Here is a 70,854-nt window from a genome sequence, read left to right on the forward strand (position 1 = left end):
TACAGAGGCCTGAAATGGTGGTGGAGGAACCCAAGGAAACCAGTCCCGGCCAAGCAGTCAGAGGTTCGGCTGTGGGTAGGAAGGGCTGTGGGGGGCTCACTGTGAGCCTCTGAGGGGCCCTGGTTTGTGCCCCGTGCCCCACTCTTAGAGGTTTGTGTCACACAAACAGGGACAGCTGAGGGTGATTTGTCCCAGCCCCATCTGCTGCCCGGCACAGTCAAGCAGACGGGCGCTGCTCCAGGGTTACTGCCAGGTGGTGTGGCAGAGAGGGAACTGCAGGACCCAGTGCCAGTTGGCTCTCCCTGCTGAGAAGGAAGGTGCCATCCAGCACAGGAGGGGCAGGGCATGGAAAGGTGGACGCTGCTCTGTGTTCCCCTGGAAATCAGCACAGTGCCTGTCTTTCAAAGAGAGGGACCTACGTGAGTCATTGGAGTTTCCTGAAAGGAAGAAACCCCAGGGACAGAAAGCAACATTTTTAGAGACCTGGCAAGGCAGAAGTCCCATCAAGCTGAAATCACCAGAACATACGGATGAGTGGGATTCTGGGCCAGGTTTGTGGCCCGTGGTGGAAAGGTCCTCCATATGAAGATGGAGGAGCGGGTGGTCCCGTTGGTTCTCATCCTGCATCTTTCCAGGAGCCAGAGGAATCCTGATTGAGCCTGTGAAACACTCGGCTTGGAAAGTCATGGTTCACTGATTTTTTGTTGTTTTTGTTTTTTCTTTTGTTTCTTCTTTTCCTGTGGCCAGCATCCATTTGTAACATCAGCCAAGCCAGCATCCATCCTGGCACCACGCATCATTGCAGGGAGGAAGAAGAAGGAAGAGACAGGAATGCGAAAAGCACATCCCGTTTTCTCTACAAATGCTTTGAGTAGAATCGTAGAGTAGAATTGTAGAGTAGGATTGTAGAGCAGGATTGAAAATAAAGCAAGTTTCTGAAACTTTAACTCATCTGCAAGAGTCCTTTCTTTCTCAGCCTGTGAATAAGCTCAGCATTTCCTTCTGAGTTTTCAGCTGTCTCTTGAAGGTGCAAAGTGACATTTATGGCTTCCTTGGTGTGCCTTGAAAGTGTGGAACGCTCGTCTTCAGTCATCCTCTCCAGACCACACTGCCTTTGGACTATGGCGCACTGGCCAGAGTTTGCCCAGCTGTGCTACTTCTGTTTGAGGAAGAAAGGGCAGCGGCATTTGCAGGCAGAACCAAAGGAGGAGTGGGGCAGCCAAAAGACCCTGCACACATGCAGGCCTTCAGCTGTGACTCAAGAGCATTTGGGCTCCGGCCACTCGGATTTGTGTCCCCAAGTGCTACCTCTTTGGCTGGCGGAGAGTCTTGCTCAGCGGAGAAAGCAGCAAGATCAGTGCGGCTGTTCTGAAGGGTCTCCTCTGGTGCAGAGCTGTCGGCGACTGTGAGGTGAGAGCAGGCCCAGCCTTGCCCGGGACGGAGCCCTGGCAGAGCTCGGAGCAGCCTGAGCCCGGGCAGAGGCAGGCTGGAAGGAGGCCCTTGCAGCTGCCAGAGGCGGCAGCCCGGGCCTGGGTGCCTCTTGCTGGGGCCGGGCAAACCCTCCGCTCTCAGAGCCAAACTGGCAGCTGTCTACTCCCGAGGGGAGGCGTGACCGACCGAGCTGGCTACAGCACAGACTGCTGCTTACTTCAATCCTCCTGCTCTGTCCGGAGGTCCCTTGAACTGGACAAAATAAAGGCCAGTTGGCAAAAATGCAAAAGAAATGGACACACACACTAGAATATTTTTTGCAGTTACAAGCTAGTTCACTAAAAACACAGATACACAGCGTAAAAATGGTGACAGAAGTTAAGGAAGGTGGGGGGGCTACATGTGTGACATAATTAGCAATGCAAAAGACCAGCTTAAGCATGTGTTTCCCTACGTCAACTATAAAAAAGGTGCCTTTTTAGCAAGTATGCACAGTTTGCTTAGTTATTTCGAAGAAAAAAAAGAACACTTTACTATCTTTATCCGATATTACAGTCATTATTACTACCTTTTTATAAAATGTAAACCATTCCTTGCAGTTATGATTTACAGAAGTCATCACCTTTGTCCACTCCTTACATAATCAGTCCATGGTGACAAAAATAAACTGATTCAATTTACATATTTTTTGAAGTAATAACTGATACGTTGTGGATTATTGATTTGTGAGTAGCAGAAATAGTGGTCAGAACTGCAACGTATGAAGCTGAACTGTAGCAGAATACTTGTTGAAGACTGGTGCTGGGTCTGCAGTACTAAGAGATCTTGAAGCATCACGTAAATACTGATGTATGCAGTTATTTTATCTCCAGAACTATTCAAGCCAAGTATATCCACCACCTGCAATGGACAGCAAAGCCTGATGATGGATTTCCCAAACAACTGCAACACTGCTTCCTTATCCCCAGCAGATCTTGTTTCTTGTAATATGTCTTGACTAAAGATAAGAATGGAAGCTAAAATTTGGCAAGGCAGTTTTCCTTCCACTAGTGAGTAACTGGTGAATCAGATCACCTGTACAAAGTGGTATTTGGTAAATTGCACTGTCCTGGGAATATTACTACTCTGGAACATGTCAGACACGAAGCCTATATTTGAAGTTGCTAAAATGTGATGTTATCAAGACTAACCTGCAAAGTACTTTTTTTTAAGCCAGTATATTACAGTATAAATGTGCTGCACACCTGTTTCTATAAAATTTACTGCCATGAAAAAAAAGAAAGAAAGAAAGAAAGAAAGAAAGAAAGAAAGAAAGAAAGAAAGAAAGAAAGAAAGAAAGAAAGAAAGAAAGAAAGAAAGAAAGAAAGAAAGAAAGAAAGAAAGAAAGAAAGAAAGAAAGAAAGAAAGAAAGAAAGAAAGAAAGAAAGAAAGAAAGAAAGAAAGAAAGAAAGAAAGAAAGAAAGAAAGAAAGAAAGAAAGAAAGAAAGAAAGAAAGAAAGAAAGAAAGAAAGAAAGAAAGAAAGAAAGAAAGAAAGAAAGAAAGAAAGAAAGAAAGATAATCAGGATCCCCAGAGTGTGGCATTTGTCCATCTGTCATTTGTATATGCAATACAGACCTCTTGCTGCATGTGCAATACAGACCTTCTGCTTAGCGTACAGCAATTATCTGCCAAACAGATCAGGAGCCAAGAGAAATGGTAAACTAGAGAGGAAGGAGCACGACCGTGCCACTCTGTCCCTTGAGAGTCCCAGGGTTGTAGGCATCAGGTTCTTGCAGGGTCATTTGCTGCTGACCCCCTTTGTGGAGGGCGTGGGGCTCCCTCTGACCGGAAGCAGGTCATAGTGGCACGGAATGTGGCTGTTTTTTGGGAGGTCATAGGGATCCTGGCCAAAGCGCCCACCGCTGCTGCCGAACGCGCCCTGGACAACACTCACCGTGGGCTCTGTGAGGAGAGAGAGCATACACTCAACTTTAGGGAAAACATTGATACTTCATTGCAGTTTCTGCCTCAGTAGGAAGATTCCTCATCATACAGAGTCCTGAAATGTAGCTGTAGAAACACAGGTTGGTGTTTTTGCTTCACACTTGCAGCAGGGCCCTGCGATGAATGTCTTTACTGACAGAAACGTGACAGCATCTCTTCTTTATGTGTCTTTAATTTCAGCAAATTAAAGAAACCCCAACAAAACAACAACCTGAATTTCAGGGTTTTAATCAAGACTTTATAACAGTCCCTAAAAGCAGAATGGGTACATTGATGGATTTCAGTGATGTCTAATTGCAGGGAGAAAAGGAAAATATATCCTGTGACACTGGACACAATTTATTACAGCCCAGAGATAGCTACCACTCCACAGGACCCCAAAGTTTTCTGTTAACTAAAGAAATGTGGTAACTAGGTAGGACCCGCATTAGCGGAATACTACGTATATGGGTGAAGATGCCATTTTATTCTGATCAAGAGAAGGAAACAGAACTTCAGCCCTCCCATACTTAACTCCAGCTGCATTCAGTTTAACCCAGAGCTGAACTAGAATGCAATCAAATGCTAAGCTTATCTTATACTGTTGTTTAAAGGAAGACTTTCACACCAGGCAAATTCAGAGGTATCTGTAGGTTACACAAGAGAGCTGAAGGTACTTCAAACCCTGTTGGTGTGAATTACACCAAAGGACTAATAATGCTGTTGTTACAGCTTTTGAGCAAAATCTGAACATGTAATTTTGTCTTTCCAGTGATTTTCACATGTTTTGATTAAACTGAATCAAAGACTAAAAAGCCCTGTGCTCTTTGTTCCTAAGCCCCAGCATCCAAAGGTAGATTTTGTACCTACCAACTTCATACACATTCTTGTTGGCTGTGGCAGTGCCAGCGATCTCGGCATAGGGGGAGTCGCGACGTGCTGGGGACTTCATTTCCACATAGCCACATTCTGAACTCTTTGGCACCAGCGCTGGCGGGTCTTTGATAGTTGCATAGGGGTTCTCAGAGCTGCTCAGTGAGCAATTGCTTAAATTGTATTCCGAGTTCTTCACCAGATCTACAAAAAGGAAAACGTGTTACTGTCTCAAGTATGCTGCGTGCTATGGACGTTGCTCTCCAAAAAAAGGGGTTTTCTTTAATGCTAAGGTCTAAAAAGTCACTCAGAAGTGAGTATTTAAATAGAAACCAGTCATAACACTTCAAATTTATTTACACTTGATCTTGCCACCAGCAAATTACTGGTGCAAAATCCAAGCACCTTCAATTCGGATTAAAATAATACCTAGGATTATACAGAGATAAGCTGTAAAATCAGTTTTTAACAAGCACTCCAGAACACTTTCTGCCCCTCCAGGTGCTGAACTCAGGACACTTAAAATAACTGATCTGAGACTGTTCCCAAGAGCAATGTCTGGGCAAATGGCAGCATGATTTATTTCTAGGGATGGCTTGGGTGATGCAAATTTGGAGTGTTTGAGTACGCTAAAAGAATAACCAGCTTCTTCTAAGTTTCTGTAAAGCACATGCAGGAGAACTGGAAAGGAAACAACATGTGGCTTGTGATGTCAGGATTTAACTGAAGGACAAATAACTGGATGTATTCATTTCAGAGATTTATTTGCTCATGCTGGGAATCAATTTTGTGGTATTCGTGTTACTTTCTTCTCTCTGTTGCTTTGTGATATATTGTGTTATTTAACATGAGACTTCCTTAGCTCATTCCTGACTCCATATCCAACATGAGACTGACCTTGGACCTGTCAGTGGATGGGTGCTCTTGATTTTGTGACTCATTTGAACTGGGCTTTCTGTAATCATAGAATAGTAGAATTCTTTAGGTTATAAAAGACCTTTCAGATCATTGAGTCCAGCCATTGATGTAACACTGCCAAATTCATCACTGTTCCTAAGTGCCAGATCTTCAGATCTTTTGAATCCCCCTGGGGAGGGTGACTCCACCACTTCCCTGGCAGCCTGTGCCAATGCTTGACAACCCTTTCAGGAAGGAATTTTTCCTGATATGCAATGTCTCAATGCAATGTCTCTGTCTTCTTGTGAGGGCCAGAAGAGCCCCCAGGTCACTGCCCTGCCCCTGCTGCCACACCATGGCTGGGACAGCCCAGGGGCCATTGGCCTTCTTGGCCACCTGGGCACCCCGGGCTCATGTCCACCTGCTGTCACTAGCACCTCCAGGGCCTTTCCCAGCTTTCCAGCCCCTCTGCCCTGGCCTGGAGTGCTCCATGGGGTTGGTGTGTCCAAAAGGCAAGAAAAACCAGGTGTAATAAATCACTCTGACAGTTTAATTGTGCCCTGTTATATATAAAGGGACAAACCAGCTGCTTTCTGTCTACTGTGTTTAACTCCCCATTCATATGAACTCTGCTACACCTCTTCCATTGTTTGGGTATCCAGGCACCCTTGGCATGCCCTATTGAGGTACCATGTAAAGTCTTGTGAGAAAACTGGATCATTCAGAAGATCAGAATATCAGATCACTACGCTGCATTTCGGAAGTTTTTCATTCCTGGCTGTGTCTCTGTATTTTGATATCCTTTCCAATGGCCTGCAGTGGATGTGGTGAAGGTTTGTGGTCATGCAGACCATGCCAGCTGCAGTTGGAATTGTCTCTATTTTAAAGCCTTTCAGCAAAGGCAGCATGTGTTCTGCCGTCTAGAATTGAGCTGTGTTGTGATTCAAGCATGACAGAAAACATCTGATTTATGTGACACATAGGGGTCCTTAAAATGGTTTGGTTTGTGGTTGTTTTTTGATTTAAAAAAAAAAAAAAAATCCAACAAACTCCCTTCAAAAAAGGTAAAAACTCACACCAGCAAACAAACCAATCACACACTAATTCAGTGTCTGGAAAAAAATTAATCCAAAATTATTTTTATATTCTCTTCACCTAGAAACCAAAGGTAATTTAGAAGACTAAAAGGCATGTCTATGTAGTTTCATCTAAATAAATCAGAAAACAACCTTACCTTTCAGGGACTTCCCAACATATCCCCTGTCAAGTCCAAAAGCACCTGAGGAGAAAATGATACAAAACCCCAGAGTAGTTTTAAAACCAAAAAAACCAAAAGTGATTAGACAAAAGCTTCTAAATATTTAAGAATCGCCTTGGGATTCATTTCTGTGCTAGCTGAATAATTCTCTCATAAGGATTGTGGAACTGCCCAGGATGGGGGGTACAGAAGCACTTGTACTATTTGCTTGTTAAAATGGGTTTGGCAAGGTCATGGTCATTGTCAAGTGTCAAATCCGGTAAAATTTCTGTCTCGCCCACTTTAGTGGGACGAGGTAGTGTTGTCATGTGTTTTACATCCTCTTTCTCTCTCCTTTCCCTCCCTGCCTGCTCCACCCTATTAGTGTCTTGGCGCAGGGTGGACCCGCGCTCCCCAACTAGTTTTTTGGAAACATTGATTTTCCTCCATTGTATTTCCCTTGCCCTCCCTCTTTCTTGTTTGGAAATGTTTCAAAATCCTTCTTGAGTGGGCATTGCGAGACCCAGTGTCCTGTCTCTCCGCAGAGATGACATGGTTGGTTCTGGCTCTGATTGAAGGATTTCTTCCTCTGTAAAGGCGTTCTGGTTGACGGTGGAGCACCCACATACTGGTTTCTGTTGCAGCAGCCCTCATGGTGTTTGGAGGAAGTGCTCATTGTCCGGTCGGGGGGTCCACAAACGGAACCTTTATCTGGCAGACCTGCACCATTTCTCAATGAGAGGGTGGAGGGTCTAGAGGAAGACTTAAAATCGTGGCACGGCATAAATCATTCGCATTGGCAAAACAAAACACCACAACAAAAAAGCAACACCAAACAAGCCTTTTCACCAATGTGCATAAGAACTAACACAGACCAGGACAGCTGGAAATACCAGCCATGACAGCAAGGGCTGTTGGCCTTCCCTTGTCACTAGCGCACACAGAGTCCACAAGCACCACGAACCCAGCAAGTTCCATTTTTCCGAAGGCTGCCTGAATTCTGCTATCAGAATCGTTAGAATTCCCATGATTTCATTTCACACATTTTCATGCCATTGCCAACACTCAGGATTTGCAGCATCGGCCCCCCCCTTGCTATCAAATATTTCAGTGTCACAAAAGCCCCACTGAACACCACACATCAGTGATGGCTGCAGTGGGAGAACTACTGATCTTGAACTGTCTAACAGCATCCAGCAATGCCATGAAATAACACCACCAAAGAAACAGCCAGACCCAGCCCATTCCAACAATCTGCACCCATTATTTTTCCAGAGTATGGATATCCCAGTGTTAGAAATAATCAGGGCAGGAGACGGTGTTAGCTCCTTTGATGCCTTTATTATTTCAGCTCTTTAAACGAGGGACGGCTCGGGGATGGGATGCCTACGCCACCGCTGCTCAGACCAGACACCGCCGAGGAGGAAGCCTAGACGACTTTGCCGCCGCGCAGCCGCAGAGTCGGGAGCCTCGCCTCGCGGGAGTCCAATAGGTCTCGCTCAGGGCTCTCAGGTCCGGGGGGGTGTTTCCTAGCGAGGGTCTCCGAGGTTATGATGACATTCTCAGGAGCGGCTGGAGGACGTCAGCGGGTACATGAGCTCTTTCCTCACCCAGCACTGCGTTTCGTCTTCCCAGATCTCGGGTCGGCTCGTCGTCCTCGGGGGTTGTTGGTGTCCAGTGCCCTTCCGGCCTGCCTGCCTGATTTCCATAAGGGGCGGTGCTGGGCCCGGAGCAGGCGAGGAGTGGGCGAGGTCTCTGGGTTGACGAGCAGGCGGGGAGGAGCTGATGGTAAGGTGGGCGGTGTCGATGTTGTGTTCGGTGGCGAGGCAATGACGGCTCAGGCTGTCTTGGGAGCAGCGGGGCCTAACTTATTATAAGGTAAGGGGTGTAGGGACTTTCCGGAACTGGGAAGCGACTGGGGAAACACACAGAACTGGGGTTTGGGGTACAGAGAACTGGTAACATCAATACATTAAATGGATAACTTACAAATAACAGATAACATCAATATATAAAATAGAGGATACAAACAACTAATTACTGTCAATTAATAACCTGGACACTTAGTAGCTTATGAGATTGACACTTTAGAATCCTTATTTCTCTCAATCCCCCCTCTTTTTCTTTGATCGAGTTTTAACTCGCATCAATTCCTGGTTCATGGCTATACACATTTTTAAGTTCTTGATATTGGTTATAGATCTTTTCTGCGGTACTCAGTTCTTTCGTGTTGGATGTTAATGTTAGCATATGTGTGGGCTTATTGCTATTAACTTCAGAGATTTGGAGGCTTGCCTGTACTGCGGAGGTGATGGTCCTGATTAGGCAAGGTAGTAGGCAGGGGATAATGAGAAGACTTGCTAATGCACTTAGGGCTATAAATCCCACTTTTTTCCACCACACCCCCTTTAGAGACCAAAAGTTGTCCCACCAGTCCATGTTAACAAGAGGAGTCCACTCCTGAGTGCCTACGTATGCGATTTTTCTTATTTCTTTTGAAATGTTCCTGATGACTTCACTCCTATCGTCTATTTCTAGACAACATTCTGATGTATTGAATTTCCCGCATATGCCTCCTTCATTGGCTAGTAGGTAATCTACGGCTAGCCTAATTTGATACACCACAGCTCTAGTCTGGGCTAATTGGTGGCTTATGTGATCGAGGGCTAGAGCTGTTCTATTCGAAATTACTTCTAAAACTGCTTGTAAGCGGATGATGCGATTTAGCATGTAGATAGGCGTTCTATATCCCCATGACCCATCTTGGGCCCAGGTAGCTGGTCCATAGGTTTTAATTATCTCCTCTGGGGTCCAAACTGTTCCTTTCCATGTTTGGGCACTATCCATATTAATGATGGTTCTTTTCTGTCTATTTTTCTTGTCTAATTGATCATACAAAGGTACTCCTAATCCACTCCTCGACTCCTTGGGTAGTAAAAAGAAGGCTGGTTTAATAATGCCTATTGTGCAACTCCCTGTCCAATCCCCTGGGAGATGTGTGTATGCTTTGTCCCCACATATCCAAAACAGATGGTCTGGGGCCCTCCAGGAGATGTTTCGAGGGTCGAGGGGATATTTCCAATAGGTGGATATTTCTCTAAGTCCCTGGAATGGGTTAATTCCTTTGCTAATACATTGGTATAGTTGGTATCCTTCGTGGTGGATACATCCCGTCCCCCTTTTTCTATTTGTCCAATATGTTTCAGGCTCTTTGGGGACCCATTTCCGAGTTTGTTCTTGTATGACTAAAGATCTTTTACAAGCCATTTTCCCCACAAAAGTTTTATATCTCTTCCCTGTCCTCCTAATGCATTCCTCTCCAATGGTTTTAGACTTTAAATCCCATTGTTCTTGTGGTCGGTTCTTACTTTTGGGAAGTTGCTGATTCATTTGTCTCCATCTTAAGATGTCTAAAGGAGAGAGACTAATTCCTTCCCAAGGCCATACATCAGACATCTGAGTACTCCCACAGATCCAACAGTTTGTAATATTAAGCTCGTGGCTGATCTTCTCTACCAGGTCAATAAACAGATTTCTATTGAGGGGCTCCTCTATCTCCGTCTTTCTTACAGTTAAGGGTTTTTCTTTTATTAGGTCTACTACTCCTTTTAGGTTGTTTATCTCCTCTAAACAAAACCATTCTCTCATAGGGCATTCCCCGGTCAGACGCTGCTTAAACGTAGCTGCATTTCTGGCAATCCAATATTTCTTACCCTCCTCCTGACAGGTGGTAAGTTGGTTAACATCAAAGCAAGTGGGGTTTACGTTGGTGTGAACTCTAATCAAGGACTGTAAGTTTTCTCCATCATAGATGGGGGAGTAGCACTTTGTGCAGGCCCCTTCTGTATGTTCACCCATGGTTAGGACTATCATCAGTCCCATCAGTCCCCCCAAGAGTCCAGTATGAACCACTTTCATCCTCGGTCTCACCTGGCCTTGCCTCTTGGGTCTCGGGGCTCTCCGAGTCCTGTCCTTTGAGTTCTTCATCTACCTTTCCCCTCACTTGATTGTTAATTTTGGTTATTTAGTCTTTCTAGGGAGTGCTCTAGGAGAGAAATTTATATTAATGTCTCAAGCCCTTCTAACTGTTTATTCAACAACTCTTAACATCAATCAAACTTTTATCACAACAAAGTTAACAATGTGTAACACCAATACAGCAACCAATAACTCATAAACTCGCAACGCTCAAATTAACTTTCAATTACAGTTTTTAAGCGTCTCTGGTAGTTCACTGAGTTGCTCCGGTTCTTTTACTGAGTCTTTGGTTTCCTTTTAAAAGTCAGTTTCAGTGAACTTGGTTGTGATGTTACCGTCCACTCAGGAGGGTTAGCTGGATGGTCTAGGTTTGATGGCTTACTTGGGGGTGACACAGGTCCTTTTACTCGCGTAATGTGTGTCCAGCCTCTTTCTTGGGTCCGTACAGCAGTGTGGGTGGTAAGAAGCACCTGGAAGGGACCTTCAAATTTTGGGGTTAATGGGGCAGTGCTCCAGGATTTAATCAACACCCAATCCCCAGGATTAATTTGATGTACATTGGAATCAAGGGGGGAAGTTTGGGGAATATATCCTTTTCTTCTGAAATCCTCTAATGTCCTGCTAATTGTTTGTAGATATTTTCGGGCTGCGGTGTCTCCCTCTATATATTTCCCGGTACTGTAGGGGGTTAAGAGAAAGGGGAGCCCGAACATCATTTCATAGGGGGAAGCTCCTATATCTGATCTGGGTCTAGTTCTGATTCTTAGGAGAGCTAGGGGTAGACACTTGAGCCAATTCAATTGTGTTTCCTCAATTAATTTAGTCAATACGTTTTTAAGGGTTTTGTTCATCCTTTCCACTCTCCCTGAACTCTGGGGATGCCAGGGGGTGTGCAATCTCCACTTTATTCCTAATTCTTCAACGGTTTTATGCAAAATTTTGGCTGTAAAATGGGGTCCTCTATCCGAATCGATATTGTTCACTAACCCATACCGAGGGATTATGTGTTCTAGGAGTATTCTCACAACCACTTCAGCTGTCTCTTTCCTAGTCGGGAATGCCTCCACCCAATGAGTGAGATGATCAACTATTACTAAGAGATGTTTGTAATTCTGAATCTGGGGCATCTCAGTGAAGTCCACCTGAATGCTCTGGAATGGTCTTAGAGCTAGTTCTCTCCCTCCGGGTATTGCTTTTCTCATCATTCGTTGATTCACCTTTTGACAAACTACACACCCTTGGGTTACAGCCTTCGCTAGACCATACACTCCTATACAAAAATTCTCCTTTAAGAAATGATCACATAATCCCTGGGTTCCCCAGTGGGTTAGTTCATGAATTTCGGTTAAAATCCTTCTGGCTAGGGGCTTATTCAAAAACTTCCTGCCATCAGGAGTTAACCACTCCCCATGCTCTCCCTTTTTCATCCCTAGATTCTCGATAGTTTTCAACTCCATTTCATCGTATTTTGGTTCTTCTTCCCCTTCCTCTCCCTCTGAGGTTTCGTTCAAGGCTAGTATCTTTATTGGTCCCCTTGGATCTTGAGCTGCTCTTTTTGCCTCCTGGTCTGCTAATTGGTTCTCCTTCCCCTCAAAGGTGTTCTCCTTCTGATGTCCTTTTACATGGACTACAGCAATCTCAATGGGTTTCAGTAAGGATGTTAAAACTGATTTTATCACTTCCTTGTGTGCAAGATCTTTTCCTTTCGAGTTCAAATATCCCCGCTCCTCCCAAATCTTTCCAAAGGTATGGACTATCCCAAAAGCATATTTTGAATCTGTGTAGATAGTTCCCCGGTCTCCCTCTAATAAATCCAATCCCCTCTTCACGGCATAGATCTCGCAGAGCTGAGCGGACCAGCTCGAGGGTAACTTTCCCTTCTCTATGACCTTGATGTTTTCTGTAGTCGATCCCTCTACTATGGCATATCCTGAGATTCTTTTTCCCTCAAGCACCCTTGATGACCCGTCTGTGAACAGTCCTTTTCCATACGGTAAGGGTGTACTTTCCAGGTCTTCCCTCACCTTTGTCTGGAAACTCATAAGTTCCAGGCAATCATGTTCTAGTTCCAGAGGTGGTTCTCCAGAGAGGAACTGTGCGGGGTTCAAATTTTTGGAAGTCGTTAAGCTTAGATTCTCAGAATTCATTAATGTGATCTCATATTTAAGTATTCGGGAATCGGTTACCCATCCCGGGGCTTTCTGGCTCAGGACAGTTTTTATATCATGTGGTGTGTGGACCCGTATCTTTCCATGTAATGTTAGCTTTTGGGACTCCTCTACTAACATTGCGGTGGCCGCTATGGCTTGTAGGCAGGTAGGCCAACCTCGAGCTACGGGGTCTAATAACTTAGAAAGGAAAGCTATAGGCTTCTTACATCCTCCCCACTCTTGAGCCACTACACCATAGGCCACTCCCCCTTCGGTGTTCACAAACAGATCAAATTCTTTCTTTAAATCTGGTAAGCTCAGGACAGGTGCTGTGGACAGTTTGTTCTTTAATTCCTTCAGCTGGTTCTCATCGTCCTGTGTCCACTCTATGGGCTCTGGATTCACTAGTTTGCCATAAAGGAACTTTACACTTTGGGTGTACTTGTCTATCCACAGTCGGCAATACCCGAAAAGGCCCAATAGTTTCCTTACATCTCTTTTGGTTCTCGGGGCAGGTATTGCTAATATTCCTGCAATTCTCTCAGGGCTCAATTTCTTGTATCCTCTCCCAATCAGATGCCCTAAATAGGTTACTTCTGATTTAACGAATTGCAGTTTCTTTTTTGACACCTTTAGCCCCTTTTCTCCTAGGAAATTCAGGAGTTGAATGCTGGTGATTCTTACTTCAATTTGGTTTTCTCCTGAAATCAGCAAATCGTCCACATATTGTAGGATCTGCACCTGTCCCTCGGGGGTGAACTGCTCTAATAACTCTTCTAAGGCCTGCCCGAATAAGTTTGGTGACTCTGTGAATCCCTGTGGTAGGCGTGTCCATCTTAGCTGTTGTTTTCTTTTTGTCTCGGGGTTGTCCCATTCGAAAGCGAACCAGTCCCGGCTCTCCTCCGCTAAGGGGCATGCCCAGAACGCATCTTTCAAATCTATGATAGTAAACCAGGCATGCTCTCGGGGGATCTGGCTTAAGAGGGTATACGGGTTAGGGACCACAGGATGTTTAGTGATGGTTCTCTTATTGATTTCCCGCAGGTCTTGAACCAGTCTATATTTCCCCTCAGCTTTCTTTACAGCTAAGACGGGGGTATTATGGGGGGACATGCATGGCTCTAAAATGCCCTCCTTTAACAGCTGTTCAATTATGGGGGTTAGCCCTTTCTTCCCTTCTAAAGATATTGGATATTGCTTCACCCTGATGGGAGGAGTTCCTGGCTGCATTTCTATTTTTATCGGTGGAATGTTAAGGAGGCCGCTCTTCCCTCCTTCTGCCCATACCTCTGGGTTTATCTTTTCTAGATCTTCAGTAGTCAATTTCATGATTTTTACCTTCATTCTGCCTTCCTCAGGGATAATCCCCACTCCCAATTGCACTTGTAAGTCCCGTCCTAATAAATTGCTTTCCAGGTCCAGTAGATAGATAAAATCAGTCACTATTTGTCTTGAATTTCCTCTCACTTCCACCCCTTCTATAATTGAGGCTTTGAAAGGTTTCCCTTCTGCCCCCATTACCTCACATATTCTTGCTCCAATGCTAACTCCTACTGGGAGCTTCTTGATACTGGACCGGTCTGCCCCAGTGTCCACTAAAAATTCGAATTCTTCGTGTTGGGGACCCACTTCGAAATTTACTATGGGCTCTTCTTGATGGTACATCGGGTCCCCTAGTGTATAGAGCCCATGACACCCCTAATCTTCATTGTTCCCCCCTTTCAATAGCCTTTCTAATGCATCCTGTTCTTTCGTTATTGCCTCATCGAAGGTTAGTTTTTGACAATCCCTCTTTATGTGCCCGATCTCCCCACAATAAAAACATTTCCTATCCTCTCCTGGCCTTCTAAGAGTTCCCCAGGGTGGTAAGATCCTTCCTCTCCCTGGCTTGATGTTTCTCCTATCGGGGGGGCTTTGATTTGGTATTGCTCCTATGCTCTCTTTAGCCACGGCTACCATTATTCTTGCTTTTGCTTTAGCTTTTTCCTCTTCCCTTCTTAGGTAAACTCTTAAAGCCTCTCTTAATAGTTCATTTATACCTTTTTCCTGCCAATCCTCCATTTTCTCCAATTTCCTTCTAATGTCGGGCCAGGATTTGGTGACAAACTGCGTTTTTAGCAATACTTGGCCCTCGGGACTATCGGGATCTATACTAGAGTATAGTTGGAAATTTCTCTTTAGCCTGTTCAGCCAGGCAGCGGGGGTTTCGTCTTTCCCCTGCATGTTGTCAAAGGCTAATTTGGTATTACTGCTGCGGGGAACTGACTCTTTAATGCCTTTGACCATTAGACTCCTATAATCGTCCATGCTCCTCCTATCCTCCTCCCTGTTGGGGTTCCACCTCGGATCTATGATTGGTAATTTATAATCACCTGGGGGACCCGTCCTGTTTTCTCTTTCCCAGATCTTCATCCCTGCTGTTCTAATCATCCGTACTTCCTCTGGGCTGAACAAGATTTTTAAGATTGAGTTCAGCTCTTCCCATGTGTATGTATTGGGGCCTAAAAATTGATCTACCTGATTTGATACCCCCACAGGATCCTCTACCAGGTTTCCCAGCTCTTTCTTAAAATTTCTAACTTCCGACGCTGTTAGGGGAGCATTCACAAACCCGACCCCTCCGGCGACTCCACCCATTGGGACCTCCCTTAAGGGAAAGAGTTTAGTTCTCGACCTGGTGTTATAACCGGGCCCCTCTGGGATTTCGGTCGCTCTGATTGGGTTGGTACTATTCTGATCGTTACTTGGAGCGAGCTCCGCACTTGAGGTGGAAAGGCTTAACTCCCAATTAGGAGGTGGAGCGGGGAGTTTAGATGGTGACGGGGAGGACACGGGATTTGAAGGGACTGGCGAGACTGGAGGAAGGGCAGAGGAAGTTAAAGTGCTATAGAAGGGGTTTTTGTTAGAACAATGTGCTGTTACTGTTAGGGGTGTATTCTCTGAAAAATTCACAGCACCCACTAGAGGTGTGTTTGCAGAAAAATTGGCCCCCACCGGGGACGTATTCACAGAAGAATTAGTAGAAGGGGAATTAGGTATAGGGGAGGGAACTAGTGGGGAAGGAGTTATTGGGGTTTGGGGATTTTGAGGGCTGACTTGGGGTAAATCGGGATAAACGGGAGGAGGGGGTAAATGATCGAGAGGGTCCCAGATAGGACTAGCCTCCTCCTTCTCTTCCTTACTCTTCCTTCCCTTTTCCTGCAGCTTGCATATTTTTACTTTTTCAGTGTTGGAATCTAAACTTAACCAGCAAGCAGCATATTGTAGTTGTTCTGTTTCTATTTCCCCTTGGGCTCTCAAATATTGGTTTAACTGCGAGCACATCCAAGGGTCGGTGGTTCCATACCATGGCCACTCCCCAGGTAGATTTAGGGTTGGCCAAATTTCTACGCAATAGTGTATCATTTTGATCTTACTTAAAGTCTTAGTTCTTTCTCTGGTCTCCCACTGCTCTAGCATTTTCCCCAGTGGGCTATCGGGAGGGATGTTGGTCACCTTCCCTTTTCCCTTCTTCCTGTCCTGTTTCAGTTTACTCCCACACACACCCATTCTCACTAGGTCAACTAAAACCTTTTTACGGTGCTCTTACCCGAACGGAAAGATTAATACCGAGCAACACAAATCAAAATTGTTTGACCCTTTCTTAAACTAAAATCTTATACGGTGCCCCTACTCAAAAAGAAATTTAAAGACGGGCAACGGAAACTAAAAAGTCCACTCACTCTCTGGATAGCCGGTAAGCCTGCCCTTAAGGCCCCCGCCACTATCCCCCTTTCACCCCAAGGGACCCGTAAGTAGCCTGCTGCTACTGCCTGCCGATCCCCCGGATAGCCCGTCAGCCCCCTTGACCCTGCACCCGGATGGAGCAACTCTCCCCGCCCAATGCAGGTCCCACACCCGGATAATGCACTCGCCTGGGGTGACCCCGACCGATGTGGGATACCGAGCCGCAGCCACTATCCCTCTCTCGCTTCTCGCCGTCAGGCGAATCCCCGTAGGCAGCCGGTCGACCGGGGCCCAAGGTACCAGGCGCTACCTACTGCCGGGATTCGGACATGCATCGCACGACTCACCCACACACCCTATCGTTGAGTCCCTCGTGCTTTTGAGACTCCCCTCCTTTCACACCCCGCACCCGGGACAGCGTCCTGTCCACCCGCCGGTGCGGACTGCCCCCGGACAGCGTAGACACCCCCGACCAGTGGTACCCCTCCGTCCCACCCGGAAAGCGTGTCTACCCCCGACCAAGGCAGGTCACCTGTACCCGGTAGCGTATTCCCCCTTTGGAACACCCCTGCCCAGTACAGGCCTTTCACCCCTGGCTCCTACTATCCTACGCCTAAACGGCGCACCCCCTCGTTGGTAGCCCGTAGGTCCGCTCTCAGGACCCCAGCCGCTATCCTATCTAACCCGTGCTGGTCCCGCTGGGTAGCCTGCCGACCCGCCCTTAGGGCCTCAGCCACTACCCCGGGTAGCCTGTCGACCCGCCCTCAGGGCCTCAGCCACTACCCTTGTGGGGGGGGGGATCCCCAGTGGGGCCTCCTGCCAGTCACCTACCAACCTCACACGGGCCACTCACACCTACTCTTTCCTCCGCCCGTTCGGAGGGGGGCCCACTACGCCCCTGGAGGCGCCTCACTCGCTCAGGCTTCACTCGCTTCCCCCTGTTCCCGGCCGGCTCCCTCGCGGGAGTCCGGAACCGCGGTACTAAGGGGTCCACACTCGCTTCGGGGGTCCGAGCTGCCGGCCCCCGTCTCACTCACACCACACTCGCACGCCTCCACTCCCACCACCGGTTTTACTCACCGGCGCTCCTCGGTGCTGTCCCTCTGCGGTGGTGTCCCTCGCCGGGTCCGGAGCTCGCCAGCTGTCCCAGGAGTCCCAAGTCGGGCGGCGCCTTCCCTTCCTGGGTCCTCTTCTGGGCGTGGCGATCCCGGACGAGTCCCCAAAATTGTTAGAAATAATCAGGGCAGGAGACGGTGTTAGCTCCTTTGATGCCTTTATTATTTCAGCTCTTTAAACGAGGGACGGCTCGGGGATGGGATGCCTACGCCACCGCTGCTCAGACCAGACACCGCCGAGGAGGAACTCCAGACGACTTTGCCGCCGCGCAGCCGCAGAGTCGGGAGCCTCGCCTCGCGGGAGTCCAATAGGTCTCACTCAGGGCTCTCAGGTCCGGGGGGGTGTTTCCTAGCGAGGGTCTCCGAGGTTATGATGACATTCTCAGGAGCGGCTGGAGGACGTCAGCGGGTACATGAGCTCTTTCCTCACCCAGCACTGCGTTTCGTCTTCCCAGATCTCGGGTCGGCTCGTCGTCCTCGGGGGTTGTTGGTGTCCAGTGCCCTTCCGGCCTGCCTGCCTGATTTCCATAAGGGGCGGTGCTGGGCCCGGAGCAGGCGAGGAGTGGGCGAGGTCTCTGGGTTGACGAGCAGGCGGGGAGGAGCTGATGGTAAGATGGGCGGTGTCAATGTTGTGTTCGGTGGCGAGACAATGATGGCTCAGGCTGTCTGGAGAGCAGCGGGGCCTAACTTATTATAAGGTAAGGGGTGTAGGGACTTTCCGGAACTGGGAAGCGACTGGGGAAACACACAGAACTGGGGTTTGGGGTACAGAGAACTGGTAACATCAATACATTAAATGAATAACTTACAAATAACAGATAACATCAATATACAAAATAGAGGATACAAACAACTAATTGCTGTCAATTAATAACCTGGACACTTAGTAGCTTATGAGATTGCCACTTTAGAATCCTTATTTCTCCCACCAGGATATGATGCAACAGCTCCAGTACTTTCGGAAGTGTTGTCCCAAAAGAAGCAATGTTGGTTTTTTCCAAGTGTTAATAAAACCAAATAAATCACATAAAGAGTAAATTATGCCTCCAGAGACACTACAATACAGCAATAAAGCTCCTGAAGCACCATTTTCATCCGGCATTAACAGATTCTCGAGGGTGAGGATAAAACCGCAGGCATTTTACCAGGACCAGCACTCCCATTCCTCGCTGCAGGGCTGGAGTTCGGTGCCCCGAGGCTCCGAACAACCCGGCACTCGGACTCGGCCCGCAGGAGGAAAGCCAGCCGGAGGAAGGAGCAGGACAACACCGGCGACCCAGCGAAGCACCGGGATAAATCGCACCGGGAATTCTATGCAGTGCTGCTCCCTGACCCTCACCTCACAGCGCGCCTGGGAGCACGGCGCTGGCAGCACTCCAAGTGCAGGAGCCGCTGCAGCCCTGCAAGGACACGCCGGGTCAGAACACGAGGAGCGAGCCCTACACCTCCCGTAACCGCTCCGGGCGCCGGCACCGCCCGGCCCAGCCCTCCGACCGCTCCTCCCCGCCACCGGGTACGACGGGTCACAACGCGACGCCTCCTGCCGCCGCCAAACGCGCTCTCACCGAGCCCGATCCCCCGGTCCTATGCTGTCTCTTCCCGGTCTTTCCTGTCCCCGGGATACAGGAAAGGAGGCCGCGGCCAGCGCCGCCTTGGACTACAACCCCCAGCATCCTCCGCGGCGCCGCCGCCGTGCCATGCCACGTCTCTCATGGCCGGATCCAATGGCCCCTGGCGGGGGCGGGGGATCGTTCCCCCGTCCTGCGCCCTCAGCTTGGTTCGCTCCGCACGCATAGAAGGCCGGCAGCGGGGGCGGGAAATCGGTAGTGCCCCGTTGGCGGCGGGACGGAGCGGTTTTGCGGCTTGTGGGGCTGAATTACGTCGTGCCTTTCAATCGCAGCCTCAAGACAGCAGCCTTAAGAAGCCGTCGGGCAGCGTGTGTAGATCTCTCTTTGCAGGGATTTGAAATACGGCTTGGTTGAGGCGATTCGTGCTCACGGAGTGAATTCGGTTCGGAAAGGCCTGTGAAACCAGGCTGTGACCAGCTCCCTCAGCTGATTCTGCTGCTCCAGACGCTTGCCCAGCTCCGTTCCCTTCTCTGGACATGCTCCAGCCCAATTCCCTGTTGTGAAGGGCCCAGAACTGGACACAGCACTTGAAGTGCGGCCTCAGCTGTGCCAGCACAGGGACGGTCACTGCCCTGCTCCTGCTGCCACACCATCGCTGGGACAGCCCAGGGGCCATTGCCCTTCTTACCTCCTGAACGCCACTAGCACCATTAACATGAAGAGCCTCTGCAAGGTCCTTCCCTGCCTACTGGGGAGGAAAAAACTATGTGAAATGTTGCAGCCTTGACACCCTATCAGGTACCTATTTCAGCTAATTCAGGAGTTCAGAGTATCTCCATTGCAGCCTGGAAAAGAAGGCCTAACAAATGCATTCCTGCTGGGATTATGTGTAACGTAAAGGAAAACGTAGCAAAGCCAAGTACTTTTAAATTAGCTGAGTTTCAAAACATCTTTTTTTTTTTTTTTTTTTCAGGAGCTTGTTCCCTCTCTTTGTGATAGCTGAATTTCACAGTAAAATTTAAGGTTAGAGAAATAAGAATTAAGATGAAACGTAAGCGAGGGACAAAAGCTGGAGCTTTTCTGTGACCTTTGACTCTCCCCAAACTGATTTCTCCAGTGACAAAAAAAGTCCTCAGCCTTGACAGCACTTTGAATCCTACTTAGAAAACAGAATATATGAGAATCCAAAACCTGTAATATACCCTTGAAGCTGCGTTGTGATGGAGAATAAATCTCTACATTTATTACGCTCTTGAGAGAAACACACATCAAAAGACTGCTAGAATTCTTTGCTCTACTTATTGCAGATCCTGGCACTGTCTGTGATCTCTGAAGAGTTGGGCAAGACCCGCAGTGGTTAATTATAAAGAAGGACGGGCACACCTCGATGCAACCTGAAACAAAAACACTGTTTAATAAGCAAAACAACAAACAGCAATCCAAACACAACACAGGGGTATACCAAAAGGGATGAGGGCCAGGGGTTACAACTTAAATAAAGTAGGGTTTGGGGGAGCCTGAGGGATAGGGTCCAATAGAGTAACACAATGACGAATACATATGTTACTGCAGCAAAAAATCAACGAACTGTAGAACAGAAAACAGAGAACTTTCTACTCCTATTTACATAAAGAACTCCCATGAAGATTTGAGGGTGAAATTTTTCTCACCCTAACTGGAGAGATTTTTTTCCCAGGGCCTTAAGTCAGAGATTTCTTGAATCCCAACGTATACCCAAATCCAAAAGCTTAGACATACTTGAAATTATGTTAACCTTCCCAGCTCTGCCTTGGGAAATTTTAGAATTACTATGATGAGGCTACATTTTTCATAGTTCATAATAAAAAAGCTAAAGAATCCAAACAGAACGCAACAAAATGTCCCGTGAGGAATGGTTGACTTCACCTTCTTCCTTCCTCCTTCCTGGTAACAATGCTGTCACCTCAGCAGCCGCGGCATCTTGGCAGTGAGTCTGAAAGGTGACAGCTCTCTGGCCCACACAGTGCTGCTGGCAGAGCCAGCTGCTGGCCTGCTCAAGGCTCAGGTAGGCACCTGAACTGCCCTGTTGCACGGCCAAAGCCATCTCGACGGTGCAGTGCAGGCCAGAGATGCTGCTCAGGACTTGCCGGAGGGCAGTGGTGTGAGCTGGCAGAGCACATATGGCTGAGGGCACCTGGAATGTCCCCAGAGCCTCTCTGGGCACCTGCCACACTATGCCCCTGTTACCCCAGCCCTGGGAACCATGCTGTGTGAGAAATCTTAGCCTCAAGGCCCCATGGGAGTTTCCCTATGTCAATTAGACTAGAATGTTCTCAGTTCTTTGTTCAGTGATTGGGGTTTTTTTCCTGCATTGTTAACAAATATTTGTTACTGTGTTCCCCCACTGGACCCAGTCCCTCAAACTCCACCCTAACCCTATCTTACTGTATCCACCCTGCAGCCTACCTTTTGGTACACTCCCATATTTGGTGCTCGGCTTTCTGCAGCTTGTTATTTTGCCTATTAAATCAGTTTTGTTTCGGATTGCGTAGGAGTGTGCCCGTCTTTTTGCTTATCGGCCACTGCGGACCCTCAACTGACGTCTCTGAGAATCGCAGCCTGTCAGGCTGGCGGTAAGTGGCGCCTGAATAGGGATCTCTCATACCGAGGAGACCTGTTCAGAGAGTCAGCAAGCTCTGTGCCTGTGCTCCCTCCAGGGAGTAGCTGCTGGGGCAGATGTGCTTCCTCCACACCTCTGGTGGCCAGCTGTCCAGGGATCAGGACTGGTACGTGCTGGACACCCTCTGCACAGGCTCCTGCGGCTGGGTTTGCACTCAGGGTGAGGATGCCCAGGAGCCGCTGGGGCTGGCAGCGGGGACGAAGGCTGAGGCTTGTGGGCTGCGAGGTGTGCTTCTGGGGGCTGTGACATGCCAGGGCATGGGTCATAGTGGGAGCTGTGAGGAGGGGCACGGCCAGCTTGGCAGCTGAGTGACATGGTTCTCCTGGCTGTGACATCACAGAGGACCCATCACACTGGCACCTGTGTGGAGGGGCACGGCCAGCTTGGCAGCTGACTGACATGGTTCTCCTGGCTGTGACATCACAGAGGACACATCACACTGGCACCCGTGTCGAGGGGCAGCACTGAGCAGTTGGATTCTGGCAGCCAGTGAGTGCACACGCAAGGAGGAACGCTGGAGTGGATGGGGGCTGTGAAACGACGTTCTGGGCATTTAAACCCAGAGTGAGAGCTGGGACCTCCAGGGCCAGGCACTGTCCCCAGGGCTGGGAGTAGACGGTCTTGGGGCTCTTGGTGCCCAGAGAGGCTCTGAGGATATTCCAGGTGCCCCCAGCCCTCTGCTCCCTCCCAGCCAGACATGCTGAGCCTCCTTTCTCCCACCAGGCCATGTCTCCAACACTGGCCTTCATCCCGGCCCTGTTAGCCATCCACACTGGCCTTGAGCTAAATCTCGATACTAAAAAGGATGAAGTTCAGCAGATGCAAGAGCGTGAAGAATATCATCATCATCAGGAGATGACTCGGCTCCTGCAGGAGATTGAGGGGAGCAGTGGCATCATGGAAAGCCTGCTCTATTCTGCATGGCAACAGCAGAAGCGTTGCTGATGTGGCTGAGAGACATATATGGTCCTGTCCCATGGCTCTTGCAAGGGTCACCCATACGTTGGCCTTGGGCTGTGGGACAAGCCATCCTCTGGTTGGGACACAGAGGCTGATTAGCAGGCAGACTCCGAGGATAAGATGGTGGTTCCTCAGAGACGGGGCTCGGACTTGGACAGGTTCCATATTGAACTGAAAAAGACTAAAAATAAACATATTAAAACAGGCTCAGGGGGGTCTGGGCAAAAGGGAACTCTTCCCACGTGGTGTCTTCCTTCCTCTTCTGCCTCCATGCTGCCTGCATGACTGGTGGTGTTCCTTTTTCCTTTGACCCCAAGACTTCCAGGATGTAGGGCCTCACTCATTTTGATGGTAACCATTTTGGTGCTGTGGGGGTGGACACGCAAGCATATCCATGACCCCGCATGACCAGTTCGTGAGGCCCCTCCGTCTTTCTGGTCTCGGGGTTTCTGACCATGACTGGCGGCTTCTCGTTGATGGTGAACTGGTGACTTGCACCAAAGTGACAGACGACTGGGGGTTCAAGCCCTCAAAGGAACAGTTTAAAAAATTGATTGTGAAAAGGGCTCTGGCCAACCAGATTGAAGATGGTTCTGTCTTTAATACCCTTTGCTGTTGATGGAGGACCCTTTTGATGTCCTGGTGATTCCTCTCAACCACAGCTTGACCTATAGGGGAGTGGGGGATACTGGTCTTATGTTCCACTCCCCATTGCTGCAGGAAGCTGCAGAATTCCTTAGAACGATATACTGGGCTGTTACCGGTTTTGAGCTCCTTTGGGATACCCATAAAGGAGAAGGCCTGGATGAGGTGTTTAATTGCATCCATGGATTTCTTCCCTCTGTGGGCGGAAGCGAAGACCGCTCCAGAAAAGGTGTCCACTGATACATGAATGTACTTTGAACAGCTGAATTCTGAGAAATGGTTGACATCTGTCTGCTGCCACACCTCACAGCTCTTCAACCCTCTGGGGCTGACCCCAGCACTTAAAGTTGGAAGTGCGTGATGGGTGCAGGATGGACATGCGGCCACGATCGCCTTGGCCTGTTCCCGGGTGAGATGGAACTGGCGGACAAGGCCAGGCGTGTTCCGATGGAAGAGTTGGTGGCTGAGCTTTGCCTGTTCAAAAATATTAGGCAATAGGGCCATCGCAGCAGGGACAGCGAGAGCATCAGCCCTCCTGTTACCCTCCACAATGAACTCTGGCAAATCGCTATGCGACCTTGTATGCATTACATAAAACGGTTGCTCTCGGTGGGAGATGAGTTTTACTAGCTTCGAGAGCAAATTAAACAAGGCAGTGTTGGACACCTCCTGCAATATAGCTTGTTCCGCCCTGGACACCACCCCCGCTATGTATGTAGAGTCAGTTACCAACTTAAATGGTTCAGAGAACCTTTTGAATGCCCGGACGACAGCAGCCAACTCAGCAACTTGAGGTGATCCTTCCACCTCGGCAACATCTGCCTCCCACTGCTGAGTCTGAAGGTCCTTCCAAGTCAAGACTAATTTATGGGACCTTCCAGACACATCAGTAAAAACTGTCAGGGCTTCAAGAGGTTTTCTGCTCAGAACACTTCTCAAAGATAACACAAATTTAGCGTCCTGATTGAAAATTTTGTGGGCAGGCCGATGGATGGAAATTTGCCCTGTAAAGGAGTCCAAGGTGAATTGCAGTGCTTCGTTCTCCTGAAGCAGGTGTTCCAGCATTGCTTTAGTAATTCGGCCCGAACGTAAACCAGTTGGAATATGTATACACGCAAAGTCGCATCCGGCCAGTTCTCGGATCCGGGATCTTGCTTTCTGGATCAGCTCAGCGACCAGCTCTTGTGGCTGGGTCATCCTCTTGGAACTTTGGTGGCTTAGGAAGACCCACTCTATGATTAAAAGTGGATCCTCCCCGCCTCGGTCCTTCTTCATGTTACTCTTCCATTGGAAGATCACCCCATGGAGGTGTGGCAGTTTCCCCATAATTATAAATTTGAAAGGCAGGCCCGGGTCACGTCTGTGAGCCTGCCTTGTGGACATGGGTCCTGGACCTTTTCTAGAGACTTCTTTGCCTCCAGGGTAAGGACCCTAGGAGAACTTAGCTCCTCTCCCCCTTTCAATAAATCAAAAAGGGGGGCCAGGTCTTCGGTGGTAAGACCCTGCCAGGGCCTCACCCAATTCAAAGCCCCACACAGTTGGTGGACATCCGCAAGGGTGCTAACCTTTACTTTGATGTCCAATTTTTGCCGAACAATGGTCTGCTTGCCAATCTCCAGCCCAAGGTACCTCCAAGGTGGCATCCGTTGAACTCTGTCTTCTTGCAGCTTGAACCCTGCAGCAAATCAATGCATCGATTGTTAGGTCGAGCGCATGGGACAGAACGTCATTGTCCGGGGCACACATAAGGACATCATCCATGTAATGATGGACGATGGCCTTGTCCGTGGCTGCGCGGACAGGGGACAGCAAGGAAGCCACATACCATTGACAGATGACAGGGCTGTTCTTCATTCCTTGCAGAAGCACCCACCAATGGTAGCGTTTCCTCTGGGCCTCTTGGTTGATGGTAGGAACCGAGAAAGCAAACCTTGGGGCATCGTCAGGGTGCAGGGGAATTTGGAAAAAATGATCTTTAATATCTATTACCACGAATTTCCAATGTTTGGGTAGCATGGTTGGGGAAGGCATCCCTGGCTGAAGAGATCCCATGTCCTCAATTACGTTATTAATTTGGCGGAGGTCCTGAAGGAGCCGCCACTTGTCTTTCCCCAGCTTCTGGATAACAAAAACCAGAGAATTCCAAGGGCTGTTGGTGTCTTGGCCAATTGCTCCTCCACGAGCTCCTCGAGCACCTTTAATTTCTGTTTTGAGAGCGGCCACTGCTCTACCCACACTGGAGAATCCATCAGCCAATTCAGTTTTTGGGTAGGGCGCTTTTCAGCGGCTGCTGCTAAAAAATTCTGTGGAGGGTTGGGTATGTCAATTTTGACGCCCCACTGGGCCATGAGATCTTTTCCAAGCAAGGGTGCCTTACAATTCAAAATGAAAGGGCGAATATTGGCCAATTGCCCTCTTGACCCCCTAATTTGGACCACGCTTTTTGATTGTTTAGCCAATTGCATGCCCCCTACACCTTGGACGTGTCCTGCCACATCCTGCAGGACCCAGTGTGACAGCCAGTACTTAGCAGGTACTATCGTCACATTCGCCCCTGTGTCTAAGAGGCCCGTGATTTTGAGGGTCTCCCCACACACACTGACTCGCAGGCCACCTGGGGCCTTTCTTCTGTGATGGCCTGCACTGGGCAGGCCGTCGGGATTTTCGGGTTGTTGTTTGGTCCCCAGGTGGGTATAATTTGGGCGACGATTTAGCCTTTGGGTATGTAAGTTGGTGGGTGGGTGCAGCGCAGCCAGAGAACGAGGCTCCCAGGGTTGTTGACCAATGTGGCTGGGAGGATCTCGATCTCCTGCGGTGTGTGCTTGCCGTCCTGGATAATGATGAACTTACCTTTGACTGCAGACCAGGCACCCTGTTCCTCAGGATTCACCGAGATAAATGTCCAGTCAGCATCACTCAGGTGCAAGCCCTTGGAGAGCCGCAACCTGTAAGGTTTATAAACAGAATCGGTTGTCAAAATATGTAGAGAAAGGTCATGGTCAGAAGTAAATGTCACGTCCGGTATGTTGTCTTTTTTGTTCCCTCTTCTGGGAAGAGGCAGCACGTCATCGGCACATTTGCCCCCTTTTTCTCTCCGCTTTGCCTGGTCCACCCTATTTGTTTCCTTGCGCAGGGTGGACCCGCGATCCCGCTTTAGTTTTTTGTATTAAATCTTGGTCCTAAGGACCCATCTCCCCTGCCTCCCCTTTTTTTGTTTTTTAAAACTTTGAGTTCCCGCCTGAGTTGGCATTGGGAAGCCCAATACCCTAAGTCCTAGCAGAGGTAGCGTCATTGTTTGTTAGAATTAAATTATCTTCTCTCAGCTGTTGGTGTCTGCGATTGACAGCTATTTTCGACGGCCACAATCTTGGGAAATTTTGAATGTTGGTCTACAGCATTGGATTGCATGAAAGGGACCTTGAGCTTGCACACCTGAAACATGTCCTGAATAGTTGGAGGAGGGTCTAAGGGAGGACTCCGAATTGCATTCCGGCAGATGAGATTAGAATTGGCAAAAGCAATTTCCCTTAAAATCCCTTCCCTTACGGAATCGTTAGGGACCTGACCCTCAATGGCCCGGGTGAGCCGCTCTACAAAACAGGTAAAGGATTCATTGGGTCCCTGCGTGATCTTTAAATACGGAGTTATCGGGCTGTCGGGAACCACCCCGAAGAACGCCATTAACGCACTGTCTCGTATAGTTTGGAGGGCGTTGGGTGGAATTGCTATGGCTTGGTCTACCAGGGACCTCCATTGTCCCTTACCCATAAGGTGTTCCAGGGTGAGGGCATTCCCATTCTCATTGACCGCAGTTTCCGGCTCGATGAGGAGACCTGGCAGGGCGTCCCTCAGCAGTCGTTTCCATGCTGCTTCCCAGAGCTTGAACTCGTGGAGTTAATGAGGCATGAAAACAACTGCTTAAGGTCTGCAGGGACAACCGCAGCACCACCAAGATCGGTGCGGAGAAGGCCTCTGAAATAGGGACTTTCCCGCCCATAATCTCTGTGGGCCTTGCACAGGTCTCTGATGGTTGATTGCGGGAAGGAGTGGTAGACCGCGCGCACATTGTGCCCTCCACAGGAATTCTTATAAACAGTCGGGGCAAGGGACGGGATAGGGGAGGGTGGAGGTGGCTCTGTGGGCTCAGGCCCAAGCTCCACATCCTCCGGATTCCCACCATGGGAACCGGAAGCCCAGGAGGCACGCCTTCTGGGAGGTGCTGTGGTCTGGGCTGAGGATGACGCCATGGGGGTGGTTGCACGGACGAGATGATAGGGAGGAGTTTTGGGAGGAGTCTTGGGAGAAGGCGGAGTGAAGGGAGGTACATCGTAGGGAAGGGGAGCGGTTATGGGTAGGAAGGGGTTGGGTGACAGATTGCCGGGAAGAAAGGGATTAAGGGAAGGAGAAGGGATGGGGGGGGGTGGTGATGACCCCGCCATGCGGCCGCCGCCATTTTCTGTTTGAGGGAAAAGGGAGCCATCTTGGGGCTGGATCTCCCCTTGTAAACTGAATCGAACCTTGGCTTTACGAACTGGGAAAGGTGAGGGTGGAAAGAACTCTCGAGATGCCTGGCCAGGGCTGCCCAATAGATCCCAAGCAGTCCAGCCAGGACTACCCAGGCAGGGGGATGCAGGCATTTTGGGGGAGCCTGAGCCAGCAGGTAGAGTCCCTCCTGCTCCCTTCAAAATGCCCTTCTGGGGTTGAGGGGATTTGGGAGAAGGTTTAGGAGAACTGGGGGATGGTTGTCCGCAACCCAGCCCTTTTTGCATTCCCTTTAGAGATTTGATTGCAGAACTAAGCTGCGAAGCCAAATTTAAAAATTTTGCGGCGTCTTTGTCTCCCAGCCCAGCCAATTGGACTGTTTTCTTTTTTACAGTGCTCCAAAGTTTTGCACTGTAGATTTGGTCAGGGGACACTTGGGGGAAATGCAGGAAGAGCCAGCAGACGAACCGCTTTAACTCGCCCTTTGAGATTTTTAATTGCATTTTGAACAACAGAAACAAAACTATAATACAGCCCCTCCTGGGCAGCAGAGAGTTTTGCACCCATCTCTCTTAAAAGATCTTACAGCCACCCTCAGCTGATACCCAGGCGAGATAAGACTAAAATTAAAACCGCCGATGCTCACTAAAACTGAGTGGGGGACCCCTGCCTCACACCTGGGGAGCCGCGAAAAATAAAACCGGTGAGCAGCAAACGCCCAAGGAGGGGCTGCCACCACATGAGCCAACCTCACCCCAAACTAAAAGGGTAAAAAAATGAAAGAAAACTGAAAAAGATCTCCAGAAAGGTCCCAAAACAGAGGAGAGAGGCTAACCCCTTCTCCCCTGGGCTGCACAGCCAGGATTCTCTATTTCAAGGATCCCGTCCCCAACTGGGTGTTTCCCTCCCAGTGAAAACCTTTCAAAAGTACCCCCCCGATGGGTGATACTTACCCCTCTCCTGGAGCCAAGGAAACCTGGGGTCACTGATTCCGTTGCCCGAAGAGGACTCCTGGGGTGGTCAGGAGCTGTCATCTTCTCCCCTGGGAGCGCTCTCCGCAATGGAGCTGCTTCAACCAGGGGTAGCGCGGCATCCAAGGACTTTCATCGGGCTTCTTCTTTGCCCCAGTCTGTGCCGTGGGGTTCTCCTCGTGCTGGGGGCCCCCCCACATTGGGCACCACACACGCTGTCGCGGTGTCCTGCATGCACTTGGAAGTGCTGGCCCACGGGCTAGCTCAGAGTTCCTCACCGTGGCTCACGTGCTAACGCTAGTCACGAGACTAGGGGCAGCTAGTCTCACTAGCCACCTCCTCCCCGTGGGTACTTGGTTCCCCACACCCAGCGTAGGACAAGATGATCTTGGCAACCATGGCGACGGCAAGAAGGAGGACTCTCTCAGTAGGGTAAACTGGCTTTATTAAGTGGAAGACCTGATAGGAGCTCCACACCTGACCTCTGCTGCTCAAGAGAGCCCCAAACAAAGCTTGAACATGAGCTTATAAATGGGGGAGGATTGAGGGGTGGTAACAAAGCAACAACCAATCAGAATAACTTGGGGTGGAACCGGGGGTGTAACCATAAAACAGGGGAACCAGTCACAGATGAGGAGGAGGGGATTTCCCAGGCACCAGCCTACCACTCAAGGCCCCTCCTGGAGCTTTCCAGAAGCCAGGGAAGGGCCTCGGAATGATAGACAGGGTGCCCGATGGGAGAGAGAGAGGATTGACATGAACAAGTGTGGGGTAGGGTGATTGACAGGTAACAGAATGGTTATATAACAGGCATAGGGGAAAACGGGGGGTAGGTACATGGAACGAACCATTACATAGAACCTCTTTATAAAAATACAAAACTGCTTACGTAAAATACTTAAGGACTTAATTAAACAACTCTCGCACCACTACAGGCCGTCCAGTCTGACCCTGCAGCAATGAGCAGGGACATTCTGAATTAGATCAGGCTGCTCACAGCCCGCTCCAGCCTTGTCCTGGATGTGCCCATTGGTGATGGGACAAGCACAGACAAAGTGCTGCCACCACTGTCTGCACCCTTGAGCTCACTGACCTACTCCTCCCTGCTGACCTTCTCCTCACTGCTGATCTCTCTGCTGCCACCCTTCTTCTGGCTGCTGACCTTCTCCTTGCTATTGGCATTCTCATAGCCAAACTTCCCATTGCTCACCTTCTCCTTGCTGACAGCGTTCTCCTTTCTGTAGGATCCCTCCTGCTCCTTGCAGCTGGCAGAGGCATGCTTTCTTCTCCGGAGCAGCCAGCAGCCCATACTGAGAAGAACCAGAGCCAGGGCTGCTGCAGTGACCCAAAGCAGCCTCTGCTGTTGCCATGCACAGTAGAGCAGGCTTTCCATGATGCCACTGCTCCCCTCAATCTCCTGCAGGAGCTGAGTCATCTCCTGATGCAGATATTCTTCACGCTCCTGCATCTGCTGAACTTCATCCTTTTCAATGTTGAGGTTGACCTTGAGGCCAGTATGGGTGGCTAACAGGGCCAGGATGAAGGCCAGTGTTGGAGACATGGCCTGGTGGGAGAAAGGAGGCTCAGCATGTCTGGCTGGGAGGGAGCATGGGGCTGGGGGCACCTGGAATATCTTCAGAGCCTCTCGGGACACCAAGAGCTCCAAGACTATCTACTCCCAGCCCTGGGGACAGTGCCCTGCCCTGGAAGTCCCAGCTCTCACTCTGGGTTTAAACACCCAGGACATCTTTCCCAGCCCCCATCCACTCCAGCGTTCCTCCTTGCGTGTGCACTCACTGGCTGCCAGAATCCAACTGCTCAGTGCTGCCCCTCGACACAGGTGCCAGTGTGATGTGTCCTCTGTGATGTCACAGCCAGGAGAACCATGTCAGTCAGCTGCCAAGCTGGCTGTGCCCCTCCTCACAGCTCCCACTATGACCTATGCCCTGGCATGTCACAGCCCCCAGAAGCACACCTCGCAGCCCACAAGCCTCAGCCTTCGTCCCCGCTGCCAGCCCCAGCGGCTCCTGGGCATCCTCACCCTGAGTGCAAACCCAGCCGCAGGAGCCTGTGCAGAGGGTGTCCAGCACGTACCAGTCCTGATCCCTGGACAGCTGGCCACCAGAGGTGTGGAGGAAGCACATCTGCCCCAGCAGCTACTCCCTGGAGGGAGCACAGGCACAGAGCTTGCTGACTCTCTGAACAGGTCTCCTCGGTATGAGAGATCCCTATTCAGGCGCCACTTACCGCCAGCCTGACAGGCTGCGATTCTCAGAGACGTCAGTTGAGGGTCCGCAGTGGCCGATAAGCAAAAAGACGGGCACACTCCTACGCAATCCGAAACAAAACTGATTTAATAGGCAAAATAACAAGCTGCAGAAAGCCGAGCACCAAATATGGGAGTGTACCAAAAGGTAGGCTGCAGGGTGGATACAGTAAGATAGGGTTAGGGTGGAGTTTGAGGGACTGGGTCCAGTGGGGGAACACAGTAACAAATATTTGTTAACAATGCAGGAAAAAAACCCCAATCACTGAACAAAGAACTGAGAACTTTCTAGTCTAATTGACATAGGGAAACTCCCATGGGGCCTTGAGGCTAAGATTTCTCTCACACAGCATGGTTCCCAGGGCTGGGGTAACAGGGGCATAGTGTGGCAGGTGCCCAGAGAGGCTCTGGGGACATTCCAGGTGCCCTCAGCCATATGTGCTCTGCCAGCTCACACCACTGCCCTCCGGCAAGTCCTGAGCAGCATCTCTGGCCTGCACTGCACCGTCGAGATGGCTTTGGCCGTGCAACAGGGCAGCTCAGGTGCCTACCTGAGCCTTGAGCAGGCAGCAGCTGGCTCTGCCAGCAGCACTGTGTGGGCCAGAGAGCTGTCACCTTTCAGACTCACTGCCAAGATGCCGCGGCTGCTGAGGTGACAGCATTGTTACCAGGAAGGAGGAAGGAAGAAGGTGAAGTCAACCATTCCTCACGGGACATTTTGTTGCGTTCTGTTTGGATTCTTTAGCTTTTTTATTATGAACTATGAAAAATGTAGCCTCATCATAGTAATTCTAAAATTTCCCAAGGCAGAGCTGGGAAGGTTAACATAATTTCAAGTATGTCTAAGCTTTTGGATTTGGGTATACGTTGGGATTCAAGAAATCTCTGACTTAAGGCCCTGGGAAAAAAAATCTCTCCAGTTAGGGTGAGAAAAATTTCACCCTCAAATCTTCATGGGAGTTCTTTATGTGAATAGGAGTAGAAAGTTCTCTGTTTTCTGTTCTACAGTTCATTGATTTTTTGCTGCAGTAACATATGTATTCGTCATTGTGTTACTCTATTGGACCCTATCCCTCAGGCTCCCCCAAACCCTACTTTATTTAAGTTGTAACCCCTGGCCCTCATCCCTTTTGGTATACCCCTGTGTTGTGTTTGGATTGCTGTTTGTTGTTTTGCTTATTAAACAGTGTTTTTGTTTCAGGTTGCATCGAGGTGTGCCCGTCCTTCTTTATAATTAACCACTGCGGGTCTTGCCCAACTCTTCAGAGATCACAGACAGTGCCAGGATCTGCAATAAGTAGAGCAAAGAATTCTAGCAGTCTTTTGATGTGTGTTTCTCTCAAGAGCGTAATAAATGTAGAGATTTATTCTCCATCACAACGCAGCTTCAAGGGTATATTACAGGTTTTGGATTCTCATATATTCTGTTTTCTAAGTAGGATTCAAAGTGCTGTCAAGGCTGAGGACTTTTTTTGTCACTGGAGAAATCAGTTTGGGGAGAGTCAAAGGTCACAGAAAAGCTCCAGCTTTTGTCCCTCGCTTACGTTTCATCTTAATTCTTATTTCTCTAACCTTAAATTTTACTGTGAAATTCAGCTATCACAAAGAGAGGGAACAAGCTCCTGAAAAAAAAAAAAAAAAAAAGATGTTTTGAAACTCAGCTAATTTAAAAGTACTTGGCTTTGCTACGTTTTCCTTTACGTTACACATAATCCCAGCAGGAATGCATTTGTTAGGCCTTCTTTTCCAGGCTGCAATGGAGATACTCTGAACTCCTGAATTAGCTGAAATGGGTGCCTGATAGGGTGTCAAGGCTGCAACATTTCACATAGTTTTTTCCTCCCCAGTAGGCAGGGAAGGACCTTGCAGAGGCTCTTCATGTTAATGGTGCTAGTGGCGTTCAGGAGGTAAGAAGGGCAATGGCCCCTGGGCTGTCCCAGCGATGGTGTGGCAGCAGGAGCAGGGCAGTGACCGTCCCTGTGCTGGCACAGCTGAGGCCGCACTTCAAGTGCTGTGTCCAGTTCTGGGCCCTTCACAACAGGGAATTGGGCTGGAGCATGTCCAGAGAAGGGAACGGAGCTGGGCAAGCGTCTGGAGCAGCAGAATCAGCTGAGGGAGCTGGTCACAGCCTGGTTTCACAGGCCTTTCCGAACCTAATTCACTCCGTGAGCACGAATCGCCTCAACCAAGCCGTATTTCAAATCCCTGCAAAGAGAGATCTACACACGCTGCCCGACGGCTTCTTAAGGCTGCTGTCTTGAGGCTGCGATTGAAAGGCACGACGTAATTCAGCCCCACAAGCCGCAAAACCGCTCCGTCCCGCCGCCAACGGGGCACTACCGATTTCCCGCCCCCGCTGCCGGCCTTCTATGCGTGCGGAGCGAACCAAGCTGAGGGCGCAGGACGGGGGAACGATCCCCCGCCCCCGCCAGGGGCCATTGGATCCGGCCATGAGAGACGTGGCATGGCACGGCGGCAGCGCCGCGGAGGATGCTGGGGGTTGTAGTCCGAGGCGGCGCTGGCCGCGGCCTCCTTTCCTGTATCCCTGGGACAGGAAAGACCGGGAAGAGACAGCATAGGACCGGGGGATCGGGCTCGGTGAGAGCGCGTTTGGCGGCGGCAGGAGGCGTCGCGTTGTGACCCGTCGTACCCGGTGGCGGGGAGGAGCGGTCGGAGGGCTGGGCCGGGCGGTGCCGGCGCCCGGAGCGGTTACGGGAGGTGTAGGGCTCGCTCCTCGTGTTCTGACCCGGCGTGTCCTTGCAGGGCTGCAGCGGCTCCTGCACTTGGAGTGCTGCCAGCGCCGTGCTCCCAGGCGCGCTGTGAGGTGAGGGTCAGGGAGCAGCACTGCATAGAATTCCCGGTGCGATTTATCCCGGTGCTTCGCTGGGTCGCCGGTGTTGTCCTGCTCCTTCCTCCGGCCGGCTTTCCTCCTGCGGGCCGAGTCCGAGTGCCGGGTTGTTCGGAGCCTCGGGGCACCGAACTCCAGCCCTGCAGCGAGGAATGGGAGTGCTGGTCCTGGTAAAATGCCTGCGGTTTTATCCTCACCCTCGAGAATCTGTTAATGCCGGATGAAAATGGTGCTTCAGGAGCTTTATTGCTGTATTGTAGTGTCTCTGGAGGCATAATTTACTCTTTATGTGATTTATTTGGTTTTATTAACACTTGGAAAAAACCAACATTGCTTCTTTTGGGACAACACTTCCGAAAGTACTGGAGCTGTTGCATCATATCCTGGGATATCCATACTCTGGAAGAATAATGGGTGCAGATTGTTGGAATGGGCTGGGTCTGGCTGTTTCTTTGGTGGTGTTATTTCATGGCATTGCTGGATGCTGTTAGACAGTTCAAGATCAGTAGTTCTCCCACTGCAGCCATCACTGATATGTGGTGTTCAGTGGGGCTTTTGTGACACTGAAATATTTGATAGCAAGGGGGGGGGGGGGGGCCGGGGCGGGGTGTGATCTGCTGCAAATCCTGAGTGTTGGCAATGGCATGAAAATGTGTGAAATGAAATCATGGGAATTCTAACGATTCTGATAGCAGAATTCAGGCAGCCTTTGGAAAAATGGAACTTGCTGGGTTCGTGGTGCTTGTGGACTCTGTGTGCGCTAGTGACAAGGGAAGGCCAACAGCCCTTGCTGTCATGGCTGGTATTTCCAGCTGTCCTGGTCTGTGTTAGTTCTTATGCACATTGGTGAAAAGGCTTGTTTGGTGTTGCTTTTTTGTTGTGGTGTTTTGTTTTGTTTTTTCAAGATGAAAAGGTCACACAGGTGTTGTGGTTAAGATAATTTATGTGATGAATACAGAATTACAGAATGGCTTGCGTCAGAAGGTGTCTTAAAGATCATTTTGTTCAACCCTGTGCAATGAGCAGTAACACTTTCCACTATCCCAGACTGCTCCAAGCCCTGTCCAGTCTGGCCTTGGGACACTTCCAGGAATCCAGTGGTAGACACAGATTCTCTGGGCAACCTGTGCTGGGGCCTCCTCACCCTCACAGTCAAGGATTTCTTCCTAATATTTGACCTAAACCTACTCTATTTTAGTTTGAATATTTTTCACTATCTACTGATACTTCAATACATCAGATTCTGCATTAAGCTCTACTGCAAAACGTGTAAACAAGCACACTGCACAGTTACTTAATTTGTAGATTTTCTTTGACGTGCCCATGTTAACTTGGACGAAGCACAACTTAAACAGAACCCCAAAATAAGTGTTCATTACTGTTTACCTGGTGCAATCAGCTTCATTATGAATGGGAGGAAAGTTGACTTTGCTTTAGTTTTCTGGTATAAAGCCTTCATGATGAAAAGTTATCTGCTACCTCAGCTTCAAGTCAAGGGGGTTTTGTGTTGTTTTTTCCCTCTCCTGATTATCTCTCTCTTAAGACTTTGGACTTTGGAACAAGTTATTCAGCACCAGGTGATTAAACTGATGATCTCTCTCTGCACTTTCTTTGGCTTCATTGAGATTTTGTGTGTCCTTTGGCATTTGCCTGCATTTTCCAGACTAGAGGCTGAAGGAAGTTTTATCCCTTAGTACTCTCCCTTTCTAAAGTGGCGGGGGGGAAGGGACTTTTCAGATGAAAGCTTTAAATATATTCATGGTCCACTTCTGGTTTGGTTTCATTTTTTGAAGAGAGTTGTCATTTGTTTGGTGTTAGGTGCACCTTATTCTGAACAGTTATCAACATGTGCTTAGCCTCAAGCAGTATCTGCAGCATGTCAAAATTTAATTAAAAGTTCCGCCTACTGTGATTACGGTCAAAAAGTTTAGTGGTGTTTCAATTCAGTGTTTCAGCTTAGTGATTATGTTTCATTTTAGGATCTATTTAGAGAGCAGTTTCCCCTCTTAGTGTGCTTAAATATATTGTAGGGCTTTTTTGTGGGTTCCTGGGTTGGGGTTTTTTGGGTGGTTTGTTTGTTTTGGTTTGGGGTTTTTTTATTGTTGTTTGTTTGTTTGTTTGGGGTTTTTGCTTTTTTTTTATTAGCAGGAGCACCTACTGGAATAGAAGAAGGGATCAATTAAAGATGACTGAAAATACACCTCATTATAAACTCTGAAGTATAGCTGATTATAGATTATGTGTTTTTATCCACATGATGTTTGTTAATCTCCATTTGTAGGTAATCTTATCATTAGCTGTGAATTTATGTATTTTAGAGTAATAACCTGAAGAATGCTTTTGAAGTGTAGTTAAGTTGTTAATATTATCGCAAAATATTAGCACAAATGTAATTACTTTCTATTAAACTAAAGTAAAAAGGTGAATAATTTTCCAGGTAAGCCTTCTAGTCTCTAAGTAAAATTATTTACTTCCTGCTTTTAGCACAAGCCCTGTTAAAAATTTCAGTCAGAGTTTTAGCCTGGTTTTTCATTAAGTATACACAGCCTAATTCCCTAGTTTGGGAGTTAGATTAATGGCTGAGATTTGGTGTTAGGTAAATGGATGAAGTTCAGCTGCTGAGAATCAGTAGAAATAGTTCTAGAGACAGACTTCGGGGGTGTACTGTATTTTCTTTGTGTAATATGAGGGATTTAGCATCATTCCTATGGTGTCTTCACTTCGCGAAAAGGTTTGGTTTTTTTTTTAATCAAATCATTGATCAAACAAAATTCATGCTTCTCCTTCCTGAAGGGTTTGACTTAAGCATGACTGATGACTGGAAATATGTCTGTTCTCAATTTCTCTTTCCATATCCCTTCTTTTTTATTTCCGTATAAAAACAAACCAGGATTTTCTTCTAGCAAGACGTGGCATTATCAATTTTCAGTTTCGGGTCACAAATCACTAGATGGCAGTACTGATTTTGTTTTCACCTAATTCGACGTGCTTCACTTTCCCTATCTCTGGTTTTCTCCTTTGCCCCTTCAGTTTAGCAAACCAAAATGTTCTAGTTTCCAAGAAGGCACAAAAGTCACTTCCTTAAGAAGTTAGGCTGAATTTCCAGGTGCTCCCTGTTGCAAATTATATGTTTGTGACTTGGATTATGAAGAGTTACTGCAGCTTTTGGGTTTTTTCTGAAAAGACAGCCCTGTTCTGCACCCAGCAGTCATTAACAAATTGTAGGCTGATCCTACTGGGAAACTTTTTCCTTGCATATCCCCTGAGGGAAGCTGGGAACCCCCACTGGAATCTTTGTTGAAGACTGAACGCTGCTAATGGGTTCTTTGGGTCCTTTTTTTCCATGGTTTTCTCCTTCTACCTTATTCCTCACACACAACTGGTTTTGCGTAGGCTGGTTATGTTCACAAATATCATGTAGGATCATTTAAACAATTTAAATAATCTGTGATGCTGAATCCTTTCAGCACTGTGAGCTATGAACTCACTTAGTTACCCACTGTACTTTCTGCTTTCCGTTTGCCTATTCCCATGCCTGGTCTTTAACTTTTTTTTTTTTTTTTTTTTTTTTTTTCTTTAAATTATTCACTTTTTCCATAATGCAGCACCTGGAAACCACAACTGGATCGTTGAAAAATCAGTGTACAGAAAGCTGTTGTTTGTGCAGGCTTCATATTAGTCAAGACATCGTTTGAGTCAGTTCCATATGGGATTTCTACCATATTTGAGCAACTGACTCGATTTTTTGCCCATTTGGGATTACTGTTTCTGCTCCTAATCTTTCTTATTGCAAAGTTAATAGTGACAAACAGCTTCAGAGTTATTTATATTTCTACTAATTCCTGACTTTCCAGATGTGAGGTGGTTTTTTGGGGATTGCCCTTCTCGCTCCCCCCAGCACCACCACTCTAATAAGTTTATGAAACTTTGAAGAATCCTTGCACAGAGTTTTTGGAACTGCTGCTCTGTGGAATTTTACCAGTCATTCTTCATGGCCATAGAATTTATTTTAAGTAGTAAGCACCTCTCAGCAGCTTTTAATCATGGCATTAGGTGAAATCAAGCAGCAGATTGGAAAGGCCTCAGAAAAATGTTTCTAGGTTTTTGGTCAGTGATTACTTTAATTGCACAATGGAAAATTCTTTCATGCTTAGCCGTGTATAACTGGAAGAAAAATTTGAGAAGTACCTCTATGCAGAGGAATGTAAACTCCTGTAGATTGATTAAAAGAGAAAAATATGAAATTGCAAATTCTTGCCTGTAGTAAAGTTTAATGGAAGACTCTGCATTTCTTTTTTATGGGATGACAAGATGTACTTTGCAAGGACAGTCTGTTCCCCACCAGGCAGTTAATGACCCTTTTATCCCGTCTGAAGAGAAGTCTTTATGTGAATTAGAGATGCTCAGAATCCAAAATCCATCTGTCATAAGAATTTCTTGAAGAGTGCTGAACATAAGCCACATTTACTTGCTTTCCATGGCTTGGCTGAAGCATTTTATCCTGAATCATTTAATGTAAATCATACTGATTAATCAGAGGCTCTGTGGCTTCTCCTGTGTGATTTTGATGCTTTAATTTGTTTCTGAAACTCTTAGTGCACTTGTCAAGACTGACATTGATGTCCTGCTGTATGGATTTTTCAGTTCGGTACTACTAGCAATTTTTCCTTCACGTTAAACTAAGAGTTGCATATACCTTTGAAACAACAATGAGAGAATGAGGAATTTTTACTTTTGTTTTTTAAACAGAGGAAAGCTCCTGCATTTTTGTAAGTGGAGCTCTTTTTTATATACATGTGAATATTTTTATTCAACATATTATCTAAGCCTTTTCCTCTGTGAATTCTGAAAGGAAAAAAGCTGGCAGTCCTCAATATCCAGTGATGTAATGGATAGGGTGGAAAATGTTTTGATCCTATCTATTATATATATATATGTAATTCGTTTCTGCAAGAGTTGTATTTCAGTGAAATTTCCTTATGGACTCCTACCTCAGGGAGTGGTATAGTTGGTTTACCAGACTTGTGAGGAAGCGGGACTTTTTGTAAGCTGCTGCTGCACTGAAACATGAAAATCTTAATTTTTTCACTTTTCTTCTTCTAAGATCTTTTACATTAATTTAATATTGTTAAATAAGCATATAGATTAATAGGTTAATGTTTTTAGAAATAATGTATTTTAAAGGTTTATTCAAATATGTCAAAAGATTCTTCTGGCTGTCAAAATAAAAAACAAAGCCTTCAATTACTTCCACTTCTGTTAACATCACCAGAGAAGTGTGGTATATTGATTTTATAAATTAATTTTAGTATAATTTTAATCATGCTGGAAGTAACAGGTCCTGGTTTGCATTACTACAGCTCAACAATATAGCAGAATTGAACCCTGTAGTTAAGTTTTTCTTGCAATGGAATATGGGCTTTGTGATGTGTAATTACTCCTCCACTATTACTCTTCTGAGTACCACCAGTAAGTATATTTTGTAAGCAATAGCACAGTGGGCACAGTAAGACTTTTAGAAAGAGTCTTGGAGTTTGAGGTATGATCACAGTGCTAAAAATGAAGGGAAGATACAGGAGAGGGGGGACACGCTGGATAATTTTGTACTTGAGATTCAAGTCAGAGGGGTTTTTTTTGTGGTGTTTTTTGTTGTGTTTTTTTTTGTTGTTGTTTTGGTTTGGTTTTTTTTTTTTTTTTGTTTGTTTTTTGTTTTGGTTTGGTTTGGTTTGGTTTTTTTTGTTTTTTTGGTTTTTTTCCTAGAGTTGGCATTTGAATTACCCACTCTTTTCAGGACTGTAGATAACTGAGTTGTGGCCTTTGCATTCTAATTTAAAATCTTTTCCCTTGTGTCTCAAGATGCACTTTATATGTATATTTTTTTTCCCTCACAGCTTTTTCTAACTGTAGTAAGATGATGGAAGAGAGTGGGATGGAGACGACTCCACCTGGCACACCCCCTCCAAGCACAACAGGGGAGGCTCCTCCTGCTGCTGCTACACCTGTGACATTAGGTACAGAAACCTTTAATCAGGTCTTGAAGCCCTACAAAACCAATTGCAATCAGCATAATTGCAGTTCTCTTCTCCATGCTAATTGAAAGTATTTAAATTGTTTCTTGGTCATGGAAGTTGCCTCCTTGTCTGTAATACATCTGATATCACACAGAATATTTTAAATACATCTTTTATTCTTGAAACTATTTTAGGAAATGTTGTGGATGCACTTGTATTTTTGAAGGGTGCAGGGCCTGGAAATAATACCTTCCACTATAGTCCACAGTTAGATGAGCAACATAGAAGGGGTTAAAACAGATTTACAGTCCTCTAGGGGATAGTGGTAAACCTGAATAATCACTTGTGCTTTAATACTGATAGAATCTCAGAATGGTCTGGGTGGGAAAGGACCTTAAAGATGATTTTGTTCCACCCCTGCCTTGGGAAGGGACACCTTCCACTATCCCAGGCTGCTCCATGCCCTGTCCAACCTGGCCTTGGACATTTCCAGGGATCCAGTGGCAGCCACAGTTTGTCTGGGCACCCTGTGCCAGGGCCTCCCCACCCTCACAGGGAGCAGTTCTTCCTAATATATGACCTAAATCTGCCCTCATCCAGTTTAAAGCCATTCCCTGTGTCCTGTCACTCCACCTCCTTGTAAAAAGTTCCTCTGGTTCTCTTGTAGCCCGTTTAGGTACTGGAAGGTGCTCTAAGGTCTCACTTATGGGTGGTAATCAGAGCACATTTTTTGATGTTTTTAAGAATCTGAACACTTCATTTGAATACCAGAGACTGAATTTTTAGGCAAATGTGGTATTGTTAAGTCAGGCTTGTGTAGTCTCTCTTGTCAAATGGTAAAGAAGGAATCTACTGAGAAGATCAGCCCAAAACACAAAATGAGTTCTATAATAAAAGCATTTTTTTAAATTAAAACTGTGGAAATGTGACCTCAGATGGAGTGGTTGCTTTAACTAGGATAAAAATGGATTGTGGAGTAGGCTTGCAGAGATGTTACCACACAGGAAATATACTCACTGCGTTATTCATACACAGGCAAAGAAAGTGCATGAAGTGCTACAGGATGTTATCAGTAAAGTTAATTTTATAAAAATGGTCTTCAAATAGTACATTTTTGGGAGTATTTTCTACTTAGATAGGGGGTGACTGTGAAAGATTTTGGTTTTTTAATGGCACAGAGGTTTGCTGGCCACCAGTGTAAAGGTCTGTAAAAGAGTTGTTGAAATTAGCATGGATGTGAACTTTTTATTTGTCCAATAAAAAGTCTTAGATTTGTTGGTATTTTCTGTGGTGACAAGAGGCTGTCAGCCTTGTAGTACCTAGCTGATATTTTCAAAGAAATATGCACTCAAAATTTGTCTCATCCAGACAAAGGTGACATTTCGACAAGGAGTGATACAGGAAATACTTTTGTAAGAAATTTGTGGTTTTGAGAAATCATTTCCAAAACTGATACTTGGAAATAACTTCCACCATTATTTGTTCCTGTAGCCAAAACCAGTGCAAGTGTTGCATAAAAACTGTCAGATCTGTAGACATCAACTTGCAAAGAGAATCTCCTGACCTGTGTAAACATCTTCCAAACAGTTTCACTGGGATTTGAACATACTCATTAAAAATACAAAAATGCAGCATGTTCATTTTGCAGGGGCAATTGATAGACATCAGGGAAGCTAAAGATTTGGCAGCTAAATGTCAAGGAAAACTTTTGCATGGTTTATGGGTGGGAGTGGAAAATTAATAACATGGTACAGCAAGCACAGCCAAGGAGGCCGTTCCTCCATGTGGATCTCTGTGAGGTGTTCTTTCCAGCCCTTAAACCCAAGTGTCAGAATACTCTTGAATGTAGAACCAGACCTTTAAATACCTGCATCATGAGGTGTTGTTAAACCAAGATGTAAAAATTACTGAGGTTTCTTCGGTTGCTCAGCTCACCCTTAAAAGTTACTGAGTGATTGTATTATATAGTTTGTTAACCATTATTAATGAACTATATTATATTAATAGTGTGTTATCAAAACAATTTCCAGTGGAAACAAAATGTTTTGTTAAGATTTTTTTTTTTTTTTTAATTTTGTGTTTATCTCATAATTTTTAAATTTTTGTAATATACATAACATACTGATACAGTGGTACATGTAAACAATATAGAAACAAATTTTACATGGGGGAATGGATGCTCAATTTTTTTTTTTTACTGCTGGATGCTTGTGACCATGTTTGGAGACCATGGCATTAGTGTGCTTTGTAAATCATTTGACTGTGGTGCTGAGGCCAGTGAGGTGCTTAAGCTGATTAGCATGTTACTGCCATCAAAAATGGCCAATTTCAGTTTTTCTGACTTAATTTCCTGGCTTATCTAAGGATCAGCTGAGACAGAGAAAGCAGAGGGATCAGGAACATGAGTGCCAGAGAAGAGAGGGCTGCCTTATGTTCAGTCCATTTTACAGTGCCACACCTCTGAAACAACTCCCACCCTCCTCCCTGATATTAGGAGTGTGTGTTTTATTCCTGAAGACGAGCACTTCCTGCATCATCAGTTGATGCAGCTGTCACTCAGGAATAACAGAGCTAGGTAGAAATTTCTGAGGCAGGTTTCAGCTGCCGTAAACTCAGTAGTCAAACATTGACTTGTCTTTTTAAGCTGATGACAAGTAGGGTCATGCAGGAAGAGATGTGTCTTAGAAGATACTGTCATCAAGGACTAAGTGCCATTGGTGCTGAAAACTCAAGCAGAAATTTCAAATTCACTTTGAATGAAAAAAACCCAAAAACCTGAGTGGTTAAAAAATTATTTGTGAAATGTCTGGATAATTATATAACTGAATCTCTGAGATTAAGGCTTCTAAAATTCTTTCTCTCTCTCTCTCTCTTTTTTTTTTTTTTTTTTTTTTTTGGTAGCTTTGTCCAGCCCTCCTGCCACACCAAGCATGCCAACTTCTCCTGCCTACTCACCATCCTTGCCAGCTGGAGTGTCCCCAGTTCCTCCTCCCATGATGACTTCAGCATCTCTTCCACTTGCGCCTTCTGCAACCGTTTCTACAGTTGCACCACCCCAAAGCCCTGTCCCACCTCCTGCTGCCCCTGCAGCTTTCAGCACCCCTGTGTCCCAGTTCTCTGCTCCTCCACTGAGCTCTGCTGCTGGCCCTGCTCTTCCCGCACCTCCCGCTGGTCCCCCCACTTCAGGGTTTTCCATGTCTTCCACCTATGATATCACCAGAGGTCACGCTGGCCGAGCACCTCAGAGCCCACTGATGCCTTCATTTTCTGCACCTCCAGTCACAGGTAACTTTGGTTTTTTCACTTTCCTGTTCGTGGGACAGGATGGCAGCATCTCCTGGGTGGCTGCTTTATTCTTCTAGGTATACTTCATTAGTTGTATTCAGAAGAAGGGATAATAGCCTTTAAAGTACACTCATGGTCCAGGACAGAGTCTACTTTAAGTTCTGGTGGCATTCAGACTCATAGGGAAATCTTCGTTTCAGAATTTTTATTTTTGTTACCTTGCACAGCAAAGCCCAGCTGAACAGCTTTTCTTCAGCTCAGAGAGCCACATGCAACCATTCCAATCACAGGCTGTGAACTCCCATTCCAATCACAGGCTGTGAACTCATAATTTTCAGGGTTTTGTTCTGAAAAGCTGTCTCTTTAACAAGCAGTCTGTCACATGACACCAGCTTCTGTTTTCTTGTTTGCAGCCACAAAATTGCACTGGGATAGCTAAAAATACATATCTTCCATGCAGGCAGTTGCTGTGGTTGCTGAACTGATGTCATTTTCAGCTTGTGGAATGGAAACTTGGTTCTTCAGCCGCAGTTGGGCCAAGCTTTTATTATTCCTGGTGATATCTCTTTTAAGTAGTTTGTATTAGGAAAGTGTCTAAAAAGAGCTATCAGTTTTGCAGTGTAAAATAAAAATAGCTCTCAATTAAGCCTAGTGTTGGAAAATCTGTTAAAATAAGCTTGAGTAATGGGGCAAAGGGTCTGACTTTATTTTTCCACTGTTTTAGTTTCTTTTATTTTTCTTTAAAATATGTAGCGCTTCCTCCTTTTTCTACTATTATTGATTTCCAGTACTTGATGTTAGAAAATTTACTTTTCATATTATATGAGAACATTCCTATATCTTTGTTCAGAGACTAACACTTATCCCTCTCTTTACTGAGAGTTTATTAGGAAATTTTGAATACAATAAAAAAACCACAGCTTTTAAATTAGCATGATAAGAAAAATAATAATTGTTTAACTTTGTACATAATGGGCAGGTGGTCTCAATTTTGTTAGCAGATATGGTTGCATTCAGTAGATCTAACAAGCAGAATTGTTCCTGGGCCTTCAAGAAGTGAGGTGAATTACCCTAGAATTGTTCAATTCTTCCTGCTGTTTTCCTGTTAAGCAATTGCATGTTGCTTCTAACAATTTAAACACTTATGTTTTATCTTTCTTCTTACAGGTGTTTTGGCAGATCCCATTACTCAACAGGCAACTTTCTCATCATCTTTGTCTCCTGGGGCTGGTTCTGCAATCACTTTTCCGGAGGAGCATGAAGATCCCAGAGTATCTACTGCCCAGGGTGGAGCACCTGCCGGAGGACTCTGGGGGTTTATAAAGGTATGGGGTTTGTCTGTTATCTTCATGATGAATTACCAGTTTGTACTGAAAATAGGAAGACATGTTGCACTCTTTAAGTGCATGCTACTATAAATCATGTATTTTTTCCAGTCTCGTGTGCAAGGTGGCTGTTTTTAATAGTGGTGTTTGCTGAAACTATGCTTTTACTTTTTCTCTGTAGAAGAGAGAGAACTGTACAAATGCAGGTGTTCTAGGTTAATTTTTATTCCTATGATGGGAACTTGTAATAGACACTGTTACATGTTCTTAAACCAGATGAAATTCTAGAACCATTTAAGACGTAAAAGGTATTTTTTACTTCATAAAGTAAAAAATCTGTATGCAGAAAAAGGTAAGTCTGTTTTACCTTATTTGAACGCCTTGCATATCCCATTTATATCTTTCTAATTAGTTGAATTTGATTCCTGTGGGATGCAAGTCATGCTTGTTCTGTAACAATCAAGAGTTATATTTTGTCTTTTTTCAAGGGCAGACAAACTACATAGTTTTCAATCACAAAGTGGTGTCTAAGGTATTTTGTAAGATTAGTCTGCTAGAAAGCATGGAATGTATAGTGCAGAACACAGATTCTCCTTGTGATGCCATCTAATCAGACAGGAAATAAGCAGCAGCATCAACTAGTAGAATTTTATTAGCCTGTAACCTTTCTGTAAGAGATACTACATTTACATAGCATTATGAGGATTGTGGCAAAAAGATCTGAGGGCTGTACATCAACACTGTCTTCAAGAGCAGCACCACATTCTGTCCCATTCCACACTGAATGTGAAGGGAGAATAAAGAAGATTATTGTCTCAGTGCTCTTGAGGAATTTTGGTTTTCAATCCCTTTGAAGTATGAAAACTTGGCAGAAAAAGTTGTCTGACTTGGCAGACTCCCATTACCCTCCATTAGTCCAGTGATACAATCTTAAAGAGGAAAATTAATTCTTCATCAGTACAGTGAGAGCAGGGTGGTCATGCTGCCATTTTCAGGGAGAAACGTATCTTCATGATCATAAAAACACATTTTCCTTCTTCCTTTAAGCAGCAATGTTTTCCTTCTAGTCCTGATATTCCTCCTAATATTTGCAGTAGGTGGCAGTGTTCTAGAAGAGAACATTTTACTTGTGACATGATTCTGTAGCCCTTTTTAGAATACTAGAGCTTTCAATTGCAAAATAATTGAAAAGTCAAGCTTATCCACGTTTTGGTGCTGTCACTAGGATGCAGAAGGTGTCCTGTTTCTGTTTATGGAGCAGGTCTCTATTACTGACTCCAGTAATAAAGATTTTGGTTGAAGTATCAAGCATTCCATGTGCTCTGTGTATTCAGTAACCACTTCTTGAGAATTTCTTAAGAGAGAGAATGAGGAATCATTAATTATACTGAAACCATCGAGTTTGTGATGTATGTAAGCCCACATCAGTGTCTGTGCTTTTTAAAGATGAGCCAGACTATGGGACATGCAGTGGTAATTTTTACAGAAATGCATCCTCAAATTTCCTGTTGAAGAGCTCACACAGTAGTTGCCACAGTTATCTTTATTTCTGTTGTTGAAGTAATTTGATATACCCTTTTTCCTCTGGTGTTAAGAAATCATAGACCTTCCTTTCAGATTTCTTTCAAGCTCAGTAATATTGGAAATTATGACAATCTAAAGTTGACAGATTAACAGTCTGGAATCGAATAGGACTGTTTCAGCTTCTTCAATCATTCAAAGATGCCTGAGCAGTCCCTTTGCAGTTCTAAGAGTGATTTCCACAAAATTGTAAAAATAACTTCATGTTTTGAATTGCTATAAAAATATGGATTATTTCACCCTGTTTGTGCTATGCAGATGAACACATCTTCCATAGGTAGAAGGAGTCTTAGTGTTCAGGAACCATCTTTATTAATGACTTTATGTTAGTTAGGCAGTGAGGGTGCTAATTGGTGAAGCACTTCCTGGCTTTGCAAGATGATGGGGCTGTTTCTGCATTAATGAGGAAGGTAATATTTAAACTTGAGGTTGTAACAGAAAAGCCATACATCGATAGTCATATCCTGCAGTATTTGTGCTGAGTAATGCACAGATATTACAGAGCAGCTTAATTTTTTTTTTTTTTTTAACTGTAACATTTTGAATTTCTTGAAGAGGAAAAAAAAAGACAACCCAGAAGATAACATGGAAATGTATTTGCTTAAATTTAGGGTGTAGCTGAGAATCCCATGGTGAAGTCAGTTCTTGATAAAACGAAGCATTCAGTGGAGACTATGATCACAACGCTGGATCCTGGCATGGTTCCATATATCAGTAAGTGTTTATGATAAACCGTTAAATGCTAGAGAAGCTACTGCAATAGTACACTACTTCTACACTTCAAGTGTAAAAGTGTAAAAGTTTCAATTACAGCTTGAAAATTAATAGGAAAGAAAAGCTTTTTGTTACTTACCATTTTTTTATTTTATTGAAGGACACTGTATGTTACACGTAGCTGACCTGAGAGTAAAAGAAGGAAACAAAAGATACCATTTGTCCAGGGTGTTGGTTTGGTTTGTTTTGGCATGACTTTTTTTCCCTAGCAGCCTGATAGGCCGCTCTGCCTCCTAGGTGTGCCAGTACTGACCTTGCTCTGTCTGAAAAGAGCTGGTCAGGAAACAGCTAAGACTGAGAAGAAACATTAAAATGATTTTTTTATTATTTTGTTTTCCTGAGATGTCTTTTTTTTTCAGCTGAACCTATTAGGAGACCCAGCTAACTGCTGCTGCACTTTTGTACTAAGGCAGAGGACAGGGGAAGATGACCTAATTATTGAGTAGTTGTTCATCTTATTGCATTTAAGGGAAAATTTCCCAGCAGCTGTCTAGTGAGGAGATAGTGGTAATAAAACCAGTGAGGCCAGCCAGCAATGCCTTCAAAAGGTATTTGAGAAGAGTGGCAGGATGCAGTGCAAAGTAGATGTTGTTTTATGCACAATTCGGCAAAAAGTGTTTAAGGTTTCTGTTAGAGCCATGACTGGCCCTTTTTAGAAACAGGATCTGTCAGTATCCTGGATAGTTTGACAGAGTGTTTATAGACAGAACAACTGTATCTGGAGGAGGAAGTAATTCTAATAAAATGCTGCATCTGTAGGATTTAGGTGAAGTAAACCAAGTCAATGGTTATATCAAAGCTTTCTAAAGTCCTATGTGAAGGGGAAGCATCTGTATATATCTTGGCCATTTATGTACTACATTGGTTTTGTAGTTGCAGGTTCTGAAAATGCGGCAGAGGTTTGTAAACTTAGCCTGTACTTCCTTGTATAAATGTACTCTACACAAACCATGTCCTCAACAATAGTGCAACTTCTCTCTGCTCTCCGTCTGTTACTGCAATGCCAAAGGAATTTCATGTTCCTCATGCCAAAACCTGAAATTACCAAAGCTTCTGGGTGAGGTGGTTGAAATATTTTTTCCCCATCTGAGCAAATAATATTTCTGTAACCTTTCTTGAAAAGAGCTGAACAGTTTTCATTGGCACATTGTGAAAATGTCATCAGAGGAATGGATGGAACTCCTGGAACAGACAATTTCTATCTAGACAGGAAATGGTCACCTCATAAGCATAAACAACAGTACTTTTACAACAAAAGACAACAGGGAATCTTAAATATGGAACTGTCATTTCAGTTTATAATGCACAAGATACAATGAGATTTCATATTCAGGTGTCAGAGCTTAACTTGATGTAATAGTGTGCCGCTGAATTTACCAGGGTGCATCTAGTTCTTTCATTTTAGATTTCCATTTTACTAGATTTTGTCACAAATGGTTTATTTTAACCCATGCAATATCTTTGTTTCAGTTCTGTAGTATCTCTGATGAAAAAATACATGCTTTTGATATTTGATAATCCGTAATACAGAAGAATATATTCTGTATTCTGCAACCAAACATGAGGCACAGTTGCCATTCTTAAAATTGTTAGTATATATGTAATGGATTAGTTTTTAGTTTCATTTAAAGCTTTTAAAAAGTATTTCTGTTCCTGAGCAGTCAGGCAAGGCTAACTTCAGTAAAAGCCTGCTGTCAATTTTAAGCACTGGTTTAATTATGGTAAATTGATTTATATCAAGAAGGAATCAAGAAAAAAAGGTACTCTCAATTATTTTTAGTCTAGTAGTTGCACAGGGTTTAAAACAATTGCTCGAAGTTCAGTGATCTTTACACCTAATTCCATTCAGCAGTGCAATTGATAAATAAAATGATAAAAAAAATTATCCTAAACCCCCAATTTAGTAGGTTTTACTATTGTTCTAGCCTACCTTGTGATTATTCATTAAAATAGGATGATTCCTGTAACTCAGATCTGCTGAGTAACACAAGCCAAAACATTAGTTGTTTTTTTCATTAAAAGTTAAGTTTTGGATTTACCTTTATCAGTGGGGGAACTTTTCTTGCATCAGGATAAATACTGCAAACTGTGTAAGCTTGTGTGGTTGTTGCAGTTTACTTAGGCAGTTTTCTCTGATGTCATAATCCACATTTAAGACAAGATTCAGCTGTTCTTGAGAAAGCTGCTCACAGCAGGGATGGGTTTTATGTGTTTCTGCACAATCAAAGTGATCCACGGTAGATGTGAGGTGTGATTGAGTTTTCTTCAGTAGTTTTAGATTTCTTTTAATTCATTAATTGTTTTGTTTCATTCTGAAAAAGTTTAGTGAAAGCTCCTGCTTCTTTATCAATATACAACCCTATGGAAAATGCTTATAACTGTGTACAAGTTCCACAGATATTTAATTAATATTTTAAATATCTAAATATTGAATTTGATATTTAATATCTAAAAAGAGCAATAAAATTACACTGAAGTTCACATTCCAAGAACAACTAAAAAGTAATGAGAGCGTTTCTTTTAAATCTTGTGTAATTTGGCAGCTGTTCACTGGATTTTATGACCTGCATCAGCATTCTTGATCGCATTCATAAGAGTTCGCAATATTCCTTGCTGCTTCACAGAACACCAAAGCATCCTTGGAAATGGATGTCTTGAGTGCTTTTCCCAAATCTCTGTGATTTGTCATGTTGAATGAGTGGTATGATTTTTTTTCGGGTGCTGAACCTGAAAATAGGTCAGTTCCTGCTCCCTGTCTGTCATCCCTGTATCCCTTAGTTTTTCATCTGAATTTCGGTTGCTAAGTTGAATGACTTCTGCTTCATGGAAGAACTATTGTCCAGTGCATGAGAAAGAAAATAGCAGCTGGAGAAGGTGTAGAACTGTATTTGAACTATCCAGCAATGGGAAGGAGGAATATTCCACATGTGGATATCTTTTTTACAGATCATTTTACAAAATTATTTTGCAGGAACTGGGGGAGAGCTGGACATAGTGGTTACTTCTAATAAAGAGGTGAAAGTTGCAGCAATTCGGGATGCCTTTCAAGAAGTCTTTGGGATGGCTGTTGTGACTGGAGAGGCTGCACAGTCCAACATTGCACCCCAGCCTGTGGGCTATGCTGCGGGCTTAAAAGTAAGTTGGTGTATAGTAGTTGCAAAGAGAAATTCATCCAGAAGGATCTCATTTTCTGTAAAGTGAAGGTCAGTGGTCAGTTTCTGGGATAGGGAAACATTTTCTCAGGTTTTTTTTCATGGTGTTTGTTTGGGTGTTTTTTGTTTGGTTTATTGTTTTGGTTTTGGTTTTAGTTGTTTGGTTTGGGTTTTTTGCTTTGTTTTGTTGATTTTTGGGGGGGGTGGTTTGTTTTTTAGGGCTTTGGGGGGTGGGGTTGGTTGGTTGGTTTTGTTATTTTGGGGGTTAAGTGGTATGGGGTTTTTTGTCTTCCTCAGTTTGGATCATTGTATCAGTTTAAAGCTTTCTGTTTGAAGTATTTTAGAGGTTTTCTGCAAACACATTTGCAGCAAGTTGAAGAGTATTTATGTCACTGTATTATGCCATTTATGTCAATTTCCTTATACTGTCATTGATTGCTATCACATCTTACATACATTGTGCTATTACTGTAGTTTTAAAGTATATTAGGCATTTTTTTGAATAGTCTGTTACCAGCACATCATGTTGAAAGTGTTAGAAATTAAGAGATTCTCCAAGACCGATTTTTCTCTCCACTGATTCTGTAGATCAAAGTCAGTTTGCTCAACACTTCTTGAACAGATCTGTCTTCTCTTTGAAAAACAAGAATTTGCTGTGCAGCCTTGCAAACTGCTGTGCCACCCTAGAGGAAGTGTTAGCAAAGGTTGTTTCATCAGTTCTGGCCAATAACTAAAAATCCTGAAAACAGCTGTTTCATATGCCGTTTACTAAATGTAGACAAAACTTCATGATAAAGGAAGCCTTTCCCTCTAACTGTTGTGGCAGTGTTTGCAGAGGAGTAAAGCCTGTCCTCATAGCAGTGTATTTATTATCTGATGCAATTTTATATTGAGATAAAGCAGAATAATGTCCATGTTCCTTTACTTGTTTAGCTCCTGCAGTGTGTTGTATATTTCTGTTAAAACTTCTGAGGAATAACAGTTTTCAGGGGAATAATTCCTGTGTGTTAGTTAGATATGTACCACAACAAATGATTCTTTTCCTTGCTCTTACAAAGCTGGTCCAAAGCTCTTAAAGACTCTAAACCCAAGAAGTCCTAATTTGTAAAAATGTCAAAGTAACACAAACGCACACTGATGATTTAACTGATATTTAAAACTGTCACAGGTTAGGAATTAGTTGGATACTACCCTGGGAATGTAAAATTCTAAAAATATTTAATTAGCTTTATGGTGTTGTTACTGTTTCGGATTCCTGGCCATTCACTAGTTTGAGGTGTTGGGGTTTTTTTTTCCTATTGAGTAATTTTGTAAAGTGTGTTCTAGGGTTCTTTTGGGATTGATCTGCAAGCATTGCATTAAGCTGTGTTTCAGAGTTTTGTTTAACAGCTTGTGTTGCCACTCAGGGAGCCCAGGAGAGGATAGACAGCCTGCGCCGGACCGGAGTCATCCATGAGAAGCAGCCTGCCGTGTCAGTGGAAAACTTCATTGAGGAGCTGCTTCCTGATAAGTGAGGGCATTGAATTTATTCCAGAGGGTGGGGGAACGTTGGTAATATTCCTTGTTGACTCAAAGCCTTTGTAAGGGGGAGGGGAGGGGAGGGGAGAGGATTTGTCTGAAGTGTTTTGGCAAGCTTTGTTTTAGTGATGACGTTTGGCTTTCTGTTTAGGCATCTTGAGACTAATATGAAAAAATTCTTGTCAGGTTTTTGTAGATTCAAAATGTAAAAACAGTGAAGTGACGTGAACTGAGAAAATTAAGGAGCTATGAAATTTGGAATTAGGCTAATAGTTTGTGAACTGTTGTATGCATCCTCCCTTTGCTCTCTGAAATTGTATCAGAAGAGATATTGGGAAATATTCTGGCCTTTAGAATTATATGGTTTTATCAAATAAAGTATCTTCTGTTTTCCTTTCACCGAAAATGTACTTACTGCATCTAACTTGCACTCCACAGACATAAAAATGGTTTTCAAAATGCATTGCAACTCGATTTTGTAACATGTTGTTTGACGTCAGTTCTTGAAGCAGTTTTATAATTATATTCCAAAACATTACAATGTTTGGACAATGCTGTGTTTTTCTTAATGCAAACTAAAATAGTTTTCTTCTACTGTTTGCCATACTTGTGCATGTCCAAAGGAGAGGAGTTTCAAGGAATCACCCACCACTACCAGTAACATATGTCATAGATACTCCTCTGGGAAAAGACAGTAAAATCAGACTAGATGTAAATAAATACTAAACAAAAGTTAAACCTACTTCTATTTACTTCAGAAAATTCCTCATTCATATTGCACTAAAAATACTAAATGTAAAAATAGAGCAAAAGGAGAGTACCTGTCCAAAAAAACAAACAAACAAACAAACAAACAAAAAAAAAAAAAAAAAAAAAAAAAAAAAAAAAAAAACACCAACCAAAAACCTATCACATGCATAAAAATGCAAACAGAAGGAAAGAAAATACCAGTAACTTCATTATTGATTGGAAGCAAGTTATATTTAAACACCAGGCTTTCTCAGCAGTTTTTAATATATGCCAGTCAAAGCATTCTAGTGCTCTATTCCCTGCTACAAAGATGATGGAAGTGCTTCTTGTCTGGCTCCACTAAACTGTTACCGTGAAGCTTATGTGGCCCAGACAGGCAGAAATGTTTCTCTGAATAAATAATTTAAATTATTTGTACAGCATTACACTTCCCAAAAAATCTTCTGAATGTAGAAGGTGAATGACAAATAGACCATTTTCTTCAAAATTGTTTGGGAAGGTTATTTTAATGAGAAATGTTCTTTGAAAGGTTGAATGAAAACTGTAGCAGAATAACTGCGGCCAAGGGATTATGTCTGCTGACACACCCACCCCTCCAGCTTTCTTTTTTTCTTTGATTTCTAAGTTTAATGTAATTTGTATTTCTATGTATTTTATGTGTTTTACATGCACTATCATGAAAGAGAGAGAGATGAAAATTGACACATGCAAATTTCACTTGCAAAATATAACAACACTTGGAGTTTCATTATTATGTTATTACTACAGCTGTAATAGAGCTTGTAAAATGGTCATAATTCAACATTTAGCGTGTCGTTTTCCAGCAGAGTGATACTCAGTACTCTGAAATAAAACAATTTGCACATCACTGCAGGTGGTTTGACATTGGATGTCTGATTATTGAGGATCCTATTCATGGAATTCACCTGGAAGCATTCACCCAAGCAACACCAGTGCCTTTACAATATGTTCAGCAGGTGAGTTTCCTGCTTTCTTGCCAATGAACAGCTGAGAATAAGAGTGAAGTTTTTATTTTACTTATGATGTCAATTTTTATTGGAAATTATTACACTTAAATGTTTACATTTATCAAATGAGGATACAAAATATTTTTGCATCATGTTTATGAATTGCTCTTTAGACATTTATAATGTAAAGCTTTTCTTAGTCAGGAGTCTCATTCTGCAATATATGTCGCTTTGGAGCACAAGTTTTACTCTCTTATTTAAGAAGAAGAAGAAATACTAGCCAAGCAGGCAGCATTGTGTACTCTCTGAAAATGCATTCCTAAAAATAAAAGATTCCCATTTTCCAGATCAATGCTTTGACTTAAGTCCTCTATGAACACACAGAGTCCCACCTAAAAGACAAGGCTGACTTGAAATGTGCTATTCTGACAAGGATGTAGAATTACGAAATCAAAAGATTTAAATCTTGGAAATGCTGTGGTTCAATCAGTTGGAAATAATGGGATGAAACGCACTCATGTGCAGTTCTGAAATACCACCAAAAGAGGATTTCATGAGGTAGTTTATTTTTCTTTGGGCACAGATTGGGAATTATTACAGTCACTGCATGTTGCATGACAGCAGATAGGAGTTATGCTTTAGTGAACTCTGGCCTGAAAATTTTTTTAAAGTAATTGTTTCCATGAAAAATTTATAACCAAAACTGTTTGGGGTTTGATCCTCAGATGTTGTTTGGGGTGAGCAAATAGTAACTTTGGGGCTTTTTTCAGTAGCACCAATTTCAATAAAGTGAACATTTGTGGGACTGCTTTTAGTTCTTACTTTCCCAAGTTCTTACAGATTTGAAAGGTTGATGAGTGGCAAAAGGGGAAATATGGCTGTGTCTCTCTAGTTTTACAAAATGCATTCCAAAAACCGTGGAGAAAGACAGGAAAAAATCTTTGAAGGCCTCTTGCCAACCAAAACTATTTGCATATTCTAAAAAACTTGTATATTCTGTTATTGTTGAAAGACAGTAGTTTTAAGAAGGCTGGAACACACTGATGAACTTGATCTGCACTGGACACAGACTAACCTAAATAAAAATCAGTCTGAAGAAGGATGCCCAGGATGAGCGTCAGACCAGAGAAATGCCGTGATACTTCCCCCAGTTTTCCCCTTCTGGTTTCAGTTGCAGACCAGGGGAAGGGCTACAGATGTCATTTATCTGGACTTCTGTAAAGTCTTGGACATGTTTCCCCAGGCTGATTGGGAGATGGGTTCGATTGGTGGACTATTCAGGGGATAAGGAATTGGTTGGATGGTCATGGTTAATGGCTCCATGTCCTGATGGACATCAGGATCTCTCAGGGGAACCATACTTGGACCAGTGTGGTTTAATAGCTTCATTAATGACACAGACAGAGGGATCAAAGCACCCTCAGCAGGTTTGCAGGTGACACCAAGCTGAGGGTGCAGTGACACCTCCAAGGGGTGGAGCCATCCAGAGGGACATGGACAAGATTGAGAAATGGATCCATGGGAGTCTCATGAGGTTTAACAAGGCCAAGTGCTGGTGCTGCCCCTGGATCAGAGTAGCTACAGAATCAGTCCAGGCTGGGGATGAATGGATATTGTATAAATATATATTTTTATTGATTCCATCTGTTGGCTGTTTTAGGAAAAAAAATTGCTTCCTGGTAATGGCAGTATGTCATTAAGTAATGACATACTTAAGTACCCTGCTTTAATTTATACTCTTCAGATGTTGCTTGGTTCGTGATGCATAGAAGTCAAAAAAATTGACTAGGCAAATTATGGGGTAGGCTGAAATTTGGTTCTCACACCCTTTGATTTGCCACATAGGTCTGTTGATACAAGAATGATTCCTTGCAGAAGTTGGTTAAAGCTGAACACAGAAGCAAATCTAGTAATTCCAAACTGTTTCAGTAATCACTTCTCACACCTTTACACACAGGCCAAGAGTCTCACCCCTCAGGACTACAGCCTGAGGTGGTCAGGGCTGCTGGTGACGGTGGGCGAGGTGCTGGAGAAGAGCGTGCTGAACGTGAACAGGACCGACTGGCACGCGGTGTTCACGGGCATGTCCCGCCGGCAGATGATATACAGTGCGGCCAAGGCCCTGGCAGGGATGTACAAACAGCAGCTGCCACCTAGGACCGTGTGACAGTGGTGACACCCTCGCACCAGGAATACTGGGTTTGATTCTAGGATCAAAGTAAAAGCCGTGTGTTCCCCTTCTCAGCAACACAGATTTGTAATTTTAACTCTAAACCATTTCTACTTCTTGAGAAATGAAGGTGATTTCTAGGAGTGGAAATGAGCAATTGCAGTTTTTAGCTAGTGTATGATTTCCGGTATGATTCATAAAACAAATGTGTATTTATGACTGGTCCAGGCAGCATTGCAGTTTTTTAACTGGAATGTGCTGTGGTGTGACCTTACCAGGCATTTGCTAAGATAGTTAGTATTCTTTCTAAAGGGGATATTTGTTTAGGTATTTCTATTATATTAGTAATAAAAACATGTTGACATCATAATATGTATGTTATATATGCATTTCAATCCAGAGAGACTACCTTCTGTCTTACATGTGGGTTTTGGGGCATGTCTTTAGGGGATACTTAACACCTCATTGGATTGGTGTCTGTATATAGTTCTCAGGAGCGATACCACGTAGTCTCTACAGCATGTAACAGTGAGCTGCTGAAGAAGAGCACAAATCCATGCCCTGTTAGTTGAAGCTGTTGTTAAATAATTCTGAGTTCTCATTTTCTTTGCTGCATCTTTCTGCTTTTTATGTTGCAGTAATTAAATTCGTGGCCAGCTGAAGAACCACAGACAAAATTTCAAGTTGCTTCAGTGGGTTTTAGATCAGGTAGTGCACTCCCTGCATGAAATCATCTCAGCAGTTTCAATAACGTGATTTACTCTAGTGCTTCCAGACTTCATGTGTTATATGTAATTATGTAATTTTTTCTATGTAGTTACAGTTGTTAGTAATTTGATTATGGAAAATGATGATATGTGTATCACTGGCTTTGCTACTCTGTGTTTTCTGAACATTTCTAGGTCTAAAAGCTTTCATGATGTCATGAGCTCACTGTTTCTTGTATAAGTTTTCAGTAATGTCTGATTTTTTTTGTGGCTATAAATATCTTCCATCCATGCTCACACAATCTTAAATATTTTACTTAGAAATATGGAAGCAATTGTGAAGAAAATATTTTGGTAATAATACTTTTTTAAGAAACAAATAATAAAGAAATACTTTTGTTTGCCTTAAAGAAGCAGTTTTTCAGCTTATATGGCTTTACCTTTCTTAGACGCTTTCAAAGAACATTTTGTATACAATATACGCTCATATTTGTACCCAGTGAAAGCCTATTTCCAAGTAATATATTTGGCCTAAATTGGCTTACTCTGTAAAGCAGTTGAATAAATGTTTTGCCTGGAGAAGTGCATTTTAAAGGCTTGTTTTTTATTACAGCTGGTGAACATCTTTATTGAAGTTGTATTTGCACGGTCAGTTTGCAGATTTGTCACAAACTAAACAAGCGAACAGAATCCAGCTCTCAGTCTTGAGGTCCCTCATTGAGACTGCTTCTTTCTGTGTTAAATCAAAGGGGTGATGCAGGGAGTTTTCTTTGTCATGCAGTAAAGGCATCTGTGCATTTACTGGAATTTCAGTTTGCAGTGTATAATAAGTTGAATGCTGCTGGTTTAGCCCCTGCATGCAGCATCTGTGATACAAAGGAGGACGACATGAAGTCATCAGTAGGTTTAGGTGCCTTGCCGTGACTTAAAATTAAAACTGAAGAGGAACGACCATTCTCTTTCTCCCCTTCCTGGCCCTGGCCTTCACTTTTTAAGAAGTGAGAGGAGTAGAGGAAGACAAAATGTGGTCAAGTGAAATTGTTTTTTTCTGGCCAGTGAAGGTGTAATGATTTACTTTTGACAGCTCCCAGAAGAATTAAAACAGTGTCACTTTGCAATTACCAATTAGTTCTTTCCCTCTAGGGAGCATTATTTGCTTCTGTATTGAAAAATTACGTCCTCACATGAACACAGCAAGCTCAGCTTCTTGCTGAGAGGCCAAGGGAAGGAAAAATGTCTGGACTATGATCTGGGAGGCTAAAAAGTTGGAAATTGCTTCCTGAATTAAGGCCTTGCTCAGGGTCTAAGTTACATGGATCAATTCTGAATCATGTTATGGTGGCAATTCAGCTTTTTGCCACCCTCATGGTTGTGTTGTGGGCAGTAACAGGAGAGGAAGCTCAGCAGGGGTGTTAAATTTGTATACAGATCAATTTAGTAAAGCAGAGACACTTTGGACATGTAACTTCTGTTAAAACTCTCAACTCCCTGCCACACCACGGCAGGGGCTGACTTGGAGGTGCAGCTGCAGCTGCTGAAGCCATTTCTGCTAAGTTTGCTCCAATATGAGTGTCAGAAGTCAAGAAAGCTACTACGTCTATTACTACTCTACCACCATTTTTAAACTGTGTTTCACATAAAAAACAGCCAAGCTCTTTGAGTTCACCTTACATTAAGAAGATCTAGGAGGTCCTTAAACTGAGATTCTTTAAAACACTGGAAAAAGCTCTGTAGTTGGTGCTGCTTTTGTCAAGAAGTTCCTGTTCTGTTCATGGCCTCAGTTTTTCATCACAGCACTGCTCAGAACAGCATGGCTCCGTTAGAAAAACCATGGATATAAAATTCCCCACACACTTCTGTTGAAATTAGTCTGATAGCTTTCACCCAACTGTCCCTCTCAAGATTTGCCCTAAATGTCTGTGAAGGGATCGGGCATGTGGGGTCTGATGGAACATCTTGGTCCAAAATCAGGAACAAAACAGCCTCAATAACTGCTCATACACTTTCCAAAGTGTTCTCCTTTAAGAAAAGGCTTTCAGAAATAATACCAGTCACTGTTTTTAGACTCCTGCTCAATTTGGGCAAGATAGTGAAGAGTGGCAGAAGAAGGCAAAGGAAAGAATAAAGGGTGGAAGGATGTGAAAGCAATCAGGAGACTGCCAGAGAAATAGGAATGTCTGGTGAATGCAGGAGCCGGAAGAGGGTAGTTGAGAAACCAGGAATATGGAATAACTCACGTCTGATACTTGTGTCAATTTTGGCCAGCTTTAGGAGAGCACAAGCATGCAAATCTTGCAGCAGAGACGTTTAGCACAGATGTAATTCTGTATCTCTGTCTAATGAAGTTTGCAAGTTACTTTTGATGTTTACCCCTCCAAGCAGGATAAGGGAGGTTTTCCAGGGGCTGTTTTTCAAGTGGGAGAATTCTGAAGGACTTCTGTAAGTATAAACCTGTGAAAATAATAGTTTTTGTAACAATTAAGGATATTTGTAAAAGTATCCCTTTTTTTCATAGTAAATTTTGCAGATGAAAGTAAGACATTATCACTGAATAGTGTTCACTCTGCAACACAGAACTCTGTATGTTTAGTTTGCAATTACATTTAATAATTTTGACAGAGCAATTTAAAAAAATAATTTAAAAAACCCTTTTCTTTATTTCCTACTGGTAGCAGACACAGTAAAAAGTAGTAAGTTAAACATTCTGTATCCCATGAAAAGTTGTTAACAGTCTTAAAAGGAAGAGTAACTTCAAACTTGATTAATTTTCTGATGTGGATTTTAACTTCAACTCTTCTGTCTGTAAGCTATCAAGAACTCGTATTTTGACATCCAGAATCTTGGAGCCATTTGGCTTTGACTTTATGGCTTTGTTCCATCCGTGGTTTCATAATTCAGGAAAAACTAGTTCTATAAAACTAATGGTGATTGGTTCCTAAAAGTAAAAGGGGCCAATTGGTTTGATTTATCATCTCATTGTGCAGAATTCTGTCAAAGCTTTGGATACTCCAGCCAGTTGATTCTGCAAAGTGGCCATGCTATGGCCTGTCAGTTAAATTGAGAATACACAGTGCTGCAGAGGAATAACAGGGCCAAAAACACTCAACAACAGCTTCTGAACTAACACAGGGATTTTTCATGTAATGGAATAAAAGAGATGTAGCTTTAAGGTTACAGGAAAAGAAGATATTTCATGTTGAGAAAGTGATTTCCAGCTGTCTGCATTCCACATGTGTGAGCAAAGGTAGCTGTGGCCTCCTCTATAAAACAGGGAAGTACCTCATAGAAGTAAAGGAGAAAGCAACTAAGTTGGTTTTTCTTGGGTTTTTTCTCCGAGATTCAGGTGGTTTCAGAGTCTTGCCCTCTGCAAAGCTCTGAGCCAAACACAAGAAAGAGACGGAGTCTTCAGGTTCTGATTTTTCAAGGTTGCATGCTTCGTTTATTGTTTCTTATCTTAAAAATTTCTCAGTGCCCTACAAATGTCTGTGCAGCTGCCTGGGCATCTGGTGACTCCTCGACTCCTCCCGGACTGGGCAGTCGTTATCTTTTATACTAATTGCTATGTATTCTTTATTTATCATTATTTGCCAATACCTATCTCTTATACTAAACAGGTCATCTCTACTTTGACCCAATCTCTTTAAACTACTTTGTGCCACCGTCACTGCTGAAAATTGAGTGAGGGAAGAAGAAAGAAGAAGCAGGAGACAATGCCCCAAATCCTCCATCTTGCCCCCATTCACTTCAATACTAAAAACCCATATCTACTATTTTCTTACCCTGTGATAAGCTGAACTACTATCTTTCACACTCTTGTGGCTTTCAATCCTTCCCGCAGTGCAGGAAGCCTTTCCCATGGACTGAGATCAAAGCCAATGTCCCTCAGGGCTCTGTTCCAGGGTCCCAGACCCCCCTGTCCAGGTCCCTGACCCTCCAGGGCAGCCAAAGGAATGCCCTGGACTCCAACAGGTTTTCCAAGATTATGTTGGCTGTTTTAATACAAAATTACATGGAATTCTGTGTTATACCTGGGGTTTTTGCTGTTGACCACAAAAACATGCTTCCTGTTAAAGGATGCTCCATGGCATGAGTGAATGTGATTTTTTTTTAAATAAAAATTCTGGTATTGGAAATTACACATCAAAACTTCCAAACATGTTTTAATCTTTGTTGTCAAGTCAGTGCAAACAGCCTGTATTTGATAAAGATGAAACTAAAAATTAGCTACTGCTGTGGTTTTGTTGTGAATAATGCATTGAACCACTCAGTCGAGTACCTCTCTCAGCTTAATTTTGTATTCCATCAGGAGTTTTCTGAGTTTTGAAAGTTTTCATTTGCCTTAGCTTAAATATTTGTGTATTCATGCCTTGCAGTTGAGCTCGCCGCAGTGAGAGGGACCCTAATTTATTTTTTCCTCAAGTATCATCTATTTTCTCTGCTTTTACAATAAGACACTGAATACACAGTACCCAGGGGATTGTGTAATCCTTACATTTGCAGGAAGAACCATTACAAAGTAAATGCTGAATGTTCTGCAAGTTCTTGGGAAAGTGCAGGTCTGTGTAAGTGTCTTGACCAGTAGTGGGATTCTAAATAGCTGTGCCATCCAACAAGAGGTGACAAACAGTATCTGGCACAGCAGCAGTTTAGACAGAATTCCCAGGCAGACCAGTTATATAATAATGATACTATTATAAAAAATATATTATTGATACTAATATTATTATTACTCATATTAATGATACTATTAATAGAGGTGGACTTGAGATGTTGCTCTCAGGTAACAGTTGCACATATGCAAGGCAGATACCAAAATTAGTTATCTTGATAAAAAGCATTAAAACTAAAAATCAACAAACCTGAAAAGGAAAGTGCAGGAGAGTATTTTTAACATAATATGAGTTGCCATAATCAATAATAGCACTATTATCTGTTTCTTTTTGTTTGTGATTCTCAGAGTATTTGCAGAAGTGAACATCCCATTATTTAGAAGGTTGTAATTGTGATAAAATAAGTATTGTAAGATTTGTTCCATTATCTGATGCACATGAAGGAGTATTGGCAAAGTCCATACATGAATTGCATAAAGTTATGGGTTTGAACGCACACTTTTAGACAAAGGAGGCAGACAAAGGAGGCAGAATGAGTGCTGTCTTTTCTTAGATTCATTTCTAGCAGTGAAGTTTCTCCTGCTGTGAAAGAGGAAGTTTTATCATTTTGGCCACATAAGACCTCTGTTACATTTTTGAATTACCTGTTTAATTTAGTCTGCTAATCTTAGTTTCCTCTCACTGCAGGCTGTTTATATTCCATATACACAATTGCTCTCTGTTTTCTTCATAAGGAAGCCCACCTCTCACTGTTTGTTGAATAAAACATGACTGGGTTTAGTCAAAGTCTCAGTCCTTTGCTAGTTTAAATTGGTGTTTTACTAACATAAGTGAAAACAGCAGTTCACGTGGGGTGATAAGGTAGCTCCACATTTTCATGATTTTATTTCATTTAATGACAGCAGGTCATAAGAGATTTTTTCCATGATCTGCTTGCAGAACTAACATCAAAGCATTGCTCCCATACACTTAATTGAAGTGGAAGAAAAAGTATTTTATTCACAGTTTGTTTTCACTTTTGAGTCATGGCGAAACAAACAAACTGGGTTTAATTCCACATTTTAAAAGGTTTAATAAAGTGCACAGAAATTTAAGATTGCAGATTTCCCTTGGTTTTGAAAACTGAGAGCTCAGATGCTGCCCAGAGTTACCCCAGAAACTGGTTTGTCTACTCATTGGCAGTGATCAAACCCACCCTTCTTGGTGCTGGACGAGCTCCTCTGGAAGTGAGAGCTGAATAAACCCTGTTCGTGAGAGCAGATGCTTCCAGTCAGTGTTGATACACGTTTTCAAGATGGACTTGATCAGAATGTCCTGCCTCTGCTGCATCCTTCTAACTGTGGAGTTGCCTAACATTAAATTTAGTTTTTTAATGACAGGCGTGCTGTTGCTGAGGGTTTTTTGAAACCATTCAAAGTACCTACTCAGAAAATTCCTGCTTGTACTGGGAAATTCTAGTAAATTTTAATAACTTGGTGTGACTAAAACAGATAAAATAATGATTTTTCAGTGCATATCTTTTTCTGAAGTTTGTATAGTAGGAGGAAAATGTTTATTGGTAAATAATATAACTCTGTCTTCTCACATCTTCCTTCTGTGCTTGCACTTAGCACTATTCATAATCAGCTTTAGTGCTGTTACTCTGTGTTAATTTTATGGGTGGCATATGCCATGTACTGGGCCGAAAGCGTTTTGGCATTCTAGATGTGTAATCCTTGAGTGTGTATTTTCTTCTGGGTACTTCTCTGAAAGGGACATGAGCTACCCTGAAAACCACCCTGTAATTACCCACTTGAGGGATACCAAAGCCAAAAAACAAGAAAGGGAAATCACAAGAAGAGTCAGACTCCTGTGTAAGCTGTGCAGCTAGAACAGCTGAGTGTATCTGGTGTGTCTCTGCTGAGCACAAACACCTGCATAAATGTGCTGTGTCCTGCTTCAGCCAAAGCCAAGAACAATTCTTCTGCCATTGCACAAGCAGAACTGTTGAAAATTTAAAAATAGAAAAACCACAAGGCATATGATACATGTAGATTATTAGGTGAACATAGTCTTGGTGACTTAAAACTTTGTTGCACTGGGGGCAGTGCATCCAAGACTTCCCCAGGAAGCCCGTTCCAATGCCTGACAATGATAAAGTTTTCCCTAATATCCAAAACCTCCCTAATATCTAAAGCTCCCCTGGCCCAGCCTGAGGCCAGTGTTTTGTCCTGTCTGTGTTCCGTGGGAGCAGAGCCTAACACCCCCCCGGCTGTGCCCTTCTGTCAGGGAGTTGTGCAGAGCCAGAAGGTCCCTCCTGAGCCTCCTTTTCTCCAGGCTGAGCCCCTTTCCCAGCTCCCTCAGCTGCTCCTGGCACTCCAGACCCTTCCCCAGCTCCGTTCCCTTCTCTGGACTTGGTCTTCCAAGTGGTGAGGGGCCCAGAGGAGCCCCCAGGATCTGAGGTGGTCCCTCAGCAGTGCCAGCATGGGGACGGTCACTGCCCTGCCCCTGCTGCCACACCATGGCTGGGACAGCCCAGGGGCCATTGGTCTTCTTGGCCACCTGGGCACCCCTGGGCTCATGTCCAGCTGCTGTCACCAGCACCCCCAGGCCCTTCTCCAGCTCTCCAGACACTTTTCCCCCAGCCTGGAGCTGCAGGTTGGCTTTGTGTGACCAAGGACAGGACCCAGCATTTCTCCTGGCTGTACCTCACCACACTGGCCTGTGCTTCCCCAGATCCTTCAGTTGGGCCTCCTAGAGGTGGGTGTCACATTTGCCAACTTTGAGTCAGCTGGGACCTTCCTGGGTTGCCAGGTCTGCCGGTAAAGCGACAAAAGTGGTTCAGTGAGGCCTTCCACCAGCTCCTTCAGCATCCTGGGGTGGATCCACAGTTCTGTGGTTGTCAAAATTTAGACACAAGTCAAACAGAAGTCACATAGCACATTACTGACCTCTTCTCCTTGGTTATGGGTGTTTCATCCTTTGTTCTATTTCATGAGTGTGGGTACCCCACCTCAGCCTTTTCCTACTCCTGTGTCACTGTGTTTCCCCGTGCATCTAATCAAGATTCTCCTTGGCCCTCCTTTGGATTCCGAGGTATTTGTAAAAATATTTTTGTTTGTTACAGCAGGAGCCAGATTAATCGCTGGGTTTGGCCCTGGCCCCTCTGAACCATGAGGCAGAGCAGAGGATGGCATAACTAGTGACACCTCTGAGTATGCTGTACTTGAGCAACTCTTCCTCAGTTCTGCTTGTTTACTGATTTAAGTGCTGCCCAGAGACTAGTTTACTGATGCTTCTTTATAAAGAATCTTCTTGGTTTATTCACTATGGACACTATCCTGAGGACTAGTAATTACTGGCCTCATTTAAACTGGTGCACCAAATGAAGAGTTTATAGCTGCCCTACCTATAGAAGCTTAGGCAAAACAGGTCAGGAACTGTATTCCCATCAAGAAGCTTGGCTGTTTCTATTACTTTGATCACACACATATGTACATCTATGACCTTATGTATACATGAGTATTAAATTTTTAATGTATTTTCTATAGTATATTAAAAAAGTGTATGTATAAAGAAGGCAAATAAGCCTCCTCATTTGAATGCTTTGTCTTTCTTTTTTTCCCTCCTAAACTATAAGAATTGTGTAGAAGAGACTGTGTTGCAAGAACAGTTCTAAGCTGTAACACTCAACTATTCATGGTGCCTTGGGTTTCCAGAAGAAAAGTTTCTGCAAAAGGGAAGGAAGCCTGGCTTTCCTATGCGTTTTTTCTTTTATTAATCCAGATTAGTAAAAAGTTTTGTGGCACAGCAAGTCCTTAAAGCTGTCAGAGTGGTTTGATTAGGACTTTGCTGTATGGGGTGATAACCTGTTTGTTCCAGACATGAGAGATGCTGTCAATGCTTCCATGTCTGAGGCAGAGTAAGACAAATGTAGAATTCCTGCTTCTCTCCATGTTTCTGCACGTGTTTTGCATCGTGGTTGTATGCATTTGGGGGAGCATTTTAGAATTTCATTTCAGATTTCATTTCTCCCAACATAAAAACCTGATCCTAAGTCATTGCCTGTTTAATTAAAAGAGTGCCTGCCAAAGTCACATGGCAAATTATGGTTACTCCGAGGTCTCTTACCACTTGGTGAAACATGACCACTAGTTTTATTTGGTTTATATCTCCGCATTGGATGTTTGGGCTGTGGCAGTGAAACAGACCACAGGGTATCATTTTAAATAAAGTTAATGTGGTGTTGCTATCCTCAGTAATGGATTCTGATAAGCATTGTGGAACTCCTTTAAAGAAACACTGATACAGTGCTTGTTGAAAGGTTTTTTTGACCTCCCTAGACAACTTGATGTGCCAAAGCTGAACGTGTTTGTTCTCTGGCAAGAAATCCATGGGGTAAAATGAGTCAGTGCACTGCAGCATCTGACATTTGCTAAGGGGACACTCACCTGTTACATGCATTTTTTTTGTCCAGATATAGTTTCTGACAATTTGGAAGTGAGCACAAACTGTTCTACTCCTTTATTTCTGCTTCTTCACATGGATTTGCCTTCAGACCACCATTCAGTCTGAAACCTACCAAGGTGGAGCTCCCATCTCAAGGTGGTCAAAATGTCTGGTGACCACAAGGAGATCATTATCTCCCCCATATTTTATTTCAAGGTTAAATATTTTTATGGGGTTTTTTTGTGTATGTGCGCATATGAATATGTGTGTCTTTGTGTGTGCATATATTTGTATATAAGTGAAAGATAAAACTGATTTCTTTTTTTCTTCTCAAGGAAGGAATCTGTTGCTTTGTACTTGAGGAAAGACAGTGAAAATTTTAGTAGCAAATACACTCCAGTGGATGATGCTTTCACACTATTTTAGAATATTAGAGCAAAAGAGGTTCTGCCTGTGTTTTAGAAAAGGTTCTTTTATTTTAAGACAGGGAGAAGTCATGGCAGCTAGCAGTACAGATCTGAGGCATTAAGGAGGTTCTTAATAGCCAAGGAAATTTTAACTGCCAAACACCTTATTAATGTGAATTTTTTTCCCCAAAAAAATTGGTTTCATTGTTGCAAATACAAGATTTTAAGTGAATGTAGTTGTTTGTCCCTAGAAAAAGCTCCTCGCAGGAATCCAGAGAGTAACAACTTGTCTCCACATGATGGCACTCGATGTCAGAAGACTTGAGTCCAGCCCTGTGAGGAAAAAATAATTTTAATTAGCCAGCAGTAGCGAGATAATCTGCCTGCCATGTGACACATAAATGCTGGGCATGGTTTGAAAACCTGAGCTCTCCTGGTCAATCATGAATCTGAATGGAAGAGCTCAGTAATTGTAATAAAAAACTACATTTAGCTGCTTTCAGCATTAGTAGTGCAGTAACTTCTGCCTAAAAGATTTTGGTGTGTTCCAAAAATTGTTTCCCACTTGCCCTTAAGACAATACCTCAGAGGTAAGTCAGGTGTCTGCTTCCTGTACCTTGGCCAACTCCTTGTAAAAAGTACTCTTGGAGTTTGATGGGGCTGTAGTAAAATCCTATTGAATTATTCTCTTAAATTGATAGGAAATGTTCAAAAAGTAAGTTTTGGACAAAAGAGACATGAAAATACGTGAAAGTATTTGGATGGATAATTTTAATCTGACTACGGGGGTATCGTAAGTAAAATGGCTAAAATTGCTATTGTTATAAAGTTCTGCTTTATAACGAAACAAACCAGAAGACTACAATTTAAAAAAAAAAAAAAAATCAAAATCATTACTCTGAGATGATACACCTTCCCATCTGCAGGAAATCTCTCAGTCTCTTATCCATCCTCCTGTTTCTGAAGATATTTCTTTAATTGAAACATTCGGGTTTTTTCAAGGCCTCAGAAATATCTTGCTCCTTTTTTTTTTTCCTTCTTGGATTTTTTTCTTCTTGGATTTTTTTCTTCTTGGGTGGATTTTTTAGCACGTAGTTCCAAAGAAAGAAAAACTCACTAGATCAACAGTGGTAGACAGGTCTTTTTAAACTGAAGAAGGTAATTAACACCGAAGTCCTCTGTATTTCATATTTAACCCACTCCTTGGAGATACTTAGATATTTTAAATGCATATAAAAAACTGGGGAAGCATAAGTAATTCTAGCAGTATTTAGCCAATTGTTTCAGACTTCTGGAGAAAATGCTGGAAATAATGCTTGTTTAATAAAAGGTCTTCAATAGACACTGTGGCAGATAAAATTCATGCCCATATCTTCCACTAGCCCATTTATCAGTATCATATCTCTCTGTTCCAACTATGAATCCAAATTATGTCAGTGTCAGCCTTGCTGCATTGATAGTGCTTCTTCTCCTGTAGTTAAATAATCTGAAGAACTCTTCTCCCTCTAATACAGCAAAGACCTTCTTTTCTTGGATTTTCAGCCAGATGGAAAATGAAATACACTTTTTCAGCATTTTTAAAAGAAATATACATGAGAAAATACCAGCCTGATAAGTATCTCAGTGTTGTGGATCTTTGCAAAGACATTTATATAATAGTGTGCATTTGGCCTGAATGTTTCACTAGATCAGATGTAGGTGGTGATGTTTGTCAAAGCTCAGTCATCAGCCCGGGCTTGTTATTTCTCCGCTAATGAAAAAGCAAACATCAAGTTTCTTTCTGTCCCTATTAACCCCACCGCTATTCCTGTTCAGGAATGCATGTCTGGATACAAAACCTCCACTTCCTCCAGAGTGCGCAGGAACTCTTGGAGTTCCAGGAACAACACAACCAACCAACCAACCAAACAAACAAACAAACCCCCAACACACAAACAAAAACCACCAAAACAAAAACAACCCAAAACAAAAAACACACCCAAACAAAACAAAAAAACAAACAAAAATTCAAAATGCCATTTACTCCCATCCTGTCACTGCTGAGGAAATACAAGTTATGATTCACAAACAGTCACAGTGATGCTACTGAAAGAAGAGGAAGCAGCTGGGTCCCAGCGCAGCTGGCAAGGAAATATGTCCGTCCACTCCAGTGACGGCTGAGAGGCTACCTGACCTCAGAGTGAGGAAACCCTGTTCCTACCACAATCCTCACTGGCAAAATGTCTGTGATCATGCATTTGAGAACAAATTTCCACAGAGGGGGCACCCATGCCCACCAATCCACCCTGTTCACAGTGCCAAATTGTCATCTCTCCTTCACTGACTGCTGTAAGTGGTTATAAAATTAGAATAATGCACTATCTTGCATCCTAAGTTTTATGTTGTCTTACTTTTTATATATTAATATCAAACAACATGAATTTCAACCAACTTTGTAGGTAAAAGCTGGAAAAATCAGACTAAGTAGTTTATCTAGGGTAGACAGTAGGAACTAGAGAAGTTGGTTCTCTTCTAATGCTAAAGTTGTGCTTGCACTTCTTTATTGAATTAGACCCACGTATAGCCATGTTTATACTCAATCATCTTGTGTTTTCCCAGGGCTGCATTCTGCGGAAACAGCAAATAATGAAAAGTCAGCGTAGCGTCTGACAAGACTTAGTAGTGCACAGCTTCTTCTGTTTGCTTATTTAACATCTTTTTTGCCACAGAAATGAGTAAGGATTTAGTTGGTTAATGTTATTGTTCACATAAATATCTGAACTATCTTTTGTTGCTGGGCCCACCCATGACCTGGAGCTTATGAGACTCAGAGTTTTCTCTGTGGTCTCTAGAGAAGATAGTGATATGAAGGCACATCTAATTAATCTAATTTAAGTGCTCCAAGTCTGGAGTACTTGTACTCATCTCCTGGTCAGATGCATACTTCCCTTCACTTTTTAGTCAATTCTCAGCTTGAAACAGAAGTTTTCCATTTGACCCTGTGTGCATAGCAGGTGTCTCTAAAATTAAATCAAGTTTCAGTTATTTGTGTCCTCAAGTTTACTCACTACTTACATGACAAGGTGTCTCTCTTCACAAATATCTTTGTGCTTTACCTCTCCTATTTTATTTTGTAAGTGCATTAAGACTTCTGTGTCTTCACTGTTTCTTTTCTATATACGGAATGGAGAAAAAAGTATCAGCATGCTTGTGTTATTCCTAGGGCTAAGGTCCAGATTTTTTCTTTACCAAATACTATGACAGCAGGCCACTGTACTTGCACTTGTCTTTAGTAAGGGCATGAGCTGAAAACAGAAAATTGCTTCAGGTTTTTTCTGTGTTTTTCCTCCAGATCTTTCAGCTAAGTTTAAGAGACTTAAGGACTCAGGTAGTCCATCCTTTGAGAAGGTAAAGCTTACCACCAGACATATCTCATTCTGTTGTGCTACCTCTGCTCTTTTTCCTCCAGGGAGAAAATTCCTTCCCTTGGAGATAATCTTTGTCAGTCCTCCCCAATACACTTAGGCTTGGCACATTCTTCTGTAGAACTAGGGTTTTCAAGCCCTTTTTTGTTAAAAGGCCATTATGTGTTGTGGCCCCTCTTAAACCTGCTCCTCCTCAGTTTCTCTTTTCTTGAATCCTAATTTCTGTTTTGTCAAAATCATAGGATCATAGGGTGGAATGATTATGGAATGGTTTGGGTTGGGAGCGACTTTAAAGCTCATCTCATTCCACCATCTGCCATGGGCAGGGACACCTTCCACTGTTCCAGGCTGCTCCAAGCCCCGGCCTTGGACACTGCCGGGGATCCAGGGGCAGCCACAGCTTCTCTGGGCACCCTGTGCCAGGGCCTGCCCACCCTCACAGGGAAGAATTCCTTCCCCATATCCCATGTGACCCTGACCTCTAGCACTGGCAAGCACTTCCCCCTTGCGTTTTTACTACATCTTCTTATAAAAAAAGTCCATCTCCAGCTCTCCTGGAGTCCCTTGAGGCCCTAAAGGGGGCTCTGAGATTTCCCTGGTGCCTTCTCATCTCCAGGTGAACACCAACAGCTCTCAGACCTGGCTCCAGCCCTCAGAGCATCTCTGTAGCCTCCTCTGGACCTGCTCCAGCAGCTCCACACCTTCCTTGTGCTGAGGACCCCAAACCTGGATGCAGTTGAGTTTCATAATTTTCTCCATCACACCTTCAAGCCGGTATCTCGTTTGCTGCTCCAGTTGTATCTGTGCTCACACCTGAACCTCTGATAGTATTTTATCTTATGCAATATGCTTATGTGGAAAATCAGTTTTATCAGGTACCTGATGAAAGTTGATGTATATCCTGCTGGATCTGTATCCAATTAACCTCTTTGTCTTGTGTTGCCAGTCTTTACTGTTTTTTGGGGGTTTTTTTTCCCAAATTCCCAAGAACCTATGGCATTTTCTTTAAGGATAATACATTTTCAACATCATATTTATTTTCTTTTATAACTGTTACTTTTATTCATAAGGACACTGGGAGAACAGACAACCTATCCACAAATGTCTGGTGGATATTTTAGCAGGGAAAACAGCCCTTTTCCTCACAGCATTAAAATTGCACCTTAAAGTCAGTCAGCCAGTCACAGATGTAGTGGTTTGTGGTCAGATGTACACAGTTCTTGTTTAAACATTTCTGTGAAGCTTTTGTTTGTACAATGAGGGGCATTTGATGTGGAGTTCAAAGCATTTCCAAACAAATGTGTGTCAGAAGGAGGGCTCTAAGAAAGTCGTTGTAATGGTTTTAGTTTATTGAAACCAGGCAGAAACAGCAATTAATGTAGAGGGGTTTTGGTATTTATTCTTTTCCTGTGGGAGGGAGAGATTAGGAGAAAAAGTAAAGCAGGCTTAAGCTTAAAAATCAACAAAATAGTTTTATTAACACACATTGAAAGAATGGGGAAAAAAAAGAGTTGAGAAAAACTAAAACAGAATGAAGCTTTAAAACTCTTCCCTCCCCTTACAAACTATTAACTTTCTTTTTAAACATAGAAAGACACAACTTGTGATTTTCAGTCAGTTTCACTATTTAAACATAATCATTCATTACTTTAAGAGAAGAGTCTCTCTCTAGGGTTTTTTTATGGAGACATTTGCCACAAGACAAAATAGTCCAGTGGCTCCCAATGTCACACATCTGCAACTGTCCATAGTTTTTGCAGATTGTGGTGTTCTATTAGCAGCCTTCTTCTTTGGCTACCTATAAGCCTCTTAGTGTATCTGGGGTACTGTTTACGAATACTTCTTCTGGTCTAAAATCGTCTTTGTCTCAAAAGCTGAGACCTCCTTTTGGCCCAGGAGCAGGGGCTTTAAAGTTCTCAATTAAATCTCAATTACATCAGTCCTCAATTTTGATTAGAATAGCATTCTACCCAACAACACTGAGATTCTACAAA

The 70,854-nt window shown here is 43.9% G+C and overlaps 2 protein-coding genes and 1 long non-coding RNA gene across 5 annotated transcripts; 1 reads left to right on the plus strand and 2 right to left on the minus strand.

Annotated features, from left to right (window-relative positions):
• Window positions 1-3,004: 3,004 nt before the first annotated feature.
• Window positions 3,005-6,482, minus strand: LOC120765732 (multiple epidermal growth factor-like domains protein 10). The gene is made up of 3 exons (XM_040090896.1): window positions 6,400-6,482; window positions 4,266-4,472; window positions 3,005-3,374 (listed from the first exon to the last, which is right to left on the minus strand). Exons 2-3 carry the CDS (start codon window positions 4,345-4,347, stop codon window positions 3,211-3,213), a joined length of 246 nt encoding a protein of 81 aa, XP_039946830.1. The 5' UTR covers window positions 4,348-4,472; window positions 6,400-6,482; the 3' UTR covers window positions 3,005-3,210.
• An 11,288-nt stretch (window positions 6,483-17,770) lies between these two features.
• LOC120765998 (uncharacterized) lies at window positions 17,771-29,138 on the minus strand. The gene is made up of 5 exons (XR_005704545.2): window positions 28,639-29,138; window positions 26,054-26,148; window positions 25,029-25,133; window positions 24,769-24,878; window positions 17,771-22,739 (listed from the first exon to the last, which is right to left on the minus strand). It is a non-coding gene; the product is annotated as an uncharacterized LOC120765998 (long non-coding RNA).
• A 4,242-nt stretch (window positions 29,139-33,380) lies between these two features.
• PRRC1 (proline rich coiled-coil 1) lies at window positions 33,381-56,593 on the plus strand. Of its 3 annotated transcripts, none has more exons than XM_040090939.1 (9): window positions 33,381-33,520; window positions 39,662-39,781; window positions 42,683-43,066; window positions 44,234-44,391; window positions 46,584-46,686; window positions 49,718-49,881; window positions 51,305-51,408; window positions 53,041-53,143; window positions 55,092-56,593. In XM_040090939.1, exons 2-9 carry the CDS (start codon window positions 39,682-39,684, stop codon window positions 55,299-55,301), a joined length of 1,326 nt encoding a protein of 441 aa, XP_039946873.1. In that variant the 5' UTR covers window positions 33,381-33,520; window positions 39,662-39,681; the 3' UTR covers window positions 55,302-56,593. The 3 variants fall into 3 exon arrangements, with proteins under 3 accessions (XP_039946873.1, XP_039946876.1, XP_039946875.1); XM_040090942.2 differs by lacking the exon at window positions 33,381-33,520 and adding an exon at window positions 33,548-33,746; XM_040090941.2 differs by lacking the exon at window positions 33,381-33,520 and adding an exon at window positions 33,785-33,940.
• The last annotated feature ends 14,261 nt before the right edge of the window (window positions 56,594-70,854 follow it).

Source organism: Hirundo rustica, chromosome Z, assembly GCF_015227805.2.
Source record: "Hirundo rustica isolate bHirRus1 chromosome Z, bHirRus1.pri.v3, whole genome shotgun sequence".
Classification (NCBI taxonomy): Eukaryota; Metazoa; Chordata; class Aves; order Passeriformes; family Hirundinidae; genus Hirundo; species Hirundo rustica.

Coding starts and splice junctions, on each gene's coding strand:
- PRRC1 (XM_040090939.1), top strand. CDS start 39,682: ATGATGGAAGAGAGTGGGATGGAGACGACTCCACCTGGCACACCCCCT. Junction 39,782..42,682: donor TGCTACACCTGTGACATTAG/GTACAGAAACCT, acceptor TTTTTTTGGTAG/CTTTGTCCAGCCCTCCTGCC. Junction 53,144..55,091: donor CTTTACAATATGTTCAGCAG/GTGAGTTTCCTG, acceptor CTTTACACACAG/GCCAAGAGTCTCACCCCTCA.
- LOC120765732 (XM_040090896.1), bottom strand. CDS start 4,347: ATGAAGTCCCCAGCACGTCGCGACTCCCCCTATGCCGAGATCGCTGGC. Junction 3,375..4,265: donor CAAGAATGTGTATGAAGTTG/GTAGGTACAAAA, acceptor CTCTCCTCACAG/AGCCCACGGTGAGTGTTGTC.